This window comes from Castor canadensis, chromosome 12 (assembly GCF_047511655.1).
Source record: "Castor canadensis chromosome 12, mCasCan1.hap1v2, whole genome shotgun sequence".
Taxonomy (NCBI): Eukaryota; Metazoa; Chordata; class Mammalia; order Rodentia; family Castoridae; genus Castor; species Castor canadensis.
The window spans coordinates 431,569-503,383 of NC_133397.1; the positions used below are offsets into that span (position 1 = coordinate 431,569).

Sequence of the window (71,815 nt, forward strand, 5' to 3'; positions counted from 1 at the left end):
TTGGATGCTGGGGACAAATCCATGCACCATGTTCCTCCTGTCTGGCTGGAGCTGGTGCAGGGTCTGCTGGTGGGGACACAGAGGTGTTGGGGACAAAGGAAACTGAGCAACCCCCGCCCCCATGGCTCAGTGTTTGCCTTTCTCTGTCTCTGTCTCTCTGACTCTGTGCCCCCACCCCCTTTCTCTTTTTGTCAGCCTTACCCACTATTTCATCACCACAATAGCCTCAGTACTTGGTGGAGGGCTCTAGACATGGAAGTAGGTCCAGGCTGGAGGGCTTCAGATGCAGGTGTAGTCTAGGGTTGTGTTCTTTACTCCAGCCTGGCATCCCTGCTCCTCAGAGCTGAGTCCCATCTATGGGCTGACCCCCAAGGTCTAGGACTGGCACCCTTTCCTGGCACCACGGGGCTGCCTGCAATGATTACCAGGCTATGTCCAGGCAGAGAAAGAAGCCTACCCTGTCTCTACCTTGAGGGGTCAGCCCAGGGTCTTGGGCCACTCACAGTCTCTTCACAGTGTTTCCTCAGAAACTCAGAGTCCTTCTCCTACCACAGGCTCTGGATCCAAGGAGAGACCAGTCCCTGGTCTCTAAGAGACCACCAGTCTCCAAGATGGTCCCAGAGCCTTGCTGCCATCCTCCCCAGAGACCTCAGCCCTGTGCTTTGCAGGGAATGGAAGGCATGTCACAATCACATGGCATCACCACTGATCCCTGCCCCTCCCCCACCATCTTCCCTCGGACTTTCAGTCTTATCTGTCACCATGTCAGGTCTGTGTCCTGGCTGGGTGGCACACATGGTTCAAACATGCTGATTTGAACATGTCACATGCCCGGGAACCCTGATTCAGGAAACACCCCCACTCAGCTCCCATGCCCTTGCCTGTCGTTCTATAGACACCATTACCAGTGAGCTGTCATGTTCACTGACCCATTTGAGTCTTACTGTGGAATGTTATCATTTCATGGATGAGAACACCAGAGACCAAGCAAAACCATTAAGAAACAGTCTGAAGAAGTGAACGTGGGAGAAAATTCAGCCGATCCTGGGTTGGTGTTTACTTTGCATGTGCAAAAACAGTAAGATACACAACATAAAACCTGATAAGCTGGACTTTGTTAAATATAAACCTTGTACTCAGTGAAAGATACTGTCAAGAGAATAAAAAGACAAACCAAGACTGGAAGAAAAAAGTTGTAAAACCTCTACCTGATAGAGTTCTAGTATCCAAAACACATAAAGGACTCTTTAAAACTCAACAATAAGACAACAACCCAATTTTAAAATGGATCAAGACCTGAACAGACGGCAAAGAAGACTTACCAGTAATATCAACAGCACAGGAGGAGGCACCACATCACCTGCTATGGGGGAAATGAAGATTCAAACAGCACACCTACCCAAGGGGCCAAAGTCCAGACCCCCGACCACACTGCATGCTGGCAGGAATGTGGAGCAACAGCACTCTCGTCCACACTGGGTGCGGGGCGGGGGTAGAAATGCCCCAGGTGTATGTTTATATGTGCGTATTTAGATTTGCTCCTGGCCAAGTAAAAATTGACTGTACAACATATAGTATACATAGCTAACACAGTTCCAATGAACAAAGCAAACCAAAGCACTGCTCTTGGTTCCTTCCCTTTATTTCAGGATCTGAATAAAAAATATTGCACTCAAGTGACAAAAACTCCTTAAGCAGCCAGAACCTGGGCTGCTGGTTTCTGACACAGTGCTTTTGCACCCTCTGGAGGTTTTGGTGAGAAGTGCGGGTTTTCCAGGGAAGGCTTTAGCAATAGAATTGCAGAACCAGAGAGGATTCACGCTCAGCACTTGACATTTTACAGCTTCTGATGGGGACATGGAGGGGGACCCGCTCAGGACAATGGCTACCAGATGCACTGGGTCACAACTCCTCAGTTTTATTCTGGCATTTGTTGGCTTCGCTTGTCCTCTGGCTGGACTGGTAGAATAAGCTCACACCCTGGAGGCTGGATACCCATTAGTCTCCACTGACTGCAGCAGGTAAGGTGCATACAGCTTAGGGGAATTAACACGCATCACAGCCTTTGACCCTAACAGTGATCACATTAAATACACTACTCCTGTCCACAACAGGAGATCAAAAACGAAAAGTCAGGGATTTGGCCAATGCCAAATTTCTAGCAAGTTCAAGAGGCAAAACCACCCTCTCTTAACTCCAGACACTATGTTTCCCAGGGGAAAATACTTCATTTCTTTGTTTTTCTTCTGAGTGAGTCTCTGGGAACACCCAGTGGCAGAATGCACAGTCTTCTTCTGGAGTGGTGACTGGATACGTCCAGCAGGAGATGCCCAAGGTTTTGCCACACAGGGTGGAAAAGAGGTTGCTGCAAAGGCCACTGTGTCCTGGGTCACCTAAGTGTCCCTTGCTCTGACTCTCTCCTCTGCCCATCAGTGTTTCTCCAGGGCTCTTTGCTTCCCGTAAGTAATTTGTTAACCATGCAGAGTTCCACAGAATGGAAATGACACAATTTCACTTGTGTCAAAGAAAAGTGGCCTCCCCTGAAGGATGTGGATTTCCAAGACTCTGCGGGGAGTGATCGTGAAAGAGCTCACCATCCAGAGGGGAGCCCAGAGCCTGCTCTCAGAAAGAAATTCTTCTTCCAGTTTCTCCCTTTACTCAGCTCTGAGAATGAAAATCTGATCATTCACTGTCACACAGGACTGTGACCTGTGAAATGCATGTCCCCAGTCCCAGCCCAGACTGAGGGCAGATAACCAGTTACAAGGGAAGGAAGAGTCTGTCAAGCTGATAGTCATGCTTGGGAATGAGAGATGAGATCCCACCAAGCCAGGCTCGGCCTCCTTCAAAAGGAAAATACTTTAATACTGTGTACCACATGTTTTGGATCCTTGGATCAACTATATTGCCAAAATGTAAACTGACTAACTTCACTACTGATTTGCTAATCATCACATCAGTGAGCTGTGGAGAATTTAAGAGCAGAAGCCAGACTTGGGTGACAGAATGGACAAATGCATTGCAGTTCTTCACATGCCAACCCGAGAAGGAAAACTGGCTTCCGTGTTCAAGTTCAATGGTTCTAGATGCTTGTCCCTCCTTCCCCTGCCACCCCGGGTGCTGGGTTGGGGAGCTGGGCCAAAAGATGGTGGTGGAATCTGTGCAGTGTGAGCCACAGGAGGAAGACGTCTGAGCACCCCTAGTCGAGATCCACACCCAGCACATGCCTAAGACAGAGGAGGTGAAGCTATGCTGGCTGCCCTCAGTCACTCTACCTTCTCCCAGCACCTATGACAGGCAGAGGCCACCATCAGCAGGCAGCCAGCAAGCCAGGGCTCCACCTTTGCAGCCTCTCAGGAAGCACACAACCTCAATACAATACAAAATATTAACAAAGGTCAAACTCAAACCCAGATTGGAAAAACATACTTGCATGTGTTGTTGATTTTGACATATAAAGCTAGGAATGCTTATCACCTAGCTACTTGTCTATCCATCCATCCATCCATCTATCATCTGACAGTACCTGGAGTTTGACCTCAGGGCCTCATGCTTGCCAGGCAGGTATTCTATCACTTGAACCACCCCACACCCCCAGCCCTTTTTGTTTTCTGGGTATTTGATAGAATCTTGCATTTATGGCTGGCCAGGCCTGGATCATGTTTTGCTGCCCATGTAACTGGGATGACAGGCCCATGCCGCCATAACCCAGCTATTTTAATGGCTGAAATAGTCTCACCCAGGTTGTCCTCAAACAGTGATCTCTGCCTCCCAAATATCTAGGATTACAGGCACAAGCTGAGCCACCATATCCAGCCTTAGAAACAAAGTTGTATTGTAAAACAAAGAATAAAATATATAAAGATTATTCATAAAAATACAATGATGAATAGATAATTGACAAAAGTGTACTGTGCCAATAATTAAAGTTGTTAACTAAGCCTCACAGGTAACCAAAGAAATGCAACATAAAATGATGAGATTTTACCCATCCTTCCAAAGAGCACTTTTTAAATTTGAGTGCGTGGAGACACAGCCAGCACATGTTCACCTGACAGTGGAGCATGCCTTCTGAACACTGATTTAGCAACAATTCAAAGTCATTTCAAGTTATTTTGCAGGTAGGAATTTATTCCAGGTCAGCAACAAAAAGGAAAAGTGTGCCTGTAAGGCTGCAGACTTCTGCATTTCCTGTTAAGGAACTCATGAGAAAAGTGCATCTCAACATCTGAAACCTGTTGAGTGAGTTGAACTGAACCCCATACACTTTGGTTACTGTGACATCATCGAAATGGTGCTGATAATGAAGTATTGTGATTCCAGGGCTGAAAGTCACTTTGTAGATTTCAGAGGGAAATGCTGGTAAGGCCTGACATGGGACAGTTCCAGCTGCTCAACACACCGTGCATTGACACTGGACAGCTGAGACAGCACGACACGGGCAGCTGGGACTTGTGGCTGGGTAGTGTGGGAAGTTGGAGCCCTGGGTAGCATGTGGCAGGGGGATCCTGTTTATACAGTGTCCTATCTACATGGGATCCTGTCTACACAGGGGTCTATCTATACAGGGTCCTGGCTACACAGTGTCATATCTACATGGGATCTTTCTTAAAGGGTCCTATCTCCACAGGGTCCTGTCCACATAGGGTCCTGTCTACATTGGATCTCTCTACATAAAAGCCTGTCTATACAATGTACTATCTACATGGGATCCTGTCCACATAGTGTTATATTTATATACGTTCCTGTTTACATGGGATTGTGCGTGTATACACAAGATTCTGTTTACATAGGGTCCTGTGGGCATGGGATATTATTTATATAGAATCCTGTCTATATAGGGTCCCATTTACAAAGGAGTCTACTTTCATAAGATCTTGTTCACAGGACCCCCTGGTTATAAGGGGTCAGTGTTAGTTTCAGCAAGAAGGAATTAGTGAAGAAAAATTATTTATTGGCACAGAGCGATCGGATCAATACTAGCTGAGCTATCCTTGTCCCCCAGAGATCACAAGGGCCTCTGAAGCACATTGCACCAGTAGGGGGCTTTATGGGGAGGGCAGGAGAGGGAACCACACAGCATGGGCCCTGGAGCTAGCAGCCACTCTGGGCCCAACTGTGCAGCGAAGCCTCCCTCCACACCTGAGAGAGAACGTGCCTGTGTCGGGGTCCTCTGTGTCCATACCCTGCACCTGCCACAGGCTAAGCATCAGGTATTTCCTAGTAGTGATGCAATGATATGAAGAAATAGCTGAAAATTTCCAAAATTAAAGAACAGGCAGGCACTGGTGGCTTACACCCGTAATCGTAGCTACTCAGGAGGCAGAGGATTGTGGTTTGAAGCCAGTCCAGGCAAATAGTTCGGGAGACCCTATCTCAAAAAAACCCATCACAAAAAAGGGCTGGTGGAGTGGCTCAAGGTGTAGGCCCTGAGTTCAAGCCCCCACTACCACAAAAAAGAAAAAAAAATTCCCATCTGAGAACTAGGTAGGGCAAACACTGATAATTGTAGAGGCATCGCAATGAGCTGGATGAACATCAGGGACTCGGGACAAGGCAGGAACAGCTGGCTGGACATGTACCACTGATGACGACGGATACTTTGTTGGCATATTCTGGCCTCGTCTCTATGATACAAGCTTCTTCCAAGGCCGGGGGCCACAGCAATGCTCAATCTAGGGCTGGTCATCTGGCCCTGGGTACTTTCTTATCTAGCTTCTGGGCATGGTACCTCAGCACCACACTGGTTACTATGCTGAGTGTGTAGGCCTACACTACTCCTTTGCCTCAGGTTGTACATCCTTCAAAGGGAGACCCAGCTCACCCTCCCTTGAGAGTCCAGGCCTTGAGATGCCTGTGCCCGCTGTCCAGTGGGCAAACATCTGACTCCCGACTTATGTCAAGAGGCAATCCCAAACCTTCCCACTGAAGCCCCATGCTCAGGCTGCTCCCTGTCCTGCCCACCCTCACTTGCAGCTTCCTCAGCTCACTTCCAGAAGAGCAGCCTGAGCCTGGGTTAGAACCCCAGCCGGCCCTGCCCTTGCCCTGAGGAGGCTTGGAGTGTGGCTCATGGCCCTCATGAAGAGCCAGGTTTCCCAGGCTGTGGAACCCATCCACAGGAGGCACTCGAGGCTGGGCCTCCTGCTGGCCTGGGCAGGCCCCATCTGCCTCAGGGCCTCCCTGTGGCCTCCTTTGTGTGGGACTTGCCCTGGGTGTCTGCACCCCCCTTTCACTCCTTAAAATGCCACTAACCTGTTAAAAGTGAAGCGGCTCCCTGTGGTACTTGCGTTTCTCTCCACGACACTTCTAACGCCAATCTGCAGCTGGCCCTCCATGTCCATGACTTCTGCATCCTTGGGATTCGGCCAACCCTAGAGTGAAAGTGTGGGGAAGGAAACTGCATCTGCACAGCACAACACTTTCCTCTTGTTCTTCCCTAAATAACAGAGAAACGACTATTTACAAACTTGACTTCTACTGACGAAGCATTAAGCTGTAAGAGAATGGGGAAGTAGAAGGTTCTACACAGACGTTACACCATTTCACAAAGAGAATTGAGCATGACACAAACTTGGAATCTGAAGGGGATCCTGGGGCGATACCCGTGTATACCGAGTGATGACTGCATACGCAATTTACTTGTTTTCCACTGGGTTTTCGTGTTTACCTTAGTGGTCTCTGGCATGTGGACAGCCATTACTTGTCTGTCACGTGCACACGTGGGTGGGCGGTTGCAGGCCAGATGCTCCCTGCCCCCAAGACCAACTGCAGCAAAACCTGCAGTTCAGCTGGTGTCTCACTGCCCCCACACCGCCAAGTGCACCCCTGGCTCCTTTCAACATGGATCCTCTGATAACTGACTGTTGTGTGCAGCTAGAGTCCTGAGCATCACCTGGGGGAACCTTGGGCACCCAAGACTCCATTCCAGACATCAGCACATTCTACAACCACACATTCGGGAAGAAGGGTTTGCTGGAAGCCATTCAGAGCCTCTCTCCTCTCTGTCCTGAGGACACACACCATTTGGGTGCCTGAAGCTGAGGCCTTCTCCAAGGAAAGGCGTTGGGAACCTAGCTGTCAGGAGAGCCGCTGCCTCTGTGGGCTAACCTCACCTAGAGCGTGACTTAGGACACAGGCTCCTTTTCTGCCTCTCAGCAGACCTGTGAGCACTGTTCATCCCTTGGATATTTTGTGAAGGAGGCCATGTCCACACCCCCACTCTACTTCTCACAGGAAGTCACCTACTCAGGTTCACATTCTGCTTTCTCATTTGACATGCATATCTCTGGGCCTGAGTTGATTTTCTACAATGCCAACATTGGATTTCTGGGTTTGTGAAGGTCACGTGTGAGGGGCCCACACCACAGACGAGCTCGCTACAGGTAAGGCTCCACATGCTCATTGAAGGAAGCACCCCAGACAGTATCAAAGATGTATTTTATCGCACAGTAATCAATAAACTTATGGTGTCACAGGTTGGAATGTACAAGCTGCTTTTATCACATCTCCTTCCCCCTGCTTTGTTTACAAACATACACTAAGAACAGCTGTGTCCTTAAGATCAGAAGGCTGCCCACAAACCTCTTATTACACAGGCAATGACCACAGCATGGCCACACCTGCAAACTCCTCAGAGCAGCAGTACCCCTGCACTGGGTTCATAAACCATTCAACTGCTCTAAGTTTAGCCTGCAGGAATTCCCTAACAAGACAACAGAATGTAAAGGCAGCCACCAAATATGAACTTCACTAAAAAGATAAAAATTTATTTTTGTGCCAAAATGTGACAAGCACACACGTCCATGCACACATGGAAGGAAGACCCAAAAGCCCAGGTCATGGTCACACACTCTTCTGAGTCATTAAGATCAAGAGAATGCAAAGCAAACACTACTGCATTACCTTTTAACAGGAAAAGTAGATTCAGTGAGATGGCCCCACACACGGACAGTCCACATGGACTGTGTAGATGGTGACATTACACCAGAACAAAGCATCTATAATAGCCCTGGTTCCTTTCATTCCAGCCACACCCAGTGCCCAGTTCCCTGAGACGGCAGCCTCTACAGCTGTGCCCACAGTTCTCTCCCCACTCTTCACCGGCCCAGGAGGGGAACAGACATGTTGGATGCCCCACACCCTCACCATTCTCCTGTTCCAGACTAGCTTATTCAAATACAACTGGCCGTTTGTTCTTACTCTGTGATACAGTCCACACTTCTGAACTCGTAACACCATTAAATGTCCTCAATCAGTAATTTTCAGCACACACAATCGGTCTGCCCTCAGATGATTCAATCACATGACTGGACAGGTCACATCACATGTGGAGTGCTGGAGATGGAAACCAGTCTGGAATATGCTACACAAGCACCTTACCACCAACTTACACCTGAGCCCTTATTTAAGTCACTTTTTGTGTTCAATGTAAAAGGTGAACAAATCAACGAGGGGCAGGAAAAACTTACAGGTCACAAGCTCGTGACTTCAAGAAGAGCATACTGACTCGTGTGTAAGCCTCATCGGAATTCAGTCAACAGCCTCTACAGGGAGCTAGCAATCACATAAAAACTATAAAAAATTACATATGTGGATTTCAGACAGGTTTGTAATTTATGAAGCTGCCAACTTTTAACCTAAGTATCAATGCTTTCATCTGTATGCTTCTTCTCTTGTACAAATTTGAGGAAAATTTCACTTAGGGAAAACCACTCTTAAAATTCTATCACAGTTTCTTTAAGTCGAACAGGACAGTCAACAGCATTCCCATTGGGTCTCTGGTCACGTCATCTCCAGCCACTGTTCCATATGCGACAGGAGCCAGAGCATCTGAGGAAGGGCACAGCTGACATAACGGACACAGCCCCACCCGGCCCAGCAGTCAGCAGCATGTGCTCCTCTACCCCAAACCTCAAGAGACATGATGCTCAGGACAGAACCCAACAGGTGTGTGCTCACCACAGGTAAGGTAGAAACAGCTAAGTCCTCCACTGACTGTGCCGTGGGGAAAACAAGATTGCAGGGCTCATTCAACATATTCTTTTCTGTGGATCCTCGCTTTATGGCTTGTTTAATTCTTTTAAACAAACATGTTTTCAGTAGAGTAGCCCCAACTCTGTTCTAGCCTCATGGGAGCTGGCCATTAAACTGAGACACACTGCATTTTTCCAGACCTGAGTCTAGTGGACACTTGGTACAGAATGCTCCTAGTGGGGACTGTCCTGTGCCTAGAGGATTTCAGCAGCTTCCTGGCTCTGTTCACCAGACGCAAGCAACACCTCCGCCTCCAGTGGGAAGCAAGTGTCACACCTGTGTGTGGCAGAACCATGCTCAGCTGGAAGACACCTTTGCAGGCTGGCAACAGCAGGACAAACAGGTGATGGTGGCACAAGCAGGTGTCACTGTTAGTTACTTGGCCCCACATCCACAGTGCGGCTCGAATGCTTCACAGTTGATGCTAGTTATATAAGGATACTCAGCAAGCCCTGGGGGCTGCATAGGACACTTGCTACAGCCAAATCAGAAAGCCCCCAAAAATGTGAAAGACAGGTCCTGAGGACACAGATGGTGGTTTCCAGAAGCATCACACATGCACCATCACTGTGGGCATCAAAAACAAGAACCAGTCTCCAAACCATGAGTCAGTTGCTGGCAGAGGAGGCCTGGGACGCACACAGCATAACTCAAGGTGGCATGGGAGCGGGAAAACGAAGGCAGACCCCCGCTACTCTTCTTTTCTCCTCCTCTTCTTCTCCTTCCTTTGCTCCTGCAGGGTCTTCAGGTCAGCCATCACAGTGAAAGTCTTGTGCACCCACAGGATCACAATGACCATGGCATTGAGGAGCAGCGGTGCTGAGAACACGATGGAGATGAACATTCCCCTGGAGTCGAAATACTGGTATTTTGAAAACAACCTGTGTTAAGAAAAAAAAAAATTGGCATCACAACAGGGCCTTTAAGTCCCAGAAGGTGACAGAGGGACAGCAGCTGACCTAAGGGTGACTTAAGGAACAAGGACACCTGTCCACAATGAGACCTTTGGGTTACAGCAGGTTTGATATCAACTCTAAGACACTAAAGTCTTAAATTCTTAAACCTGTACACTAACATCTTCAGCCTTTTTCTCAACTATAAAATCACCACATCCACACTACTGCTCCTTAAGAAGGCAGTGTACTATCACAACAACCTTCCAAAGTCAGTGCTGTTTTCTCTAAGAGAAGTAAGGCAAAATGACCCCGGCCCACCCAACAGAGCCAGGAAATGGCGGACAGGACTTGTCTGCAGGTGCTCTTGGGAGGGAACACAGGAAACACAGTCTTCCTTAACTCAGTACAAGCAGAGTTGGGAAACCTGCCACCTGCAATCTTGAGCCCTGGGCTTGAGCAGTGAACTGAGGGAGAGAAGCCCTGGCAGATGGAGCCAGTTCTGGATACCAGTCGCCATGTCCTGGAGACACTGTGGGGAGCATGTGCGCTATGGGGAAAGCCATGCCTGATAGTGACTTGGATACTGATGGTGACATGTGGATATCAGGCTGCAGTGGGGCCAGCAGGAGGGTTGAAGCCAGAGTCCAGATGAGGGGGGTTCAGAGGCCAGACTGCCAGGCTGTGGGCATCTGGGGGACTATACTTTCCTGGGGATGACTGGGACACTCTGGAACATTCTAGCACTCCGCACTAAGACTCAGGTGCAGGGGGGGCCAGGGAAACAGGAGTCATCTCTGGAGGTTGTAGCATGACCCAGGCATAAGAAGGATGGTGCCGAGAGCAGGAGAGAGGTCGCAAAGGGCACCCCCTTCTGCCCTACCCACATCCTGGACTCAGTCTTCTCTAAAATGCCACCTTTTTAAATTCTCTCACACTGGTATTAGCTGCATCGAGCAACACCACGTAACTAACATGGCTCAGTTACAAAGGGTTGCGTCATGCTCAAAACACATAACCAGTTGTTTCTCAAGGCCTGAAGTGAGGTTTACATGGCTGAAATTCCTGGCACCCTTGTTCTCCTGTAAGTTCAGTGTTCTGTATGGGGCGTTCTTGTGGCACCGCCACCACAGACGAAGCCGCAGTCACAGGCCAGCGGACAGGAAGCTGCCCTTACCTCCAGTTCATTGCTGCGACTTCATTGATATACTCAGCACAATAAACTAGCACCACTGAGAAAAGAGAAGTCATGTTAGAGTCCAGATGGCCAATTGTATAATGCTTTACAGAATAAATTTATACTTTCTTTACAACAGAACGTCTTATACCACTGTAACAGAATACCAAGTTTGCTAAGAAATGCATTTTCCATTTTAGCTATGGCATGAGGTATGAATTATAAACTGCCAAATGAGAGACTATGCCCACTTAACAGAAAATTAATCAAGCACCATCAATCAATCAGGCACAGGTTCAAGATCCATGGTCTCTGCAGTGACAGGGCCCAGTTGCAATTTAGGCACCAAGTCCAGTGGGCACAGCATTGCTTGCAGTAGCACTGTTACGAGCTGCAGATCAGTCCTACTTGACAAGCTGCAGCAGAACTGCAAATGACATGAAATGCTGTTCAACCCCATACTCAGCTGCTCTGGTGGGACAGTTACCAACAAGCCCACAGAGAATGGGCGGAGAAGCCCTGGAGGTGTAGGAAGCACAAGACAGGAGAGGACAAGGCCATGATAAACAGCACAGTGACAACCCTGCAGGAGCTGCCGGGTCTCCCCAGTCCTTCAGTGTCTTCCCAAGGGCCCCAAGGCACACCTGCCCATGGCCAACATATCAGGGAGAAGTGGAGCCGATGTTCACACCTGACCCATGCCCAGATAGCAACCTGCATCAAAATGTATTACAGCAAACTAAAAACCTATTGCCTTAACTTCTGGTATTCTCAAGTAAGTGAAAATATACAAATTCTTTCATTCTCCTTGAATCAAATCAAAAGCAGGTTAGCCAGAGTCAGCCACCATCTCCTGACTGCCTCCTCAGGTTGGACCCAGTGAGGCACAGCAGGGAAGCCAAGGGAAATGCAAAACCAGAGAGAAGACAAAGGGAGGCCAACAGAAGATGGTGTGAACAGGGGGCTGGGCAGGACGATGCGAGCTGAGGAGCCCTGCAGAAGCTACTGGAGCCTGGATCTCCGTCCTGCCACTTATGCACCATGCATTGGGTCCATGAGCCTTGGTGTGTCTCATATGTGAAAATGGAGCAAGTGATAGTCAATCCTTACATTGCTTTGAGCACTTCATGAGTCATGAGATGCATCAAGCAGTGTCTACTATTTCCCTACGATGACTGTAGTCATTCCCCTTCGAAATCACAAACCCACATGGTTCTTTAGTTCACGACAACATTTGTTCATCTACTGCCTTTCTTTACGGTACCTGCCTGGAGGTCCTTGCATTCAATATCCCTCTGCATGATCAGGCCTGTGTGCCTCCACACTTCAGGTTGAGCTGCAGGACTTATGTTGGCCCCTCAGCATGTTTTTCACTGTACACTTGACCTTCCTGTCAGAGAGCTCGTCACAGTTGGAAAGAGTGCAAGTAGGTCTGTGATTATCTGCTGAATGTGGGCATCCTGGTGAAGCTCCATTAAGCTAAGGGGCCAAATTTGCTCACCACTGTATTCCCAGCATTCCTTAGGACACACCTGATAAAGACAGACTCTTGTATGAAGAAATGGACACAGTGACTCTGCCCACCCCATATTTGTACAGACCACTCACCTTTCTTTTGTTTTCCCCCCACGGGTCACTGAAGCTTTTATTTTGCACATAAAACAACTGGGGATCTTGCCTGTGGTCACTGTAGAAATAATAATGGAGGTACAAAAGGCTCCAGACACTTGGCAAGCGAGGTGACAACAACAATTTGGACCAATGACAGGAGTACGGAGCTAAAGTTTCCAACAGGGCTCCCAGGGTCAGATGTGGCTTTTGCAGGCCCTGTGAGCACTGGGTGGGGCTTTGCTCTGACCTTGCTGACATCAGGGGTAGGGTCTATGTAGCCAGTGGTGACTGAAGGCTTCGAGGCTGGCCTGCCCATGGCTTACTTGGCCAGGGATTTTCTGAAGTTCCTGCCAGCAAACTTGGCCTTGCTGCCCAACTCCTCCTTGATTCTGAGGAGCTGGTTGTACTTGGCTAGATGCTCAGATCAGCAAGGTGCATTACTCTTGATCTCCCCAGGGCAGAGACCCACCACCAGATTGACAATGAAGGTATCCTCAGTCTCTCCAGAGTGGATGGGACACCATAACGTGCCAACCGTTGGACTGGGTCAGCTTAAACACATGCAGGGACTAAGTCACCAAGTCATCTGGTTCGCTTTGAGCAGGAGGCTATTGCAGGACTTCATACCAACGGCCTTGACAACCTGTTTCAGGTTTGTCACTGTGAGATTGTCCCCTACCACCTGGAAACCTAAACTAGCCATGAACTTCTGCCACACTTCCCAGTCATCCTGGTCAAAGGGGTCTTCCACGGACACCAGTGCGTACGTAGTCCTTGATGAAGGTCAGCCAGCTGGTCAGGCATCATCGGGAGACTTGAAGAACTGAAGAACTGGAGGTAGCCAAGTCCATGCCAATGACTCCTCATCAGTGTAGCCAGCCTTCCTCATCACATTCTTCAGCAGCTCCAGGGCTTCCCTGTTCTCTAGGATGCTGGGTACAAACCTGCCCTCGTCGCCCACGTTGTTGACATCTTTCCTGTACTTCTCCGTGGTGACATTCTTCAGATCGTGGTAAGCCTCCACTCCAATGTGCATGGCCTCACTAAAGCCTGCCACTCCCACAGGGAGGATCATGACCTCTTGCATGGGCATTTTGCCAGCGTGAGAGCCACCACTGATCATGTTTAAAAGCCGGGACAGCCAGGACAACTTCAGAGTTGCCAGCCAAGCTGGCAATGTGGCAGTACGAGGGTACGCCCTTCTCCACAGCACTAGCTTTGCAGACAGTAAGGGACACCCCCCAGGAAGGCGTTTGCACCAAATTTAGATTTATCTTCAGTCCCATCCATCTTGAGCATCAGTTTGTTGATCTTCTGTTCCGCAACATTTACTTTCTTGCTAACCAGGGCAGGTGCAATAGTTTTATTGATGTGCTCAACAGCCTGTGAGACACCCTTCCCCAGGTAGCAAATTTTATCACTGTCCCAGAGTTCCAGAGCTTCACAGGTACCAGCCGAGGCACCGCTGGGCACACGCAGCTCAGAAGAGACCTTTTTGGTGTAGAAATCAACCTTGACAACGGGATCCCCATGAGAATCAAAGGCCCCTCTGGCATGGATCTTAAGAATAGACATGGTGAATTTCTGGCTGCCGTTCTCATCAACTCAGGAAAGGAGAGGTGCTACAGACACCAAGGTGAGTGTTAAATCTGACCACTCACCTTTCTAAGGTAATTTCTTGTTCAGATTTGTACCCTGCACATGGCTGACTAAATCTGTCTAAAGTCAGCTGTTGTATTTTTCATTACCAAGTATAAGTTTTACAGTCTTTCCAATGTCCATGGAATGAAGAGGAGCCTAGCCAGGCAGAGGCCCACCCATACCTTTTGTCTAGCATGAAACTACAGCATTGAGCACTTAGCTCCCTCAGGCTGTGGTGTCCTGACCTGAGCCATACTTTGCTTCCCATCCATCTCTGAACCTGTGCATCAAGGGCTCTGCCTGGCCCTCATCTGGAGCAGACCTTCTGCTCCAGCTACCTGTTCCCAATCATTTCTTCCTGATGTTTTACTCACACTTTTGGCCCAGTTCCATGACTTTTTTTCTGTGCAATCGTTCTCCATTATTCCATGCATCTATAGCCCTTTCCTAAATTCCTGGAGCTCTGTCTTTAAAACTAATCTGGGCAACAGCTCATTTTATGCATAGAACTTGCCTTCCTACTTTACAAGCAGTGGGGTACAATGTCCAAGCAGGAAAACATCTGTGAAAAGACAACCAGCATTTCGCTGAGCCAATGTCTGCTTCCTACTGCTGTGTAAGCACCCTCCCAGGCCAACAAGGCACATAGGAAATGCTCCACAGACCCCTTTCAAGTTCAACATGCAGACATACTTTACAGTTTCCATGCACAACGCCTGGTGGAAGGCTGGAGTCCTGTGAAATGTTTATGTATTCTGAAGACACAGCACAACACAACACACATGACCACATCACAGCAACCAGTGCACAAGGATCTATTCTGGTCTACTCACCCAGGCACAGGAAATGTCCAATCTGCAGTTTGTACCTCTGGGATGAGAGCCATGTGAGGAGCAGGCACAGCACATGGAAGGCAGCGAGCCCCAGGAGCCATGGCTCAGTCCAGTCTGTCTGCTATGAGGACATAGTTAGAAAGCTGCAGAATCCCTGGAGCTTCCTCAAGCCCAGTGAGAGTCCCTGGCCCCTCACCCGTAGTTTTCTAGCTACAGAGATATAACCCGGAGAACATGGCTAAGCCTCACGGATACATGGCGCAGGAAAAGAAATCAGGGAGAGGAAATAGGAATCCCCTCCACTGTAAGGTTTTAAAAGATTCTAACGTCTCAGCACACAGAACATAAGGCACCACTATCTTTCCCCATCTGATTGGTGAGTACAGTTATGTGTAACCTAAGGGATCTGTGCCTTTCTGCAGTGCACCTAACCCTCCCGATGGTAGGACCTCATCTCTTGGGCTTCCGTATGGGCAGTGCCTCCACATGAGGTTCAGCAACTCCTACTGACGCTCAGCCACCAACCCAGCCTCCTCAGCCCTTCCTCTGCGCCTCCCTGAGCTCCCTCTTGCATAAGACAAAAATGTGCCCTGGAGTCTGGAACCCCAGAGCCCTTCAGGCCAGCTGGAAGTGTCCCCTGCACTCAGCAGGGACCAACCCTGCCTCTTGCGCGACAGCACCTACAGAACGGTGCAGAGAGCGGCCTGTCTGGAGTCTGGTGGGGCAGGAAACGCGCCCTGCCGAGATGCCAACCCAGTGGACAACTGGGGATGGAAACACCTGAGAGCCACCTCGCCAGCCCCGCCCCCGCGGCTCCTGCCCGCCTCGCCCCGCTCCCGGCCACAGTCCGCAGCCCTCGGCCACTAAGCCCTGGACTGCTGAGAAGCTCAGGCGACCCCGACCGCGCGCCTGCACTGGCCTAGCTACTCCAGCGGCGTAGTTACCGTGATCACCGCGGGGATGCTGGCAGGGAAGGAGCTGACCGAGAACGCGGAAGGCATGGTGCCCGCCCCCGCCACCGTCGCGGAACTGGCCCGCGGCTCTGCAGGAGGAGCTCCGAATTCTCGTCTCGCGAGATTAGGAGGGGTCGCGAGACTGGCGGTATCTGGTCCTCTCGCGATAATTTTAACTTTAAAGGCGCGAAATCTCGCGGTATCCAGAGCTATTAAACTATGACAGGACTAAAGCATTGGATCCCGGGAATCTCCAAGGGCCTCTTGAATTCGCGAGCGTGGCGGGGTTCTGGGGAAACGGGCCCGCGCCCCACAGACCCGGGACGGACGTGGGGTCCGCGCCGCACAGATCGGGGAAGGACACGGGGCCCACCCCTGTGACCCTGCGGGACTGGGGACAGTGCCCCAGCTCCGGTGCCCTGTGAAGCTCCGAGTAGTGACCTTCTTGGGGTATTTCAGGTGTCCCCGGTTCTGGAGATCAGACCCAGCGCCTTCCTGGCACGGCCCGCTGGGGAAGGGGAGGACAGGGCGAGCGCGGATTGAGGATCTGGGTGGTAAATCAGGGCGTGATGAGCTGTGAGGCACACTCACTGGGCTCATGCTTGGAGCCGCATAGGAACTGCAGATGTGAATGGAGGACCCAGGGCTGCCGTGAGTCTTTGTGGCGTAGCACGTGCTCCTTCCTTGTACAGTCTGTCTTGCTGCTTCACCTACCTGTGCTGAGTGCACGCTGACCTCGAACTCCATCCCCTTCACTGGTGTGGAGAAGACACTGACGTCATGCTCCATCCCCTTCACTGGTGTGGAGAAGACACTGACGTCATGCTCCATCCCCTTCACTGGTGTGGAGAAGACACTGACGTCATGCTCCATCCCCTTCACTGGTGTGGAGTAGACACTGACGTCATGCTCCATCCCCTTCACTGGTGTGGAGAAGACCCTGACGTCATGCTCCATCCCCTTCACTGGTGTGGAGAAGACACTGACGTCATGTTCCATCCCCTTCACTGGTGTGGAGAAGACACTGACGTCATGCTCCATCCCCTTCACTGGTGTGGAGAAGACACTGATGTCATGATCCATCCTCTTGAAAGTGGTGAGAGGACACTGACCCCATGGTCCATTCCATTGACGGGTGTGGCGTAGACTCAGTGACATCATGCCTCATTCCCTTGATTATGCGGTGGAGTGGAAATTGATGTCATGGTCCATCCCCTTGACTGTGTCCACTGACATCGTGATCCATCCCCTTCATGTGGTGTAGAGTGGACTCTACTGTTGTGGTTCACTCTCCTTCACCCCGTAGTCACTGGCCACCTTAACTACTCCACTCCCACTTCTGGTAATACAGACTGTCATGGTGGCCTCTGTCCTTGTCAGCCTTGATCTGTGCTCCATCAATCAATTAGGTGCCCACCCCAAACCAGGGAGAAGTTGCAAAGTCATCTGGGTATGGCCTGAACTTCTGCCTTGAGGAGCCCTGGTGATGTACAGCCCTCCAGCTTGGGGACACAGCGCAAGGGAGCTTTAGTGAAATCAGTACATGTCTTTCCACACCAGAAGTTCTGTGAGGAGAGGGTGGCCTGGTCTTCCTTGTGTCCAGCAAAGGAGTTTTCTTGTGGTTCTGTGAGAGCTACTCACTCCTCTCATCTTTTGGATGGACCTGAATGAGTATGTAGAATAATGAATGACCGACTTTTTGCCTACTTGAGTAATCCAGCTTTTGGAAACATTTGGTACTGAGGAAACAAAATAGGAAGGATGACAGGCAATAAGTACATTGAGTTCCAGACCTATGGCTTCTACAGGTGCAAATGTCATGTCGTTGCGCAGTCTGCATTGGTTTCTCCCTCCTGTTGCCTGGAGGGCCTGATTTGAAACACATCACATGCAGTGCGTGGTGGAATCTGTTCTTCCCCATGAGGGTATTTGGAGTCTAGTTTTCTTTGTCCAGTTAACATCTCTTCCATCCCTGGACCGAACTCCCAACTGTAGTCTTCTCTCCTACCATCCATTCCTTACACAATAGCCTGAGGACTTTGAACAGGTAAGTGAGGAAAAGTGTTTGTTGGTCTTGAGGGACCTCCCCCATCCCCCAGCTCCTCCAGGTGCAAGGTGGTCTAGCCCTGCTGGATTTCCAGCCTCAAGGGCTTCCCTGTCCCAGACCTTTCCTGTTTCTCAGCTGTGTGCAGCCGTGGCCCCAGCTGTTTGTCCCTGAGATGTGGTAATCTCTTTACAGCTGCTGGGCCACTCTTTGTTTCTCACCTCTCACCAGGCCTCTGTTGACCATGGGCATGGCCTCCTTCTTGCTCAATTTTCCAGCCTCACTCATTGGCTTGCTTGATTCCTGGGGTCCCCCAATAAGGCACCAGCAACTTAAAGCAGTAGAAATGTGGGTCCCCTCTGAGGACCATGGTGGCCTGCCTGGCCTCCAGCCCCTGATGTTGCAGGCAGCCTGGCACGCCTGGCTTGTGTGGTGTCACTCAGTCTGCCTCTCATCACAGGGAGCTCCAATCCTTTTGCATTTCTTCCTCCACCCTAATCCAGTAGGACCTCATTTGAATTTTCTCTGGACTGTGGTGACTACAGAAAGGCCACATTGCACATGTGCAGACACTGTAAGCATTCCACATCCCTTCCTGGGGACACAATTCAACCCATGACGTGGCTATTATCACCAATGTGTGTACCAGTCTGTTTATTTGTCTAGTAACTATTTTTCATTTGTTTCCTTGTTTGTTAAACTATGTTTGACTTTGCCATGCAAACCAGGGATAAAAAGTGTCCCTTTCTTGTTGCACCTTGATTTCCAGCACACAGTAAGTCTGCACATATTTACCAAGTGAACAAATGAGCAAATCTATGCTTGCATTAACACATTATCACAGCTTTGGAGAAATTATCACCAAACGCTTATGCCTCTGGTCCTCAGTTTTGGATGAGAAATACTAAGCATATGTTAAACTTTTTTTCCTTTGGTTAATGTAGTGAGGACTTTGTTTCTTTATTAGTTAGCTTTTCTTTAACCAATATATTCCTAGGAAGTGTGTATTTATTTGATAGTTTCAAATCTCTTGGCTAAAGCTTATGTTGTCTTATGTTCACTTCTGTATTATTTTTGTCATTTCTAGCAGCTTAGTATTTCTTGTCTCATTTTGTTTATTGCAGTTGTGATAGAGTCATGTTTGGATTTATTAGCTAAGAATCCTATTTGAAAATTCACTTTGTTTTATCTTGTCTAATTCTCTTGGTGTGTTTTATGAACTGTTCCTTTGGATAGATTTGTTGGGTCTGTGTGCTTAGCTCATCTATTGTCTTTCTTACCTTCTGGTAAATGGATTTTAAACTATAAGCTTCCCTCTAAATAGTACTTTGCCTACATGTCCCAATGTTTTCCATTTTGTGTACACATCCAAACTTAAGTAATTTCTTTATGTTTACTTTGATTCCTTTTAAAATTTTCTTATGAATACTTTCTAGGAGCTGTACTTTATTGTTAGTTCTGCCTATGTGTTCCACATGCTTTTTGCAGTTTGTTCGTGTGTTCTGTGGGACATGATGTGTACTTCATTTTTGTAAAGATGCTTCCTGCTTTTGGATAGAAATTGTGTTTGGTGTTGCTGGAAAGCTTGGTTTTCAAGATCTCCGTACCATTACGTACTTTTTGATGTGGTTGGTGTGGAGAAGTACACCATGCAAATGGATTTGTAAATTGTCATTTGCACTTCTATAACATTTTATTTATGTCTTAAAGCTGATGAATATTTTTTCTGAGACAGACCTTGAACTCACAGTCCTCCTGCCTCTGCCTCTCTCACCATTCCCCGTCAGTTTCCTCTCCCTCCAGAGGGCATTTCACCCTCCTTACAGCAACTCTCCCAGCCGTCTCGTCTCGTGCATGTCACCTCCTCACATTAATTTTTCTTCTGGCGTGCAGTGCCTGCCTTTCTTCCATGGTATCTCTGTGATGTCTGGTGCAGCCTGTCTCTGGTCCCCGGGCTCTGTTCTCTCCATCTTCCCCTCAACTTCATTTGTGTTCAGTGCTGCTGAACACAAATGTACTTTGTGTCACTGTCAGGAAGCTGTCTCAGAGGCCCCTGAACTTCTGGAGTGCCAGTGATCTCATTGCACTGTGCAATGAGGCTTTCCAGCAGGGTAGTGTCAGCCATGTGGACACAGAGCATAGGACATGTGGCCAGTCCAACTGCGCTGTGCTTTACATGAAAGCCTACCCCAGACTTCAAAGATTTTTATACAACAATGTACACTATATTACTAATAATTTTATTATTGTTCACATGTTGAAATCACAATATTTTGGGGATACTAGACCGAATAAAATAAGTATCAAAACTACTGTCACCTCCTCTGCTATTTATTGGGGCACCAGACATAGCTTGTGTTCTGTCTGTGTAGGCTGCGTCCATGTGAGAACCCATGACACTTATTTGGAATCTTCGTACATGCAGATAGGGTTAGATATGCCCATGGTTGTAGTGAAGAAGCATCCGTTTTGGTATTTCTAACATAGCTTCATGAATTATGGTTATCCATGATGATAAATCCATGTGCAGTTGAATTTCACAAGCTATCAGTAATGAGTAGACATATTTGTAACCCGCAATGCTGTGCAAATGAAAACCACTAATAATGGTTTTGTTGTTCCACAACCAATTTCCACTGCTGTGTTCCTCGGGTCCCAGAAGGCAGCAAGTGGTTTTAGTGAACAGATGATAGTGAAAGGAGAGTGGCATGTCCTGCGCTCAATGAGAGAGGATGAAGGCCAGAGAGACCCCCAGGCAGAACCACAGAAGAAGGCTCAGGCTCCAGGACTGGGGGCAGGGTGTGGCCTATCTCCAGAGCTCACAAGAGGCCAGTGGGGTTCTGGGGTGATGCAGCAAGCTCATGGGGCCCAGAAGGAGGATCTATTGTGAAGAGACTGAAAGTGGGAGCAGGTGTGGACAGTAGGTCCCATGTTCTACTCCTGCCCTCTGGTGTCCTGCCTAGATCTCCTACCCACCTCAGCCCACAGCAGCTGCCCACCCTGGTGACCGAGCCCTGGGCCAGCTCCTTCTCTGCAGAGCAACAGAGCAGGTGGAAGGAGATGGGGACTTGGGAAGGGGCTGTCAGTGTTCAGCTTTACTTCTTGTTCCAATAAGGAACCAGTTCCCCAAACAGGGTTGGCACCAAGACACATGGTCAGGGATAGTAGAAATGGAGGGACACCCATGCTCCCTTATGACTCCGCAGGTCAGGAAACATCCGGGCCACCATGATCATCTGTGCCAAGGTCAGGACCTGCTTTCTACAGAAGGATTCCAGACTCTCTGCCTGGGGCTGTGGTCAGAGCCACCCATAGCTTCTCAAGCCCTGCTTATGTCTGTCCTTACCTTGAGTGTTGCCGGCTGTCTGTGCATCAGAAGACAGAGGTCACTCTCAGCTGCCCCATGTAGACACCACCCTGGCTGAATCCCCCGTGGCCCATACTTCCACTTCCAGTGGAATCCTTGCCACCTCTGCTTCCAGTATCCAGGCAGGTGCTGGGGGATGGTGTTGGAGTGACCCTGGGCACCCTGCAGCTCTGGAACTGAAGGGAGGCCACCGAGGGCAGGACTCCTGGCTGACCTGGCCCTGCAAGCTCTGAGCTCTGAGCTTCCTAACCTGTATGCCAGGGTTGGTGACAAGTATAATAATATAATATATATTATATATATAATAATAGTATCTGGTGATCCTGGAGGGCCAGGGCCCTGAAGATGGCCAGGTGCATCTCGGGGAGGGTTCATAAGATAGGGAGTGTAAAGTGTCTCCTCCAGGGATTTGCCTCCTGCTGGACTTAGTTCCCAGGACCAAGGAAGAGGCCGCAAATCCTCTACGAGCCCTTGAGAGTTTGCCTTCTGCTGGTTGGCTCAGGACTCTCCGAGTCCTCTGACTCAAGCAGTACCTTGGGAAGCTGCCCAAAGGACACATTCCTGAGGACACCATGGCCAGTCATGTAAGCAGATGACCAAGGGCCAGGCTCTGGCTGCCTCTCAGTGCCTGGCTTGGATGATCATTGGACCCACAGAAGTGCCTGGACTTGCATCACAGTGTGATCTTTCATTCCCACCAAACACAGATCAGCAACAACCCAGAAGTCAGTCATTAGTTGGGTTACTGACCCAGGAGGAGCCTCGGGTACCTGGTCACCTCAGTGTGTGCTGACTGCATGATTCTGGCCCTATCCTGCTGTCCAGTTCCTCCATTAGTTTCAGCAGAGCCATTTGCAATAAAGCATCTAAGAGCATGCTCATTTTATTCACCTTTCCAGAGGAGAAATGAGAGTTGGGTTTGCATTTCCTGGAAATGCATAAATATATTGTCCAGGCAGGATGCTATTTGAAATAGGAAGTGTCTCTTTTGCTAGCTGTCACCACCTCCCAGCCAGCCTGATCTCCTCGTTCAGCTACTTACCACCTCCCCAGCAGGCCTGACCTCCTCAGTCAGCTGGTCAGGCCTGACCTCCTTGGTCAGCTGGTCACCACCTCCCCAGCACGCCTGACCTCCTCAGTCAAGCTAGTGACTACATCCCAGCAGGCCTGACCTCTTTGGTCAGCTGGACACCACTTCCCCAGCCAGCCCAAACTGTTCAACTGGTAATTGCTTCCCCAGAAGTTCTGACCATCTTGTTTAGCTGGTTATCACTTCCCCGGCAGGCCTGACCACTTTGGTCAATTGCTCACCACCTCCCCAGCATGAGGTGACCTCCTCGGTCAGCTGGTGACCACCACCCTAGCAGGTCTGACCTCCTTGGTCAGCTGGTGACCATCACCCTAGCAGGTCTGACTCTTTGATCAACTGGTGACCACTGCCCTAGCAGGACCGACCTCTACTCCCGGCTCTGGCCTGATTCCTTGTTGCTGCCTAGCCTTCTCTTTTCCCCACTCCCTCTTCATTTAGCTGAAATATTCAGAAACAGCATCTTCTGTCTGTGTGGTCTTCAGCTATGCACTTGACCAGGACAGAAGTAGGAGGCCCCCTATGTTCCAGTCACCTGTTGCATGCTTGCTTCAAGAGGAACCCAATGACAGGAATGTTCTCCATCTCTGGAGAGACCTCCAGAGCCCTCCTGTGGGGCATTTCTCAAGATTGCACAGTCCTAATCTTGGGTTCTTCCATACTCTAACCACCCCTGTCCTTTGGTTTTTCCCTGCCCTGTTCTTAGTCAAGCTTTTCACTTTTGCTCAGACTCAAACATACACAGTACTCCCTAAGCCTCAGTGAGAAGATCCAAAAATACAAGCTGATCCTGTCAGTGGGTCTGCAATTGTGTATTTAGAATGACATGGACACTGGTATTGCTGCAGGGTAGCTGCCTACATTGAGTGACTCTGGCCCAGCCTTGAAGTTCCCTCAGTCCCAGGAGGAAGGTCCAGGAGGACTAGCTGATCTTGGACACTGGGCTGCCTGGCACCTCAGCTGGGTACTAGCTGGCAGCACCCACTACCCAGCAGCCAGAATCCACAGAATGTTTGAGAAAAGGAGATGTCATGCATAGTGATGGAAGAGAGAGGCTTTACTTCACACCATTCAATGTATTTTTCTGAGGATCATGGATGAGACAAATCTGTTATGTTGACTCTTCTTTCATAGGAAAAAATGTTTGTGAAAACCCATAATCATGGATGATGAAAGGTTCGTAGAGAAAATTAACAAGTTTACTCTCCGCTGATTTAAATTTGCAATGTATTATTGTTTTTCTACTTCTGCTTTTGGAGGAGTTTGTGGAAACATCAATCATGGCACATCTCATTATCTCAGTTTTGTTATTCGTTTCTTTCTTCCTTGTTAATCTGGGCATTTGCCTGCCTCCTTCATTTTCCTGCCTCAGTTCTTGTAACAGGTGTGCATGGGAAACCTTCCCTTGGCTACATCTTGACATGTGCTTTGCTTTGCAATGGTGATGTCATAAAACAGCTGAAGTGTGTTTGAGATTAGAGCATTTTGGGTTGGGGGTACTTGCTGTTTCTAGACAGGGGAACATGAGAAGCCAGCGCTCTGTCTGTGTGGGTAGCCTCAATTCCCAGGCCTGGGATGACCACACAGTGCCTCTATTGACACCACCCTCTGCTTTATTGGTTGCTGTAGGCAGTGCCATGTCATTGGGGGCAGTCTTGGGTGCAGGTGGGGACACAAGCATTTTTAAAATTTCTGTTTGCGTGTTTTTAATCAATCAAACAATTTCCTGCTTAAGTCAAAAATAACAGGACTCAAATTCCTACCTGTGCCTGCCCCAGAGAAACCGAGAGTCAAGGTAGAGTGTCAGATCCTGGGAAAGCCAAGCAGGGTGGGTGGGATGGAGAAGTTGAGTCACTGGGGATGACCCACTGTGGGGCCAAACTTTGAGCTAGGTTTTTGCTCAATTGAGACTTTAATGAGGGACAGGACTGCTCTCAGGATCCAGGGCAGAACTCAGCATAGTGGGCTGGCTCCAGTGTGAGTGGAAGAGAAGTAAAAGTGCAGTGTGATCAGCAGAAAATGCCCCAAAGACACCAGCTATCCTTCGGAACCATGAGCGTGCTTAGCTGAGCGGCTGGAGCACCAGGGCTACAGGTGGAATGAAGGTTGCTGGCCAGCTGACCTCAGGAGAGGGAGATAGTTCCAGATTATCTGGTGGCCAGCTGACCTTAAGAGAGAGAAGTCATTCTGGGTCACCTGTTGTCCAGATGACCTCAGGAGAGGGAGGTCATCCCAGATTATCTGGTGGCTGGCTGACCTCAGGAGAAGGAAGTTACCCTAGGTTACCTGGTGACCAAGGCTATCCCAAGGATGCTTCAGTGAGGAGCCTGGACAACTGAGGGGGACATTGTGAGAAGTCCTCATCCTGTTGCCAGCTTTAGGGAGTAGGGGCCATAGCCAAAGACATGGGAGTCCTGGTAGCTGGTGAGGCAGAGATACTTCTGCCATGGAGCCTGCAGAAGAAAACAGTCCTGTCCATCTGAGTTTCAGTCCAGAGGCCCATTTCAGAATTCTGACATCCAAAATTATAGGATGAAGACCTTGTGGTGTTTGAAGCCACAGGACCTTGGGGAGTTATGGTGGCAACAGGAGATGGACCAAGGCAGGGACTCCACAGATGGCTCTGGATAGCTGTGATTTTGGTGCACATTAGATGCTGTCATCTTTCTACCTCTGTGACAAAATACCTGAGTTAATCACCTTATAAGAATGAAAGGTTTATTTTGGCTCATGTTTTTAGTGGTTTCGGTCCATGGACCACGGGATCCATTGCTTTTGGGCCTATGGTGAGGCAGCACACCATGGCAAGAACACAAGGTGAAGCAAGCCCTGCTCACCTCAAGAAGGAGAGGAGAGAAGAGAGAATAAAGAGAGGAAGGGACCAAAGTCCCAATGTTCCCTTTAAGGTCACATCCCCAGTGACCTAACATCTTTTCATTAGGCCCCACCTCCTAAAGGTTTACCACCTCCCAGTGGCACCACAGACTGCATACCAGGCTGCCAACACATGGATTTTGGGGGATAGTCCATATCCAAACCATGGAAGATGGCCACTGGTGTTCTCAGAAACCTCACACATGGGTGGTCTCCCCAAACCGTGTGCCCAGGTCTGTGCCTACCATATTGGTACACACCTCTATCCGTCTGACTTCCATTTCTAGGTCAAAGTCTACTAATTCTTTTGTATCCTGCTGTCCAGGTCTTCTCAGCTGCCACGACAGTGCAACAGTCAGTGTGGCTTAGACCACAAATGTTCATTTCTTACAGTTCTGAGTCCAGGTGTGGAAAACTTGCTGTTGTGTCTGTCTCTGGGTCACAAACACTGTCTTCTCACTGTAAAATGATGTCAGTCAAGGGCAGAGAGAGGAAGGCAGTTCTCCAGTGACTGATTCATTCTGGAAACACTCAGAGAGTCACTTCCTAGTTTGCCTTCTCACCTGACCCACTGTGACTATGATAACCACAAGTACAAGCCAGCAGCTGAGAAGACAAAGTTTATCCATGGTCATGAAGCCAGTTGTTTGGATCTAAGAACACCATGCAAGGATGGAAGCAAACCAGCACATAAGGCTCGTTTTAGTCATTGTTGTCTACCTATTTATTTCCACATTCCTTTATCACCACATATCAGTTAGATGCTTTCTCACCAGTGAGATATTTAAGAATTAAATATAGGATAAGATTGGGCTGCTTACAACCATTTAAAAAAGTGCAATCCAAATTTTTACCTAAAATGAGAATTTCATGTTCTATTATCCAGGGCATTCTGGTTTTTCCCTCCAATATTTATTGGGTCTTCTGCAAAGTTTTTGATGTTCAAAAGTCGAAAAGGCCAAGGAATGATTTCCTACACACTTGGAAGGGTAACTGTCTCCTTTCTAAAAGCAAATTGGTTCCACCCCAGACAGAGCACCGAGCAGTATGTGGTCACCTTCTGGTCATCACCCAGGGCCCCTGTTGGTCAGCAGAGTAGCTTCTTGCAGCTCCCCAAAGGCACAGACACACTTCTGCCCAGCTGGGCTCCGGCCTTCTTCACTGATGACCCTGCTATGCCTGAGATCATTCAGGGCCCAGAAACAGAAACTTTTCTGATTATTTCACTATATTATTGGACAATTCACCTCTGATAACAAGATAAATGCAAGGTTTGAAAAGTTTATTCTTTTCTTATGGTTTAGTATGTTGAAAAGAGGCTGAAGAATTGTAGTTATCAGGGTTATAAGAAATGTAACTTCAGAAAGTGATTTTCTAACCTTACCATCTTTGAAAAATGAGAGAAGGAGGAAGCAGCAAAAGAATGTTCCCTGACCCTCATTGCAGAGTGGTTGGAGGGCCTTAGAAGAGGGTGGTCTCTGGGTTCATATGGGACACAATCCTCACAGCCCTGCAGCTCAGGAGCTCGTAAAAACAGTGCATTTGCTTAGCTTCTTTTGTACCTCAGTTTAATCCTGGTCATATGGGATTATTTGCTTCACTAACAAATAATGCGTATATCCCAGCTCACTTAAGGAAGTGAAATGCTTTATGTTTCTGTGGTGGTTTTCTGTATTTTACTGGTAGGTAAAACTATCAAAGTGCATCAGGGTTGAAACCCTACAGTTCACATGGCCCCAAGGACCCCTTTTCCACACCAGGACACCTCCTCCCTCACACCGGGACCCTCCCCACACATACACCAGGACCCTCCTCTCCCATCTCTTTATCAACACAGGAGTGTTAAGGAGGCCCACCTGTACTTATAGGAGGAGCGACATGAAGAAACTCAAGCATAGGTAATTTGCTTCTTTTGATAACATCCTCCTAACCTTAAAACACAGAGGCCTTCACACACATACCGATTTCGGATTCTCACAGGGATCTGAGGTTCTAATCTCAATCCCAGCACAGAGTACATTACAATCGTCGATATTTGCGTATTCTTTTAATGAGAGGTTACTACTTTTCAATAAGAAAGTTGATTACCTAATAGTCACTCACTTTCTCCTGAGCCTACTGCTATTTTATTCCAGAACTAAAGCAAGATGACTTCATTGTACAATAGCTGACCCACTAGCTTAGAATATAATAGTAACTGACCACAAAAACCCTTTCCCTTCAATAATCAGCCTTTCCTGCCCAGTCTGATTAAAATACTGCTCAGTTTTCATGTGCAGTCAGATTATGAACTGTCTGACTTTATTTTTCCAACACTTAGCTCAGCAACTTTGCATGCTATGTGCTCCCCCGTGTTCTCTGTCACCAACATCTGGCTCCCCCCTGACCTAGGAATGTCTTTTGGAGACTGTTGATGACTGTTAGAAAGGAGGAATGGATCTGAAGACCCCCAGCCACACCTGTCCTCCACCTCGTGGTCTGCACTGGGCAATGTTCCTGGTTACTCATCAGTCATCCAATAGGTGTATACACCAAAACCCGATGCCTAGAAAAAGTATTCAACAGGCTGTGTGGAGCTTCTGCTTTCAGCAGGGATGTCATGCCTCCGTGTCTAGTAATCGGGCTGTAGACCTATCTTTCCCCTCAATAACAGATCCACTGATAGCATTACAAAGAATTTCAGTCATTTGGGGTTAATAAAGAGAAGAATTCAATTACCAACACCTAGTCTCATCTTCCTGTAAGTCATAGCCATGTTTGATTCTAAACTGTTCCTCACACTCCCAGCTGGACTGGACCTGAGGGTATTGCAAGGGGTGGAGGAGGCCAAGGTCAGTTCTGTAAGGCTCTTCTGCTGCCTGTTTCTTTCCCTGATGTGGCCAGCTGCCGTCTCCATCTAAATAGCCCCAAACCTGATGGGAGCAGGTTGTTCCTTCTGCTGGTTCTCTGACCAGCCAGGCCTTGAGGTTGGCGTAACTATGGGTGTGGCACCTAATACTGGCTCCTGGGGTCCAGTGAGGTCCTCTTATTTCAGATCCCCAGTAGTGGCCCCTTTGTGATGTCAAATCCTAGTATGATCCAGGTGGGGTCACATTTGGAATCACTCTTGGATTTTGCCATCCAAAGAAGCTTCATCTAGAGTCATAGCTTTTCTTACTAGGTCTGCCCCTTTCTCTAAACTGATTTAAATTTAACTGATGGTGAAGGAGAGGCATGTGATCTTCCTGTTGTGTCTCAGTGGTATTGTGGGGGGTAACTTGTCTTTTTCTTCAAAGAAATAGCAACCCAGGTAAACCCACTTTAAAGCAGCAGCCCATTATGCTTGCTTAACTGGTGCCTTTCCCGAATGTTAAATGTTAACCCTGCCCTTTACCTCGTCTATAGTCAGTTGGGAAAGACTGTGAACCCTGACTCCTACCAACAGGAGAAGGGGGCAGTTTTGCATCAAAGATAAAAACCAGAGCAGACTTCCCACTAAGTGTGCTTGCTTATCAGACCTATGTTGGTGGTACACACTTCTGCAGAAGTAAAATGCTTTGTATAAATAAGACTGACTCCCAAGTCTCATTTCTAACAGTATGACACGATATTTTTCTTACAGTGACTTTCGGTCCTTTCCTCACCTTTGCTATCAAGCAGCATCCCAAGAACCTTTACTTAACAGAATGACCTAATTTTCTTGTTTTTGAGAAATCTGTACTCTGTCTTCAGAAGCCTGTGTGATCTCTACAGGAACCTCTACAGGACAGCCTAACAGAGGCATTAGGGGTCTTCTGAGGGTCCCACCCGCTTGCTATGAAACAGCATTATTGTATTATTATCACAATGACACAACTATAGCTCATATGGCCTTACTCTCTCTTCACAGTTTTGGGTCTCTGCTAATCTTAGGTTGGAACCTCAAGTGAATTTTCTGTTCATCATAAGATCCGTGCTGGGAACAGTGACTGGAGTTAGTGTGTGCCGAGCCATGCCAGCCCTTGTCCTTCCTGGTGCTGCCACACCCATGCACACTGATAGGCATGCCACCAGCCCGCTGCTGACTACAGGCCACCAGTGGTCATACAGGCAGCTGTGTGAAGTCCATGAACAGCCAATATGACTACAGCGACCATCTACTCAGACTGTCTCTGTTGCACAGGTTTGTGGCACCCAGAGAGACTGGGATTAGCACCAGGGGAGCTCCAGGAACAGGGTGCAAAGCCAGCCTGGTGAGGCAAAGGGCCATGCTGGGCTCTGCACAGCATCTACTCTGAGCTGTGAAAGCGGGTCCAGGTCATGACACAGCATTGGCACAGCTTTATGAGACACTGACTGCTTTTTCATCCCCATGTGGCCACATGCTGGTGGGGTCAGCTTGGCTCATATCGCTGTTCCATGCATGTTAGAAACTTCAGCCCCTTTCCATGGTGGTGCAACTCCCTTGGTACCAGCACAGAACACTGTGCCTTTCCCCATCCACCCCTCCACAGGTCCAGTACCTTTCATGAGGAAAAAAGGTTTGCGGTTTTTCCTGCTTCGTAATTCACAGAGGTTTTCCTCAGGTTCTTATGGTTATGATCATAGGAGTCCTTCTGTCCTATGTGGTAAAGGACTGCTGGAGGATATCACAGCTCAGTGGGACTCTGCACTCAACTGAGCCAGGACCTGGAACCCTGAAGTCTTGGAGACCCCAAGAACCAATTTCTGACTCCATCATATCTTTCCCTGGAAGGATGTGGTGAGTATGCAGGCTGAGCCCAGAAATTTCCTGAAACATCACTCATATTCCTATTCTACCCATAACCCCTCCAGCCACCCAGCATGTCACCAGCCTACCCATGCTGTCATGTTCTTCCCCTCAGTAAAATCAAGAAGGAACAGAGGTCCTACTCAGGAAAGGACAGGGGTCAGTTATGGAAGGAACGTGAGGTATGAATGGAGGATTGGCAGGAGATCTGCCTGAGAAAGTGGCAGAGGCCAGAGCTGAGCATGGAGACCCGGCTCAGGTGCTCACTCTTGGAACTGTAGGTTAGGGAACACCCTTGAGCCACCTGGGAATGCTTGAGGAAGTTCATCTCAAAGACACGGCTGTATGTGGGAGCCATCACCATACAAATGTGACCTGTGACTTGCTGGGCTGGCTGACCCCGGCTGGGCTCTGCATAGCTCTGGATTACTGCTGCATGGCAGGGCTGGGGCAGCCTGGGTCCCTCAGCTTAGAACTCTAAGCTGTGGAGCTCTGACTTGGAATATGATCTTGGGGCTCTGGAGATCAAGAAGGTTGCAAAAATGCCTTCACACCAAGCCCTACAGTGTCTTCTTTTGGAAAATCTGTTGCCAAAAGAAGTCAGTGGTGAGCTTACCACCTGGGAAGCGGAGGAGAGAGTGGATGTCTGGGGAAAGCCTGCCGATCTATTGCTCACTCAGGAAGCAAGGCTTGGCAGACTCTGTAGGTCCTAGTGAAGGGGAGACTTCACTAAGGTGAGTGGTGGGAGTCTAAGAGCACCCACATCAGCAGAAGTGGGTGGTCTTGGAGGACCTTGGTCGAGAACATCTCAGGTTCTTAGTGTCCCAAACAAAGAATTGGATGGAAACATACAGGTTGCAAAGTAGAGCAGAATTTTATGGCGAGAGAGCATGAAAGCAGAAAGTACACTCCCCAAAGGAGGCGGAGGGGAGTGAGCTCTGAACAAGGTGGTTTAAGAGCTGCACCTGTAGCTCAAGAGCACGGGTATCTTGGTTTGGATGGGTGTACAAACGTACACTGCACAGGGGGAGCAAGGGGAGGAGATTTGGTGGTCCTCAGGCTTTTGGTGATTGACTGTGCATGTGAATCCAATCAGCTATATTAGGGGCTCTTATTTGCCTGCCCCAGTTTGGGTCCAGATGAAAATGCTGTTTCAAAAGGGGGCCTTTTGGGGCAGTTCTGGGTAGAACGAGACCCTGTGAGATAATCTGTGAGGAAGCCATTGTTCCCCATGACCTGGCTTGGATACTTTCCCCAGGACTAGGCTACTTCAGAAGAGGGATCGCTCTGCATAAGGCTGGGCTTGCAGATTGCACACCGCCCACCCCGACACTCACTCTTCATGGCTTTACACACTGCAAGTGTGCAGGCTCCTGGCTGAGGCTCTTCCCCCTCAACTTCCCCTGGTTATCCAGAGATGACCAAGCGCAGGTCATGACCTTATTACAGTGCTTCTCCTTTTCTGTAGCTCAAACACCATTTAAAGCCAGGGAAGCACGATGCATCTTTATGAGTTTTGTACTGAGTTTGTAGCTTTTCCCCTGTCCTGTCCAGGGCCATCTCGGTCACCTCAGGTCACATCACACTGTCACCCACTGTGCAGCTACAGTCCCTCAACTCAGCCTTCCTGAGACCAGGCTGATTCACGGTGGTCTAGGTTGGCTGCAAATGTCCAATTTTGACAGAGTCTCTTGTGACATGTCTCTTGTCACACTGCTCTTATTTGTATGAGAATCGTACACTTACACACCTACTTAGAAGTCACACAAGTCCCTAAACACTTTTTCACACCATGGGGTCGACACAGACAGCAGAAGTAGCTGCCTAGCCAAACAGAAGTGAGTCACTGTTGGGTCTCTGGTGACTTCAAATTCTTCATGAGGGTCTCCTGCCCAGAGAAGGTGCACGAGGACGATGTAGAGCACGTGGTGAAGGATCCAGGCCACAGAGCCCACCACCACTTCTATGAGTGCAGACGCCCTACTGCCTTCTTTCTGTCCCTACAGACAGACAGCAGTGGTTCTGAAATATGTGCCCATCTCAACTGACATGTCAGCCTAGGCCACACAAATATTTGCTCATGCTGAAAGCCAAAGGCTTTGCTTCTCAACCAAACCCTTCCTACTTTCCGTCCACCACACCATCCCCGATGTGTGATAGCTCCTATAATAAATCACCTCTAATATGATTTCATAATGACATCATAATGTTGTGTGGTGACAGAGACAGAGTGGGAGGTGGTTCACAGATGTGTGTATACCACACAAATGGGAGAGGGCAGGGCCAGCTGCAGCTGTCCTCACATCTGTGTGTCACCGAACCATAGCTGGAACCTACAGCTTCCAGACACTTAGCCAGCATCTGGGCTCTTATAGCTCTTCATGTACAGATCCTGCTTCCTGAGGAATCTTAAGGATGCCCTGGACAGGGCACGTCTTCTCTTCCCTCTTATTCCTCAGGATCCCAGGATCGCTAGCTCCAGCAGAGATAGGACCCCTGAGTTGAGGGACCTCCCCTATTGAGTGGCAGGAGCATGTCACCAAGCCCAGTGTCTGTTTCAGTCTGGAGCCCACAGGAGCCATTTCTGCCAAGTGTCATCCCTGGTTCTCATCTCACAGGGGGTCAGCCCCTGACTCTCAGAGCCTTACAACTTCTGTGGCTCAGGTCACAGCCTGTGTGCGTCTGACAGGCCTCCTCACTTCAAGGCTTCCCCCACAGTTTCCAGGGCATCTCTGCAGCAGGCTGAGGTCTGGGGGATCCTGCAGGTGTCAAGAGCCCAGCCAGAAGAATGGCTTCGGGCACTGCTGCCCATGTACCACAGCCCAGAACCTGTCACATGGGCTGGAACCTGTCAGCCACACAGCCAAGAACCTGGATTCAGTCCCAGCACCAAAAGGTAGTTAAAAAATAAAACCTTTTCATAAAAGGCAACAGACCCACACGTGTAGGATAATTTGATGTTGTAAACACACATTTTTGTGAGGTACTCATTGGCTCGGTCTCTTCTTTTCCATTGCTGACTTGGACCACATTTGCTTTGCTCCCGGTCAGTGCCGGTGTCCACATGAGACATATGGTGGCTGTGCGTCCACAATTCCCTCCTGGGAGACTAACACGCGGGGCACTGAGAACTCTTCCTCCTGATTTTGAAATCTCTCTCTCATTACTTATAAAATTATATTACTTACAAAAGCGTATTTTTCTTTCCTTTTTCCTCTATAAACTTACAGGAAACTCAGCTCCATGAATTGGAGCTTTCAGTCCATCTCACTAAGGTGTCACTCAGCACAGAAAGGGTTTGCAAAAACAACGCATCACATCTTCTCAGAAGCTTTGCCTGAGACAACGTCCTTTTTTTAATTGTTTTATTATTCATATGTGCACACAAGGCTTGGGTCATTTCTCCCCCCTGCCCCCACCCCCTCCCTTACCACCCACTCCGCCCCCTCCCTCTCCCCCCCCTCAATACCCAGCAGAAACTATTTTGCCCTTATCTCTAATTTTGTTGTAGAGAGAGTATAAGCCTTAATAGGAAGGAACAAGGGGTTTTGCTGGTTGAGATAAGGATAGCTATACAGGGCATTGACTCACATTGATTTCCTGTGCGTGGGTGTTACCTTCTAGGTTAATTCTTCTTGATCTAATCTTTCAAACTCAGTTCCGGTCTTCCGCCAGAGGGCACAGTCTCCCTCTCCATCTCTTGAGAAGTCATATTCCCAGACAGCTTCCATTCATTTTAAGAGGATCCATTCTTCTCCTTTGGTAATCTTACTTCCTAATGATATTCAAATTATTTATGCAACTGTCATATTTCTTACTTAAACACTTGCATTTCAGTGTACACTGTGAAGGGCGGTAGGGTTTATAGATCTATTTTAAGTTCACTCTGGCATGAAAAGAAAGTGGGTGTTAAATTTTGTAGGTCTTTGGCATCTGACCTTCCCGCTTGCCAGGCTCAAGCTTTCAATAGAGTTTCCAGTTTCTGTTCTTGGAAATCTTTCACAGATCTTCACCCACTTTTTTATTTGTCTTATTGCCTGCCACTGTCAGGAGAAATGTGGAGATGTAGAGTGATGGGGTCTTTGGTCAAACTTTCCATCCCTGAGGACTTGGCTCTCTTCTCTGGCTACCCCTGTGGGCAGGAAGACCCCATGCAGCCACGGAAGTCCCTGCCAACTCTGGGAGCGGGGAAGGGAAGGCTGTCAGGGGTGGTTTGAGGATGCCACCAACACCCTGTTGCCAACAGAATCCTGTCCCTCCTCCCCACACTGGTGCTTTTGTTTCAGCCACGAGACTGGAGGGCTCAGCACCTCCTGGAGAATGGCTGACCTCCTGGAAGTGGCCATGATAATCACAGGGGTCTGATTTTGATTAGTGACAGTTGTGGAAGGAAATGGTCTGCCTCTTCTTAAGTGGGGTTCTCAACATAAGAGGGAGAGCCCCCACTGGAGATCTGGTGACATCGAAGAGTGATTACACAGAGGGTAAGAACCAAGCAAGGCACGTCAGCTGCAGTATTTCGATGGCCACATGATAAATGGCCCAAACTCATGAAAATAAAGGTCATTTTTCATTCAACACACTGTGACAGAGTTGTCACTGAGAATTCTGATCCGAAGATGCCTGGATCTTGTGTTCTGGGATGGACAAATCCAATCAGAACACGTGAGCCACCTCCAGGCCAGGCTTAGAGTTTTAACTATTAATTTTGTTCTGTTATTTTTTATTTTTAGTGCTCTAAATATTTCTAAGTTGGACATCTCTGACTTTCATTCTACCATTTTCTTTCTACAACTTTTTCCTCATTTCCTTCTGTATTATAATTCCCTTGGTTAATTTTCTGCTTTTCTTAAATGCTTTGTACTGAAATTCTTCGATAAACTTTTTATTTTAGAAGATTTGAGACTTGTAGCAAAATTGTGAAGATAGTATAGAGAGGGCTTCCATATATCCCACACCCATTCTGCACTATTGTGAGCATTTTGTCTTGGTTCCATGATTAGAATCAATCAAACAATATTGATAAAATAATTATCATCAATTAAATCCATTGCTTATTCAGATTCCCTCAGTTCTGACCAATGCTCCTGTCCTGCTCCAGGGTCCTATCTGGGTCTTCCCATGAAACTGAGTATTTGTCCTCACTGGGTTCTTCTCGTCGGTGGGGTTCCTTAGACCTTCCTGTGTTTGACGACCTGGACGGTGTGAGAACTGGAGTTGTATGCAATTTAACCCAGGTGGGATTTGCTGGGCATTTTTCTCAGGATGAGCATAGGTCTCTAGCTGGTGGCACTATCTGGGGACATTCTGAAAACTTTAGGAGGTAGCCTACCCGAAGGAAGTAGGTCATGTGGTGGGTCTTTGAGGGGAAACCTCTCTCTCTCTCTCTCTTTCTCTCTTCTTCCTGTCTGCAATGAGGTGAAGAGGCTTCCCCCACCATGATGTTCTGCCTCACAACAGGCTCAGGGAAGAGAAGGGACAGAGAATAGAAAATTTTGTGAATAAGAGCAAAAATGAGTTTATGCACAACCCCATATCAAGACTCACTGGAAAACTGAGCGTGCTTGGGAGGCAGGGGTGCAAGGAAAGGAGGGAGAGAGGAACCAGAGCAGAGACCAGGGAAAGGTTGCAACATAGAGGTGATCTAAATGAAAAGTGCACTGTGTAACAATTTTTTAATTTTATTAAAAAGATTTTTTTGCTTGCTGTGCTAGAGGTTCAAACCCGGGGCCTTGCTCATGCTAGGCATGTGCTCTACATTGAGCTACATCCAACCCCCAAAGCTAAATCTTAGCAGTCAGCTGTGCAGCCAACTGAAATATGCAGTGAAGAATATCAGATCAAGATGGATTACAGATGAAGTGTGAAAACCACCTGCTGAGCTTCCAGAAGGGGTGCAGAGATGCTCTCCTGTGCTACAGGGTAGGGAGAGAAGTCTAAAATTATACAAAAAGCTCTGGCTGTAAAGAAAGAGGAGCTTCCATTTATCAAAGAGCACATGCCTACTGCTTTAAAAAGCCAGGCATGGTGGTGGGCACACCTGTAATCCCAGCCCTTGGGGAGCTGAGATTCATGGTCAGAGTTAGTCCTTCTCAGAACTTCATCTCCTGGGACTTCCTCTTCTGGTGACTTTATCCAGCCCCATTGCTTCAGGCACCACCTGGGCCGGCAGATGTCACCTCTAACCTGACCTGGGTGCTCCTCCTCTGAGTCAGCGTGTGCACCTGGGTGTCTCAAGGCCACTTGGTCCCCTTCCCTTGGCTCTTGGCCCTCAGTGAGCAGGGCCACCATTCAGCATGGCACACACTACAGTGCTTTGGTGCTTTCTCCTTGGCATCATGGTGGCTCATGCCCGTGTTTTTTCCATGTGTTTGTGAATTGTTTCATTGTCTCTCTAAGGCACTGTGAGCTCCATTGCTATAGGAATTATTCTGGCCTGACCAAGATCATTTCCCCAGCACATAGTGGACACTCAGCGTGGTGGCTGAATTAGTATTTATGTAAGTGAACAAATGGCTTTCCCCATCCTGGTGGTGACAAGACATGTCCCCACCCTCCTTTAACAGGTTGGACGTTGGTGGCCTCAGTGCCGGGGAGGGGGCCTTGGGCTCCTCTCTCCTCGGTGTCTAGCCAGCACTGTGCTCCCATCATGAGAGGCAGCCTCCACCTCACCGGCCTCTCCAGCCTCTGTCACTCCACAGAGTTCTCATCCTGTTCCCTCACCTCCACCCCCACCAATCAAAATCAAGGTTCTTCATGCAAAATCTGAATTTTCTTAGTTTAGTTATCATTGTTTAAATTAGATGTCTCAGGATTCCCCATTTTTACTTTGACCACATATACTTAGGGACAAGATAAAATGAAAGTCCACCATAGGCTACCGTCTCCTCTTTACCCCATAGAGGGAAGGGCATTTGACTTTTCTGAAGATATCAGTGAGTGAGCAGAGAGACATTAAACCGACTGTGGGATTTCTCACAGACGTTCCAGATAAGAAAGTAAACAGCACTGTGTTTAGAGTGGAGGGGTTTTGGACTTGGCGTGTTGTTTATCAGATCACCAGATGGATCTTATCACAGGAAAACAGATTTCATTTTGAAACACGTACTTTTGAGAGCCATCTAAAATTCAATGCGTGTGCTGAACCTTCAAATGTGTTTGAAGGAGTTTTTCCTGATGGAATGAGTTTCACTCTATTTTTCCCATTTTGGATCAGGCTGCCTGCACCACGCAGCTAGGATGAGGTGGGCCCTTTCCTTTCATGTCCAGTCTCAGATGAGACCCCAGAAAACTCCTCTGACCGCTCTGCTTCCAGCTATTCTGGGGACCCTGTGTCCATCCTTTCTTCAATCCTGTGCTGCTGGTTTCCCAATAATTGCACCTTCAGTGTGGCTGAAGTGATTGAAAAATTGTGAATGCAATCATGAACAACACATAAAATAAAATTCCTAAAATACTGATAATCAAAAAACCCTGTGGTTAAAAGGCCCACGGCTCGTGCACGCAGCCTGCATGGGGGACCTAATCACATGGACTCAATTCATGCAGCCAGGTTATGGCGTGGGCTGCATCAGACCTCTTCAGCCTGACGTCGCTGCATGTTTGATCTGCCCAATTCCAATTCTTTCTCCGACTTTACCATTTAGTTTTTCATGACTTGCTCTTCATTTCAAGCTGTAGGTGTGCTGCCCCCATCTTGGGTCATTTGAAGACACACACACACCAGGGGACCACGGCCTTCTGTCTGGCCTGCATGGTTCTGACAGGAAACCCACGGTTCACTTAACCTAGTTGATAATCCCGTGTGTGTAAGGCATGACCTTTCTCTTACTGAGTTCGAGATCTCTGTCTTTTGGAAGTTTGATTTTACTGTGTCTGTGCAACTGATTCTCACTGCAGTGGTGGCTGTTGCTTTCTTTAGAGCTGTGGGAACCTGGACAGGGCAGGGTAGGTTTGATGCTTAGCTGTTTTTGAAAATATGTAACACCTGGATTAATTGCAGCCCTTGGTAGTTGGTTCTCACCACTTGGCCGTCGTTCCTGTTACTTGGACGAAGGCAGAATTTGGAGGCCTTTCTCTGAGGTTTTTACTTCTGCACTCAACCTGCTCGTTCTGGCCAGGTTTCCTAAATTCTGCCAGATGCAGAGTCTTTGCTGTGGCTCCCGTGTCCTTGTACGATGCTCCTGGTGACATTTGGTATCTTTCTTGCTGTACATTCAATCTGTTGGTGGAATAAACAACAAAACTACCTTGCCCTGGAATTTTCTTTACGGGGGAATTTTTGATGGTTGAATCAATCATTTTACTTGTCATAGACCTGTGTAGATATTTTTCTTCTTGAGGGAGGTTTGGTAATTTGTGTGTTTCGTCTTGGTTTCTAATTTGTTTTCTTGCAGTTTTTCTTAGCATTCTTTTACAATCCCTCCAATGTCTAGAGGATTGGTAGTGATATACTCATCATTTCTGAATTTAGTTATCTGTGACATCACTGCCTTCGTAGTCAACTAGCTAACGGTTTCTTAATTTTGTTTATTCTTCAAAGAGCCAGTTTTGGGTTTTTGTGTTGAGTCTGTTGTTTTTCTGTTCTCTGTTTGATGATTGCTCTGTGATTGTTGTGAATTCCGGGTTTAGGTGGCTGTTCTTTTTCTAGTTCTTTGATACGTAAAGTTAGATTACCAGCTGAGGTTTTCCTTCCTTCTTGTTTTTTTTTTCACCTTTAAGCCCTTCCAGCTATAAATCATTTTATTTTTTGCAGTAGTGGTGTCGAAACTTTGAGTTTTATTTTTCAGATAGGGTCTCATTTTTGCCTGGGGACAGATTTGGACTGTAATCCCTTTACCTCTGCCTTTTTCACGTGGCTGAAATTACAGGCTTGAGTCGCCCTGCCTTACTTGTTTTTTTTGAGGTAGGGTCTCTGACCCATCTTTTTTTCAAGAGAGTCTCTTATAGGATAGTGGTAATCTCAAACCACGATTCTCCCATCTTGGCTCTATGTAGCTAGGATTTCAGGTGTGAGCCACCACACCCAGCCTTATAAATCTCCCTTTGAAGAACACTTTCTTCACAGACCCTAAGTTTTGGTTAGCTCTGTTTTCATTCATTTCAAGGTATTTTCTAATTGCCCTGTGAATTTCTTTTCTATGTTGGTTAATTAACAGTGTGTTGTGTAATTTCCCTTATTTGTGAGTTTTTGAGTTTTCCTTCTGTTTCCATCATTCATTGTGGCTACAGAAAATACTCCCGATATTTCAGCATTCCTAGGTTTAGTGGGGCTTGTGTGGGGGTCCAGCATGTGGTTCCTGAAAGACAGGGATCCACGTGCACCAGCCATGACATCTACTCTTCCATCACTGGTGGTTTCCCATAGCGGCTTCTGGATCCACAGTGTTGGTCAAGCCCCATCTCTTTATCTGGAATAATTGATCTTTTTTTGTGGCTGTCCACACACCACCTGCTCCAGGTGTGAGTATACCACCCACTCCAGGCATATCTATACCACCTGCTCCAGGCACGTCTATACCACTGGTCCAGGTGTGTGAACACCACCTTCTCCAGGTGGGACTCTACCACGCGTTCCAGGAATGTCTATACCACCTGCTCCAGATATGTCTGCATTGCCTGCTCCAGGCATGTCTATACCACCCTCCCAGATCATAGCTATACCACCTGTTCCATATGTGTGTCTTAGCCACCTGCTCCAGGTGTGTCTACATTGCCTGCTGTAAGCAATGTAGACACAGAAGCCACCTAACAACAATCAGCCTTTTCATCTTTTTAGGTGAGAGTTGTAATTGTCCCCCATAAAATTATTAGATAATTTGAATTTTGAGACATTTATAACAATGCTTGTTACAATTAATTCTGTTACGGCCTTTTCGGAATATCTGTGCACATGTCGACTCAGTGAAGCAGCAATGGACAGATGTGGAAAAGCTGCTTCCTCCCTCTGAGTGCCTCTCTCCTGGGCTTTAACTCCACTTGTTAGACCACTTGGCTTGTGTCCAGTTTCATGTCCGTGCAGCACTGTAAGGCAGGATCTAAAGAGACGCCGGGTCCAACAGCACTTGAGAGCTCCTCCCCCTCTGCCAGCTACTTCAGAAGCAGGGGCCTCATCCACAGTCGCAGCTGCCCCTGCAGCCCACCTCGGCCCAGGATCTCCGCTCTGACCACTCTTCGTTCCCCCACCATGCTCACCCTGTCCTACCCCGCTGTTCTCTGCTATCCAGCATTGTGAGAGAGCCAGAGAGCCTAACACACATCTGAATCTGTGTTCATATCGGGGTAGTAATCTTGTCACTTTAACATATAGATGTCAGAGCCCAGGTAGCAAGAGCTCTGATTGTCACCTGACCCTGTGAAAGTTCCTGAAATGCTCTGAGCCTTGACTTTCTCTAGAAAATGGGGATCATTTCTCTATGGCAATGTGTTTAGGAAAGGCCACAGAAACTAAAAGTCATTCCAGTTCAATGCCATTTATTATCTGCAATCATTTGGCATATTGGTACTCAGCCAGTCCCCCACTCTATGGAGCCTTCCGAGGCGCTGAAGTCTTGTGGAAGCTGGGGGAGCTCCTGAGGCGGAAGGCTCCTGAGGTGGGGGATCCATAGTGGAGCATGTGCTCCGTAACCAGTTCACTGGGCTTGAGTCCAGCCCTGTGTGACCTGAGGCAGGTCTGCCTTGGTCTGGGTTGATTCATTCATAAACTGAGCTAACACATGACAAACCATTCATCCATATGAAACTGGTCACAGAGCACCGTATTCTAGCTTTTATGATTTCAAAATATCATTAAGAAACACAATTTCAGCCAGGCACAGGTGGCTCATGCCTGTAATCCTAGTTACTTGGGAGGCAGAGATCAGACAGAAGTCAGCCTGGGAAAATAGTTCATGAAAGCCTACCTTGAAAAAACCCAGCACCAAAAAGGACTGGTGGAGTGACTCAAGGTGTAGAGCACCATCTAGTAAGTGTGAGGCCCCGAGTTCAAACCCAATACCACCAAAAAAAAAAAAAAAACCCACATTTTCCCTTTTAATCATCTGTTTATTTCTTTTCAGTTTACCTAGGTCAACTCCACTAAATTAGCTTTCCAATGTCTGTGCCATTAATTCGTAATAAAAGAAAGAAGAAAGGCATCACTGATCGTTCACTGTGATTCCCAGGCCCTGCTCCCTGGGAACCACAGCAGAGATGTGGCTGTGTTCCTGTGTTACCACATCCGGCCACTAGATGGGCCAGGGCCACTCCTCTTTAGAGCCGTCCAGTGGAGGACTGTGACACTTTTCTGCTCTCTGTTCCTTGAAGGGTGGCTCTTCATAACATTCGTTCATTGTCCTGTTAGTGATCCCTGAGACTTTCTTTGCCTCCATTTTAACCCAAGGCCAGATTGCTCCTCACATTGGTCATTTGATGAATGTGTACTGGGCATCTGTCATGAGGGATGGCTTCATGGGAATGACCTGGAAGTGGTCAAGGCTGGGTCTGAGGGGGTGGAGGGGCAGCTGGTCCCTACTGATGCTGTGATCATGGTTAGGATAAGCATCAGGAGTTGATATGTGCTGCCTCCCACACAGTGACCATCAGGTAGATGGAGAGAGGGATGCTGGGGTCAAAAACTGAGAACCTTGGCACCCGCTCTCGCCGTTTATGAGAACTGTTATCCTGGGAAGGGGGATGGAGCACATCAATTCTCAACTCCTCATATGCGGAGGCCACGATGGTCGCTTAGCCAAGGTCATACCACTTCTTAGAGGCAACTCAGAGCAATTTCAGGTATGAATTCTTCTCTTCTGCTCAGAAAAAACTGACAACTTAATGACAGATATGCTGAGCAGTGACTGTGTTCCCCCTTGCCCCGAGGGCCTCTGTGGTGGGATTGGGTGCATCCATACACACGAGGCCCTCTGATGGCACAAGACACGGGAGGAGACCTGGTGGTCCAGCCTCATAGAGCATGCAGACATAGGGGACCTTGATGGGGAGAGGAGCCTGGGAGTACATTTCCCAGGGGTGGCCAGTGGTCCCCTAGGGTGGTCAGTGGTCCCTTAGAGTGGACAGCATTTCCCCAGGGTGGACAGTGCTCCTGTGGTGGATATATGATGGAGTCTAGAGGCACTCTGGATGAACACTGCTTGCTCCCCTGGGTCTCTCTAATCTGACTGTTGATCCTATTTTAATACTGGTTTGAGGTATTTTCATATTTTCCTTGCTTCTTTGTCCAACAGCTCTTCTTTTTTTATTGTTTTATTATTCATATGTGCATACAAGGCTTGGGTCATTTCTCCCCCCTGCCCCCACCCCCTCCCTTACCACCCACTCCACCCCCTCCCTCTCCCCCCCACCCCCTCGATACCCGGCAGAAACTATTTTGCCCTTATTAGAGTATAAGCAATAATAGGAAGGAACAAGGGTTTTTGCTGGCTGAGATAAGGATAGCTATACAGGGAGTTGACTCACATTGATTTCCTGTGCGTGGGTGTTACCTTATAGGTTAATTCTTTTTGATCTCACCTTTTCTCTAGTTCCTGGTCCCCTTTTCCTATTGGCCTCAGTTGCTCTTAAGGTATCTGCTTTAGTTTCTCTGCGTTGAGGGCAACAAATGCTAGCTAATTTTTTAGGTGTCTTACCTATCCTCACCCCTCCCTTGTGTGCTCTCGCTTTTATCATGTGCTCAAAGTCCAATCCCATTGTTGTGTTTGCCCTTGATCTAATGTCCACATATGAGGGAGAACATACGATTTTTGGTCTTTTGGGCCAGGCTAACCTCACTCAGAATGATGTTCTCCAATTCCATCCATTTACCAGCAAATGATAACATTTCGTTCTTCTTCATGGCTGCATAAAATTCCATTGTGTATAGATACCACATTTTCTTGATCCATTCGTCAGTGGTGGGGCATCTTGGCTGTTTCCATAACTTGGCTCCAACAGCTCTTCTTTATGTTCTTTCAAACTTCATCCATTTTCAGCTCCTTTCTCCTGTCTGTCCTGTCCAGTCCCATGTTGTCTGTCCGGTCCCAAGCACTAGTGAGTGTTAGTTATCGATTCCATGGACAGAAAGAGCCTTCCCCTTCCCAGGTTCTGAGAGCTGGGAGGTTCTGGCTGCAGGTACAAACACCAGGCTTTGTCTCGTGGTAACAGATGTTCAGATACAGCTATGGTTGACCATCATGGAGATTAGGAGGCTCATTGTCCTAACACAGAGCATTTACCCATGGCATCTGTGACCATGAAGTGGAGTCATAGTAAAAATCTGTAGAGCCATTTGTTTTCAGTATCAAAGCTGAGGCAGGCAGACCTCGTGTTCCAGGGAGCTATGGAGATGTTTTCCTACTGTGGTGTCTGTGTTACATATCCTGGCTCCAGGTCTGCTCACTGTTTGCTGAAGACATTCGGCTGAGAACTAAGTTTTAGTGCATTGTGTTTTATTGGAAGTTCAAGCTCTTTGACTGTGTCAGGATCAAGAATGTTGGGACCCTCCATCCCATGCATGGAGGACTGACTTGTCACTTTATTAATTGTGCCTCTGTGTACGAGAACTTCTTCCTGCACCCTCCCATCTAGGAAGGGGCTGAAACACTGTGTGTCTTCAGAGCAGGAGAACACAGAGAGATTCCCACGTGCAAGGCAGTTCACTCTTGTTCTGAGGAACTGAAATGTCACAGTAACTAACGAGATGTGTCAGGAGCTCCCACACGCCACACATCACATGCCCATGTGTGAGACTCAGGCTCCTGCTGGACTAAGGCCTGACTGGCCCTGTGCCTCTGGGGCCAGCCTTGCTTGGTCTCAGTTCCCTCACACTGGTGACCCACGGATGTGGCGATGGTGTGTGATAAACGATTGCTAAAGCAGTGGCTTTGTGGAGAGAAAGCGTGTTCACCCAACAGCCTGTCCTGCCCTGCCAGGGTGTCTTGCACAGTGGGGACCCACAGCCCGTCTCAGGCCTCAAGGACCTTGCTGGACAGACAGCAGAGGTGTCGTTATCAGGAAGATCCAGGGAGGCTGTGACGTCCAGTCTCCCAGAGACAGTGACCCTCTCTCTGACGTTCACCGTCCTGAGTGGGCCCAGGCAGAGTGTGTGAGCGTGTGTTCCCTGTGTGTGTACATGGGTCTGTGTTTGGTAGTTGTCCATATAGTGGTGACCTGCTCTCAGTGAGTCTCAGAGGGAGTGGGGTTTTGACTCATAAAGAACAAGTCCCTGAGGAGAATGGCATGTCTCTTCTGTTCATCCTCATGTGAGTCTCAGGCAGCATTTTGAAGGCGGATGTTCTAAGACACAGAACTTACAACCTTTGTTTCTTACAAAGGTTCAGACTTCCCTTCACCCCCATCCACTGCGGTTTATTGGATTTCTGTAAGAATCCATGAACCAAACTCTGAAACTTTAAAGCCCTGCCTCCTCTGTGGGCTGTGGCTGAGCTCTGAGGAGACTTCAGGGAGCCCCTCAAACCCCATGAAAAGCAGAGGTCTCATGGAGCCGGGCAGTGACAGCTGGAGCAGAACTAAGGCTCACATTTCAGTTCTGAAATAAACCTGGCTCTGCACACAGGGATGGTTAAAGTTGCCACGGGAGAAGCACTGCCAAAAAGAAAAACACCCAGGAGCGAAGGACACAGCCATGTCAAGATGTGTCACCACAACTGTCAAAGGAGACACGACTGTGTTTTAAATCTGCATTGCTGGGAAACGCACGAGGCACAAATGCATTCTGCAGAAGGGCAGAGCTGTGAGCCCCTGGAGGAGTGCGTTTGTGGAGCCAGGTCCTCTGGGGAAGCGCCCAAGGTGCCTGTGACCCTGTGGTCACATGGTGTGAAGACACCATGGTGAGAGGTGGCCTACTGACTGAGAGGCCACCTTCCGTCCTTCCTGAGGACAGACTGGAGGAGCCTCTGGCCATGTTACCCTAGAGGCCTTCACGACTGACAGCTGTGATGGGAAGAGCCCACACTTGGCAAAGTTCAAGCCCCGCTCCGCGTGGACATAGACAGCCTTAACTCAGTCTTAACAGGAAATTCTCTCTCCCTTAAACAGCTACAAAGCCCAATTTAAAGACATTCAAAGTTACACCTGCTATTGGATTTGATACAAATTCTGTTTACTCTATAAAATACATCTGTTTAAAAATTCCCAACCATTTGTGAAATGTATGCATCTGTGAAGTGCGAAATTTGCACACCTGCCCTTTCTGGATGTTTGCACGCGTGTTTGGACGGCTTCACAGGTAAGCACAGATCCCCCGCCAGCCGTCGGTGCTGATGGCTCCGCTGTGGGACTCTGACCATCGAGCTCTCTGAGGACGGTTTAAGGGTATTCCATCCTTAAGACACAATTTCTTCAGAAGAATGCAACTTACTTTTTGTGCTCCATCTCCCACTAAGCTTTAGACGCACACCACTCACACTCGATCACCGCAGCTATGAGCTTTTGTGGAAACACGGGGTCACTGTTGAGTGTTGGACACGCGGTATGGGAGAAGCCAGGGGCAGGGAGGTGTGCAGAGGTGACAGCCATGGGAGGTGGTGGAGCTTGGCTCCTCTGAGCAGGTGGCGGCCGAGGCTAGGGAGCAGGACGGAAGAAGGAGATCTTGACAGTCAGTGTGAGGGGCTGCCAGGCTGGTTGTGGGTCATGGAGGTCAGGTCACACTCCACACCTGAGCCAGGCACCAGCATTGTCCCCCATGGCCGTGCTTCACAGGGACAGGGGGTGGCCCTGGGCCTTGGGAAAGACACTCGGGCCAAAGCTGGCAGGAGGCCGAGAGGAGATGCCGGCATCTGTCAGACAATGTCTGTCCTTCCAAACACTCAGGACCCCTGGCCCCACTGTGCTGTCCCCACCTCAGTGTTGTGAGAACTCTCTGGGGTTCGGCTGTGGACTGGGCATGGGCACCAGGAGCCACACTTCTGGGACATGCTCTCCACCTGCCTTCCCTTCAGCCACGCGGAGAGGGACCCTGGGGATGGGGCAGGGAGCACGGGCCGAGGCCCAGATCTTCTGTGTCACTGCTGGGCTCTGCAGTCATGACAGCTTTGTCACAGACTTCAAGCCTCCTGATGCCCAGCAGCTTTGCGAGCCTCAGCATGTCCCCTCACCCAGCTGTCCCCACACTCCTGCAGCCTGAATTCCTCTTCTAAATCCTCCTTATCCTTTTCACAGTGGCTCACAGAAAGCCTGCATGACAGAGATAGTGCATGGAGACCTCTCCTGTGTGTTACTTATTGTTTCAGCACCCCAGAGTAACCCCAAAGATAGTGGACAGGGTGGACAGGCAGATTGCTGCCCCCAACAGCGGCTTCTTCGTGAGTTGGGGCTGTGATGGAATTGAGGCAGACAATCCTCCAAGCTGTGCATGTGAGGACCTCAGATCTCCTGTGTGGACCCCAGGAATCACAGGGTCCTGAGAAATGGAGCAGAGAGGCAGGGAGGGGACCAAGAAGGGGCTGCATGCCCAGCCTCAGACTCCACAGGACTTGGGGGCAGCAGAAGGCACCACAAGCCAAGGAATGTGGGCCCCTCAGAAGCTGTAACACCCAAGGAAGTGGGTTGTGGCCAGAGCCCAGAAAGAGAACCCAGCTTCTGGCCACCTGGGCACTAGCTGGGGGGGCTGCACCTACCTCTGACCCATAGAGCAGCCAGAGGACGCCTGCCTGTGGCCACAGAGCACATCAACAGTGAGTGGGTTATGACAACAGTGTAAAATTAACGTAGCTGGGTTGAGTTTGCCTTTGGGGTTTCACTGGGATTTCATGTTAATTAGTTCTCAAAGGGAAACTGATTATATGATTGACTTGGTGGTACAACACACATGTATGGTCTTAAATCTAGATTTTTTCGAGTACTATTTTCTGTGATTATTTATGGGGTCTTTTTTGTTTCATGGTCAGTTTGCCAGCATTAATTGAGGGACATGTTGAAAAATAATCAACATATAAAATCTTCTGTGTTCGAATGGTGCCGCTCTTAAGTCAAGATTTTCATTTTACGTGGCGTACATACACTTCTGAAAATAGGAAGACCAAAATAGCACAGAGCTAATTTAAACCTGGCCTGTTGTCCTGTATGTGTTGGTTTTCAATAATAATCCCCATTATCTCCGGTGTAGTCTGTGGGTCTCCCACCTAGTTCAAAGGAAAACACACACCATCTCGCCCAGCCCAGGAGGGATGGAAGTCGGCGGTTATGGCAGGCCATGCTGTGTTCTTGGACTTCTGCAACATTGGCTTTATGACTAGATCCTTGATGTCCCACGAGCTGTGAATAGGCTGATACTGACAGGCCTGCCCGCGTCCTTTGGGCCTCTGTGATGGATAGAGCACAGACCCGTGTGCACAGAGGGGAACACACGCTCACACACTCTGCCTGGGCCCACTGAGGACGGGGAACATCAAAGAGAGGGCCATTGTCCCTGGGAGACTGGACGTCACAGCCTCCCTGGATCTTCCTGATAACGACACCTCTGCTGTCTGTCCAGCAAGGTCCTTGAGGCCTGAGACGGGCTGTGGGTCCCCACTGTGCAAGACACCCTGGCAGGGCAGGACAGGCTGTTGGGTGAGCACGCTTTCTCTCCACAAAGCCACTGCTTTAGCAATCGTTTGTCACACACCATCGCCACATCCGTGGGTCACCAGTGTGAGGGAACTGAGACCAAGCAAGGCTGGCCCCAGAGGCGCCATTTGTGCTGGAGTGGCTGACTTGGGAGAGCTTCTTGGCTCCGCTCTCTGCCGTCCTTGGTCCTGGAGCACATGGCTCAGTTATGGTGTTCTGTCTCTTTCTTTCCACACCTTACCGTGCAGAGATAGGAGGTGTGGTGGGGAGAAGGGTTGTGTTCCTGGTCCTTTCTCTCAGTGTACTTGCCTGGCTCAGGATCCAGTTTATTGGGTCCTCAAAACTCGATTGAGAATTATTTCCCATTTTCTGTGCTCTGGAAGATTCTCTCTGTGAGGGTAGCACTGATAGAATCCACACCCAGAACCCAGCGCCGTGCACATCACACCACATGGGACCATGGGTGGGATTCGGAGAAGGATCGGGAGATGGGAGACCAACAGGTCATCCAGCCTGGCCTAATGGGATCACAGGGAGGCTGAGTCCAGACAGAAGAGCGGTTAGGCCTGGGAAGATGGAGGTGTAATGATGCCAAAAGAAGCCAAGGGACATAGTCACCACCAGGAGCTGATGACCACAAAGGGCCTCCCCGAAGCGGTGAGCACAGCTGGCCACGCCTTCATGTCCTCCCATGTACGCTGACTTTACTTCTGGCCTCCAGACCTGCCAGGGGACTTCTGTTGTTCTAAGCCACCCAGCTCTGGTCATTTGTTATGGACGCTAAAGGCGGTTTCTACACCCACGGCTGGGAGGACCTGATCAAGACCACAAGTCAGTGACTCTGGCCAACCCCAAAAAAGAGCTGACCAGGCAGGCAGAAGCCACCTGTGTGTTAAGAGCACACAATTTTCCTTTAGGTCAAATCTCTGCAAAACACGTTTACATCGTGTCCTAGCTCTAAACTGCCCCACACATCGTGGGTGCTTAATCAGCGTGTGTGTGTGTGTGTCTGTCTGTCTGTCTCTTACGGAAACAGGTGAGAGAAGACACACGGATGGGAACGGGAGAGTTTGGTCCGTTTCAATTCTCTGTGGATCACGGAAACTTTCCAGGAAGCCTCCCAGACTGCGCCTTTCATGGAAGCATGGAGTTCTGCAAGCACAGGTGCCCCAGTCTGTGTGCCGTGAGGAAGGGATTTCAGAACGAGCACGGACACAGAGCCATGTGCATGGAAAGGGAATGAAGTCCTGAAGAACCCAACACATCTGCCCCAGCGCCCGGTTTGCACGGAACAGGATCTGCTTCTGCTGTTTTCTTTTCTTTTCCAGAAGGAGATGGGGGCTGGGTTGGTGCTGCAGGGAAGCTTTACAGAATTGTGTCTGAAAAGTTCCTGCCAGGTTTGGAAACAGTCTTCGCTGGCCCAGGAGAAAGATTTGCTAGAAACAAGTGAGCATTATAAAAATGATTAAAATAAAATTGTGTGCTTGCTCGAAAAATTCAGTGCTAGAAAGAGATAAATGGACCCTAGATCTATTGCACAAAATAACCCATGGATTAAAATACTGACAGAATTATTTAACGAGACAAGATCTACTAAAAACACAGGGAGCAGAGGAGAACACTGACCGGCCATGTGCCAACTACTATGGATTCCACAATTCTGCGACAGTGTGCTCGTGACGTGACCATGACACCGCATTTGTGGACGGCAAGATGACCGGGCGCTGTGCAGGTCTCTGCACTCCTAGTTCATGCAGGAGGGATCTGTAAGTGTGGGGTCGGCTTTTCTGCAGCTATTACTTTTCACCTTATCCCCTTCCTGTCACAAATCAGACATGGGTGCTTGTTAATCGAATTACTGGATAAATGCAGATGATGCAGGTGAGTAAAGAGCACGGCAGAGCATGGAGTCCTCGTGCGTCAGACCTGGATGGCACAGAGGTGAAGGCTGAGCCGTGCCAAGAGAGGACCCGCCATTTATCAGCGTTGTGAGACGCCGGAGTCAGGTGGCCCTGGGGAAGGCGTTCACGCTTTGTGTCTCCCTGAGACTCAGGTTTGCCGCGTGTCACCCGAGGCTCTGTGGACACGGCGCGGGGACAGAGGCTCCCACGGCCGGCTGCCATCACAGAGTGGGTCCCCTTGAGCTGCAGAAGGGCCGGTGTCACCTGTGCTCATCTCACGCATTTGCCTGACATCGACCTTTGGTTTTACCATAAATTTCAGAAACGAGGAGAACGACCTAGAACGGAGAGCAGGGAGAATGGAAGGAGGGAGGGTCCCAGAGACACAGGACACAGGACGGGCATGTCCCCTTCTCCCTGATCGCTCAGAGTTTGGGGTTTTGGTTAAGCTTTGACCAGGCTCCCAGGTTTGGGTCCTTGATTTACACTTTGAATAGTGAACCAAAGTTTTGCTGTTTTCTCCCCAAATACGAAGGAACAGATGTCTTAGGCCAACTTTCCTTTCTGAACCTGTATTCTTGGGGTCCCTGCCATCTCTGGCACCCACGTCAGTGTTAACCCCACAGGCACCACACGGGACATAGCCCTGGCTGTTGAGACGTCCCCCCGTCAGGGACACTTCAGGCCATCAGGACAACAGCGGCTGTGCTGGGCACATTCAGTGACACGGTGCCCTGGGCTAGCATGGGCGGCGGGTGCCTCCACACAGGGCAAAGGACCAGCTCGTTCTAACCTATTGTAGGTTCAGACGCCTGTGGACGAGCAAATGGACGCCACAGCCGAGAAGAACCTTGACCTCAGTCCCAAGTCCACGAGTGAGTCAACTCCAATGGACCAGAGGCAGCCTCCACCTTTCGGAACTGCCTCCCGCTCTCCTCTTTCTCTCCTGTCTCCTCTCTCCTTTCTCCTCTCTCTCTGGTCAGTTGCCCCCATAGTGACATCTTTCCTGTAAAAGAGCAACTGTCCCTCTACACTTGTTACCATCAGAGTCTCTGTTCTACAGTTAGCAGAATCACAGTTACGATTCTGCACATTAATATTCTTCCTCTCTGCAGTGAGTGAGTGCAGACATGCTGCTGTTTAATCCATGCTTTATCTCCATTGGGGTTTTTAACTCCTGGATTGTTGAATTTGTGAGCACCACATTTCCATCCATCTGGATTGTTGAATGACTGACTGACAGCACATTTTCATCCATCTGGATTGTTGAATGAATGACTGACACCACATGTTCATCCATCTGGATTGCTGAATGAATGACTGAACCACATTTCCATCCATTTGGATTGTTGAATAAATGACTGAACCACATTTCCATCCATCTGGATTGTTGAATGACTGACTGACAGCACATGTCCATCCATCTGGATTGCTGAATGAATGACTGACAGGGCATTTCCATCCATCTGGATTGTTGAATGAATGACTGACAGCACATTTCCATCCATCTGGATTGTTGAATGAATGACTGAACCACATTTCCACCCATCTGGATTGTTGAATGACTGACTGACAGCACATTTCCATCCATCTGGATTGTTGAATGAATGACTGACACCACATGTTCATCCATCTGGATTGTTGAATGAATGACTGACGCCACATGTTCATCCATCTGGATTGTTGAATGAATGACTGAACCACATTTCCACCCATCTGGATTGTTGAATGACTGACTGACAGCACATGTCCATCCATCTGGATTGTTGGATGACTGACTGACAGCACATGTCCATCCATCTGGATTGCTGAATGAATGACTGACAGGGCATTTCCATCCATCTGCAGCATCTTTGATTATCTGGATTTCTGTGGTTAAGGAGGGGTGGCTGAATCACTCAGATGGCCACTGAATCTGAGGGAAGGTGGATGGATTTGCAGCATCCAAGAGTAAGTCTGTTCCTGTGGACCAACAGTGCACAGAGACTGGAACTTTTCTCTACCTGACAGTCTGTGACTGTGCCCGATAGAGCTGCTGTGGGGGGAAGATTCAGTGTTTGCTCCCCGAATTCCCGAGCCCCCTGGAAACATGATCCAGAATGAGGCTCGTCCACCCCAGAGCTCCACATCCCGCCCTCCATGAGCAGGTCACTCAGCCGGGCCGGGCAGCGGGCAGCAGTGCAAGTTCCCAGGGAGGAGGAGCTGCCACCTGAGTGTCACGGTGGGATTCTGTCCTGTCCCAGTGCTAAGTGTGGCTCAGCTTCAGTTCTGAAGCTCTGGTCCAGGTCCCATTGACCAAGTCACGCCAGTCACAGGCCATGCTCAGCCTGGCCACTGACGCATGTGCCATTCTGTCACCACAGAACAGGTGTGGTCCCCAAGACAAAGGTGTTTACCCTCTGGCCCTTGACCAAAAATGCTGGCCCCTGGTCCAGACAAAGCATGGCTGACATCATTAACCAGAAAACTGGAAATGTGGCCGGGCCACAGCTCTCTGGTGACATTCAGACAGCCACTGCACCAGGCTGGTGGTAGAGGTGACGGTCACAGTGTGGCCTTTCCCAGGAGCAGGGGAGCAGCTTCAGCGGAACCCCAAGAGCACAGACCCACGTCTCTGGCATCACCCGCTCACTGCGCCTTCCCATCACGCCATCATGACGCCATCATGGAGCCCGTGCTGAAGGTGTCAGCTGCTCTGTCTGTGATGGACAGAGAGAGGACACAGCGGCTTCAGCCTGCACCCGAGCGATGACTCCAAGAAAGAAACATTGCTTCGACCTGGATAGGGGTTGATGTGTTCCAATTAATGCTGAAATTGTTAATTTGCAAGGAAAGCAGAAAGCGAGACTGGTGAAAACTTGAAGGACAGAATGAAAGAGGGGGCCCAGGGCCTCTGTAAGGCCACAGCTGGGCTTCATAACTTGAATTGCGGAGTCCTGCAGGGAAACTCAAGAGTTTAATTTGTATTTTTTGACACAGACAGTTAATTTGAAGTTATTGATGTGATCTAATCAATCCAATAGCATAACAAAGCTATAATTTCCCTCTTTCTTTTTAAAAGCCGCACAATACCCCACTGTGGATACGCTTATCTTTATCCATCCATCCACAGACGCCTGAATTGCTTCCACACCCTGGCTATTGTGGATAATGTCACAATGAACACATTTGGCCTTTTGATTTTATTTCCTTTGGATAAATACCCAGAAGTGAAATTGCTGGATCATGTGGGAGTCCTATCTTTAATTTCTGAGGAACCTCCATGCTGTTTTCCATAATGGCCATGTCAGTTTTCATTCACGCCAACAGTGGGTCGGGTTTTTCCATCTCCCTGTGGATAACTCTGGTACTTCTGACAACACCTCCCAAGCGGGGCGGGTGACAGGCCCTGTGCTTCCCAACACAGATGAGCCCCGGGGACGCGGTGCCCAGTGACCTAAGGCAGGCACAGGGACAGATGCTCCATGATGTCACTCACCGTGGAGTCTGTAGCAGTCAGACTTGTGCCATTCAAGAGCAGCAGGTGGTGCCGGGATATGGGGGGGACACAAAGCAGCAGGAAAGGATCGAGCATGCAAGATGACATAGCACTGTCCTGTATGTTAACAGTTTTATATTTGCACTGAAAACAGAGGAGGGCGGCCCTTCTGCTAAGAGTTCTTACCATGGAGACACAGGAAGGAGATAAACCAAAGATTTCAACGTAAGTGGAGTCCTCACCCCATTGTTACGGTGGGCGGCCTCAAGACCCTGGTGAGAGCGCAGGTCCTTGGGTTTCTCAACAAACAAGTGGATGGAGATGCACAGGGTGCAAAGTAGCAGCAGAATTTTGTTGGGAGTGGAGGAAGAGAAGGAGAGGGAAAGAGAGAGAGGGGGAGGGAGGGAGAGAGAAAGAGAGAGAGAGAGAGAGAAAGCAGGAAAAAGGAAAACACACTCCCCAACCCCAAGGAAGGGGGCAGCAGGGATCTGAGGAGGGGGCTTAAGAGCAGCACCTGTGGCTCAGAAGCACCTGTGCCTTGGTTGGGATGGGTATTTAGAGCAAGTGGTAAGCAAGGGCAGGGGATTGGAATGGTGCTAGGAGTGGTTTTTGATAACTGACTGCACATGTGAACTCCATGAGCTATAATTAGGGCCCCCTGTGCACATGCCCCTAGATCCAGATGAAAATGCTGCTTCAAAAGGGGTGTTTTGGGGCTGTTCTGGGTGGAGCTAGATCATCCATTCTGGTAACATGATCTGTGAGGAGGCCACCTGTCCCCCGTGGCCTGGCCTGGGAGCTTTCCCTGTGAATAGCCTGCCTCACTGTTTGGGAACAGATGTCAGGTGTCCTGCACACAGAGCCCACAGGGTCTTCCACAGTCCAACTGCTCAGTGCTAGCTCTGGGAATTTTAGGAGGTAAATTTAGGAAAAAGTTGGTCCTTGGTTGATGAAGAGGGGACAGGTTATCATGTAGAAAAACACAGAAGGAGGGTATGAACTCAGTAATGGCAGTTGTCATGGGAAGTCTGAGGAACAAGAGACAGAGCCAGCAAGGTGCAGGCTGGGGCTGGGGAAACAGGAAATGTCCTCATTAGTTACAGCTACGGGCTGAAAGATGTGCTCCCAAAAGATATTGTAAGGGGACAATGGCAGAGGCGACTCCATTGTGGGTGAGGGAGGCACTTTAAAAGCAGACATCTAAAGAGGCATGAGAAACAGCGGGTTTCTCAGAGAAACTAGAAGCCTCTAGCCCAAATAACAAAATGCATCTGTAAGATGTGGACCCCAAGGCCAGGGCAAGCTGACCAGACCTTCTTGGAATGCTCCCTTTGATATACAAACAAATGCATTTCAAAGTAGAATAGTTGGACCTAAGCCAGTCAGAGTCCCATATCCTCCCCTAGACTTCAGCCACCCTTTGGCTTAGCTCTTTCTCTAAGTCCCACTGGCAGGGAGCTTTGCTGTCCTTTTAATAAACTTTGTGCTTGCTTTACTCTTAACTCCTGGTCCAGCATCTTCAATCATCAATTACCCCAGGACAGGAACTCAGGATCAGCAATCCAGGATCAATATGTCCCGTGCCTGTGACCTTATACCACAAAGGATGGATTCAGTCAAGGATCGTACAGAGGAGTTGGCCCTGGCTTACTCTGGAGGCCCCAAATTCGGGCACGTGCATCCTATGTGAGAGGCAGAGGGAGGTCAGAGAGGACGCAGAGGAGGAGGCAGTGGGAAGCAGAGGACCCCCGAGGCTGGTCTGGGCAAGATGTGCTCCCCGGAATCTTTGAGGAAGCCTGGTCCTGCCGACTGCTCCATCTTGGACCTGTGGCCTCCAGAGCTGTGAGATAATCAGTGTCTGTCATTCTGAGCCATTGGGTTGTGGCCATTTGTTAAGGCAGCAGAGAGAAACTGATGTCATTTTTCTTAATCAGGCATTGTCTTTCTGGGTAACACCGTGCAGAGGTGAACATCACAGTATCTCTCCATTCCTCTTTCCACTGTCCTGTCCTCCTAGACAGACAGACAGGTACCAGATACTTGCCCGACAGACTCAGCCTTCCTGCCTTGGGAGAACTGAAGGAAGACTTTCCCAAGAGAATCGGGGTGACATGAAATTCCCAGAAGGGATCCTTACTTTCTAGCACTTTCCTAAGGTATCCAAGGCACCTGTCAGCAGAATTTCCCTGCTGAAGACTGAGTGTTGGATTTGCCAGAAACAGGACTCTGATTCATCACAGTTCAGTGTGCCAAGATGTCCCAAGATGTGTGCTAAAGAGACAACACTGCCAGTCAATGGATTACCTTTGTCAACTTCCTTCTCACCACCTGCGACCAATATGAGACACTTCCAGTGAGCAATCCACCCAGTGTCCAATGCTGAACTTAGGAGCAGAGGGTGGCCTTTCCTAGTTCCCATGAGGCCTCACTGGGCAGCATCAGTGGGTTCCATATGGTTGCCACTGCTTGTCCTCTTTCATGGGGTTTGGAGGCCCTGGGGTCTGTGGGCACCCCGGCATTCTCCAGCCAGGTTTCCCACATCTTCCCGACTCTCATCTGTGCCTGCCACCCGTGGACACACAGGAGTGTTCTTTCATGTACAGTTTTGATAGAATCTGATTTCTCCTATGCTCATCCAGCAACCAGATCTATTCTTCTCAAGTTCCCATGAGTTGGAGCACAGCCCAGGCTGAAATGTCCCTCAGCCCATGGAGCACGGCAGGACCCACCTTGCCTAGTCTGCAGACATAGGTTGCGCACTGTCTTGTAAACATCTCATCAGAGAAATCAGAGGCTAAACTCCACCAGTCAGAAGTGGCCAAAGCTGAGAGCTGCATGACGAGGGCCTTTCCAGTGGGCAGTAGGATAACCCACAGAATGACTGACCAGTCCAGTGCCTGGCATCACAGTGTCCTGCAAATGCCTCCCCTGATCCTGTCCCTCAAGGTGAGTGGGGTTCTGGCACAATCACTTCTGTTGTCGAGAACTCTTGTTTGCACAAATAAATCTAAACATTTTTCCTGTATCTCCGACTCCCTTTTAACCCAATCTCCTTATTTTTATTTCATTCCAATTACACACAGCCTCCTTATTGAGCCTCCTCCACGGGTGCACCCACTGAAGCCAGAATAATCAAACATGATGTTATCAGGAAATGCAAATAGTATGTAAACATGTATCATTAAAGTCGAGCCTCTCTACAGCTTTATTTCCTAAAACTAACACATTTCAACTTTTTAATGGACCTGTTTGTCAAAAAATTATTTTAAAATATAATCAATCCATTTTTGACAGCCTGGTAGAAGCCGGCTGGTTTACATAGTACGCTCTGCATTTTTGGGGTGTTGAGAGTTGCAGGTTTTGGGGTTTTTTTGGTGGGACTGGGCTTTGCCCTTGCCACACCTCCAACCAAACTGCAAGTTTTGAGGGATTGTCTGTGCATCAGAGGACAGACAGAACGGAAGGTCTCCTTTGCACCCAGACCTCATGGTCAGCACGGACATGCTTGTCACCTGTGGTAGCAGGAGAACATGTGTCCCTGCAGCCATCCAGCAGCAGGAGAAAGTCCTACAATGCAGAGCACAAAGGAGTCCACCTTCTCAAACATGTGCCCGTGCCAAGTGTTCCAATGGGGATTGCACAGCGGGCGGGACTTGCTTTGCTCCGCTCAGGCTTGCAAGACCCCAGGGAAGCTGGCACTGCACTATGTGCAGACCTCTAAACTGAGAACATGAGCCCAGACCGTGGCCTCACCTGCCTCTGCTCTGTCTGCCCTGGCTCTGGGCACAATGTGGAGTGAACTGTGCACTTGCTGTCATGACTACACCTTCTAGCTATGGCTATCTTGGTGCCACACTCTGCTGTTGCAGGCGGTGCTGACCCGTCCTCCTCCGTCAGCCTCCTTCCTGCACAGCAGACACATGCTCGTGAGGCTGCTGGAGGCTGCCGCGCACAGCAGGGCTTTAGGAGCAGCAGAGGACAGGTCACAGGTCCATGACAGTGGTCAGGAGAATGAGGGGTGTTGGGGTGGCCCTTACCCTTCCTCATCTGAAGGTTCTGGGGTGAATCTTCATTCTCTCAGCCAGGGTCTTTTGGGGTTTACATTTTTGCAGCTAGCTAATAAATTTCAGATTGGTAAACCAATGGTTTTGTAATTCTCAGCTGTTCGTGGACACATGTGAGACATTGTACGACACTTGAACACATCAGGTCTGTGGCTTTCTGTATGAAGTGGGCTACTTTGAACAATCCAGTCATAATAAATTGTGTGGCTGTCAGCTGCCTCCGGCCTTTTGTAAGGAGCAACCACTCCTTTGTCCTGGTGAGATGTCTCAAATTAGCACGGCACCAGCTGGGACCCCACAAGGTGCCCAGAGGGAGGGAGGCAGCTTTTCTGTTGCACCTCTTCCCCAAGACAGTGGTGATGGGCTCCTGAGTGTTCTTATCAGGAGATTTTGAAGCGCTGAGGTTCCTTCCAGGTCTCTGGCACCTCTGTCAGCTCAGTGACGGTGGAGTCTCCAGCTGGAGGCCCCCCCTGCAGAATTTCTAGTATGGAAGGAAAATGTGAGTGCTCTTGCCTTGCACCATAGAGAACAGAATCTTTTCCACTCAGAGGTAAAAAGTGATGTAAAATTTTCTCTTCTTGAGTGAATATATTGCATTTTTTCAAATGAATATAATGCATAGAAAACACCTAAGACACAAACACATCCTTGTTTAGAGTGATCCATACCTCTGCCTGACTCAGATGCTAATTAATGCTTAGCCAGCCAATAAGCTGTTTGTTGAATCTTATTTGGTTAAGACAATCCTAGTTATTTAGGCTGAGATGGAGGAGATTTTAAAAATACTTAATTGTTTTATTTTGTATGTTCCTATTAAAGCATGTTTCTATGAATGTAGGTTTTTTAATAGGTCTGTAAAGCTAAGTATTTTTATTTAAATGTATTTCGTAAGAACTTCTTCATGTAAGCATGTGAATATTATTTTATGAAAATGCAGTGACTTACATACTTTGAGTAATCTAATTTATTACTTATTCTATTTCTAGTCTATATAATTCTGAAGTGTAACAAATACATTTGACCAGGACTGACGTGTCACTTGGCCCATCGGGTATGATGTTTAGTCTGTAGATAATTCTGTTCCATTCACAAAAGAGGCTCCTCCCCTGATTTTAAGTGTCTTTTCTCTGTCTCCCAGACTCCTCTGTTGGACAGAAGATGCTGTTTTGCAGGGTGCTTGGTTAAATGCACACGCATTGGTGGACTCGATTTTATTTTAGTGCATGAAACGATTTGTTGGTTTCTTTGGTGTTTGCCTCATGCTGACCAGGTAAACGTGCCACCTCTGAGGTCACCCAGTGACTACACTCGGTGCAGTCACTTACAGGGCTTGTGGAATGGGCTATAGCCGGGCTCACACCTTCCACAGAGATGTGACAACACCTGAAAGTGCCAACCGTGGCTGACATGGAAGGCAGTCGCACAGTCAGGCCCGGCCTGGTGCGTTGCTGGCGGTGGGTGGTGTCAGCTTCCTCTGATGGCCTCACACAGCCGTGCAGCCCAGTGTGCATGCAACCCAGTATGGTGCTGTTGACTTTCACACCACGCAACTCAACCTCACCCTTGTGCTGGCTGCCTTAGGCAGTTACTGCGGACAGACTCCACTTGTCCTCAGTGTCACGGTTGTTCTTCATCTGCATGGCAGGGACCCCTCCACATGATGGCTGGGCCATGAGTCCTTGCTCAGTGGCCCAGGTAGTCCACCATGACAGCTGGTCTAGTGGGTTTCTCCCCTCGCTGTAACAACAAGGACAGCAAAGCGAGCTTCCAGCATGCACACCCCAAATGCAGGAGCAGGGCCTGCAGGGCCCCAGAATCATCCTCATAGGGCTGGGGTGGGGGGATAAAGTCAGACCCAGGCCCCTGCCGCTCCTGCCCAGGGGGGATGAGCAGTGACTGGGAGCAAATGTTTTAGCCACAAACCGTGAAGGACGACTGTCCCAAACCATTCCCACACTGCTCCTTTTGAGAGGGTGGATGACAGCCGGCCTCAATTTCCCTCCACACTCAGTGGGGTGGCTCTTGGGGTCAGAATGAACAATCACAGGCTTTTATGTGGAGTCATTGTGGGAAAATCACAGTTTTATACTCTGTTTGAAACTGTGAATTTCAAGTCTGTCTTTCTGTATAGAACAACTTTTCTCTTGTGCTTTTGTTTGGCTACAAAAAAAATAAAACAACATTCTCTCAGGCTGAGGACTTTCAGGCATAATTTTACTGTAATGAGAAAAAGTCAACTCTGTGATTTATTGATGTTATACTTCAGACAGTTCATCCTGACTAATCTACAGGCGGTGGGCATTCTGAGATTTCTTCATCAGTGTCCAGGGCTCAAATTCCCAGATGGACTGAGGTTTACAACAGGTCTCAAACACTTAAAATAGTTACACTGAAATATATACTGATTTTATTAAGTTATATTAAATACTTGTTTTGCTTGTGAGCTAAATCTATACCTTAAAAAAACAAAATAAAGCCCAGAGGTTTGTTTTACCCTGAGACCAGAAACCCCTGGAACAAAAGTGTTCCTGGCAGTTTCACCTGCAGCAACTCCAAACTGTGAGACAAGAAAACAAATGAAAAGGCCACTGACAGGGAGTGGAGGTGAGCGTGTGGGTCACTGGCGCATGGAGGACCCGACACACTGTGACCCAACTCTCAGGGAGTAGAAATGAAACCAGGTCTGCAGTGACCTCAGACAGGGGGCACAGAGAGTGCAAAGGGAGGGCCAGTGCTTTCTGGTGATGAAGGCATTCCCTATTGTCCACCAGGGGGTGATTGTCACACACACATGCACATCTGTCACAAGCCAGTGACATGCCCGTAAAGGGTGTGTCCTGCCTGTAAATGTGCACGGCCAGTCAGCGGATGGCACTCGCTCCGAGGAATGCTGGTTCTGACCAGAGGGTTAAAGCAGAACTTTGCTCTGCTCTCTGTTTTTTCTCCTGTCTATCAGTGTGGTGACCGCATTGGCCAGGCTCCTGGCCCAGGCTCTGCCACAATGTTGGGAAGACTTCGTCAGCTTTGCAAGCAGCCGGGTGTTTGGGAACCTGCAGCCCATCACTGTGCACCCTTTTCTTCCATCGTTTGTCCATTCCTTTATCAAACAGGTGCTGAGAGCTCTGGCTGGGGGCAGACATGTCAAAAGAAAGACAAATCTGTTCTCCAGGTTCTTACGTTGGGAAGACTGGCAAACAGGTAATAAAAAGGTAGGGAGGTTCAGTTTTAAAAGGGGGCATCAAGATAGGTGACATTGCAGCAAAGTCTTGGTGGAAAGAGCCATGCAAAGGCCCTGTGGTACTATGTGTGTTTGGGGTCCTGGAGGGGCTTCTATGGGGTAGGAAAGGGAAGAGTGGATTTTCGGGTCAGATTCTTAGCAGGACGTTGTCTAGCATAGGTAGGACCTCAGGTTTTATAGTTTACTGGAGAGAATGGACTCTGTTGGTGCTCTCTGAGAGAGAGAGTTGTCACTGGAGGGTCTGTGTCCTTTCTAGGGCCACATGACACCTGTCTGGGTTCCACAGAATGTCTGCCATGGTCATTTGCTTGTAGACATGGACTGTCAGGACAGGTGCAGGGAAGCCAGATGGGGCCTCCTCACCTCAGAGGTGTGGAGGTGATGTTTGCAACCCCAAGTGGCTGTTTCCAAGTCACCCAGCATCCAGCAAAGCCACCCAAAACCACTGCCCTGCCACCTGCTGGCACTTGGGGCTCCCAGGGGAGGCTTGCTGCTCCTGCCCTTACTAGCTGGGACTGCAGGACACTCACAGTTTCACCCACATGTTCTACTTACAGCAACTAAAATGATCTCCAGTGGCTCATTCATTGAATTAACCACTGTAACAAATATTTATTTTTAGCTTAATTGCATTACTAAATCTTTTATAGCTTCCCTTGGACCCAAGGAAACAGACATTTGATGGCAGCTAAGTTAGTTCTGCTAACAAGAAATTAACTCTCCTGTTTAATTTACAGATTCTGTGCCTCCGCCTGTGCAAGGGTCAGATTGCATGATTGAACATTCTTATTTATGAACAGTCATAAATGAATTGTGTTACTTTTTAATTCATAGACAACCTCAAGAAGTTCTGCATGACCCCATCAAAGCTAAAATGCTCACATTTCATAAGCAGAGGGTCCAAATGCACTTGTAACCACAGTGAGTTTTTGCATTCCTTATTCATAACCCTGAGTTACATTGTTGCACTTTATTCTGTGATTGCAAAAGTGTCATGTCCTGGTTTGAACCTGCAGTGTCCCCATGTGGTAAAGCCTTGATTGCCTGCTGATGGAGCTTATGTGACCTTATGTGAATGGATTAACCCGTTATGGGGAGGTGGTGGACCCCTAGGAGTTGGGGCCTGGTGGGAGGGAGGAGGTGGGTTACTGGGGATGCGCATTTTAAGGGCATATCTCGCCCCTGGCCCCTTTCTGTCTCTCTCTGGCCACCATGAAGTTACAGCTTTGTTCTGTCCCACACTCTGGATGCCCTGATGTCTGCCTCACTACAGACCCACAACAATGCAGTAAGCCAAATGAGGACTGAAGCCTCTGAAACCCTGGGTGGTGGGCAGGGTTTCATCATTGTGACAAACACCTGAGAGAAACAACTTATGGGAGGAAAATAGTTTTGGCTCACAGTGCCAGTGTTTCACTCCATGCTGGGCTGCATTCATTGCTTTGGGCCTGAGGTGAGGCAGAGTCCAATGTAGTGGGAGTGAGTATCAGAGGGTGCTACCTCAAGGTCTCAAGGAAGGAGAGAGAGCGAGCGTGCAAGCCGGGATTCCTTCTGTTTCCCTTTTACTTCTGTTTCCCTTTTACTTCATCTTGGTCCCTAGTATGGGATGGTGCTGATCTTCATCCCCTAGTTATCCTCTCTGGAAATGCCCATAGAAACTCACATTGCCAACCCATAATAAGTCCTGCCTCCCTTAAGTCATTTTATTAGGTTTTTTTTTACATATTGGGGTTTGAACTCGGGGCCTCATGCTTGCTAGGCAGGTACTCTACCACTTGAGCTGTGTCTCCAGCCCTTTATTAGGATTTTGTCACAGGGACAGAAAACTGGGTGACATATGTTGCTACATATATTCTATCACATACCATCGAGTGCTAATTTACATTTTATTCTAAAATTAGGATGTCTGAATGGTGTTCCTTATTTTTGAAAACTCATAGCTTGATTAGTTGTTGAGCAGAGTTTTGATGCTAATATTTTTTGACAATGAGGCAATGAGAATGCCAGGAAAGCAATGGGCTGGGCTGGCTGGGCAGTACTGCAGCAGATGTCCTCAAGGCTGCCCCTCACATCCTGCCTTAACCTCCTTTACCGGGAGGCCCTGGAAGAGCATCAGCGACCCTCTTCTGTCCCATTGGCTTGTCGTGATGGCCCCTGAACTGCCCACCAGCACATTTCACACGGGGCGCTCGGGAAGCAAGCTTTCCAAAGAGAGCTCGGAGTTTGCAATTTAGCACGGTGCCTTGAAGCAGATCCACCTTTGTCTCCTCAGCAGGTCCAAACAGTCAGGTGAGATGAGTGAGATGACAGGGAAGTGTTTACAGATGAAGGAAGACAGAAGAAAGAGGTTCACCTCTGGGAACCCACACCTGGAAATAGGAGAAACTGTTGAGGACACAGTGAAGAAGCCTCTGTCCAGAGAAGAGAGAAACAGGAGGAAGCCGAAGCCTCACGGGGAACCTTGCTGCGTGCACAGAGCCAGCATGCTCTGGGTGAAGGTGGCCTAGACTTGAGTTTTAAGGCATAAGCACATCACTCATTATGCCAGAAAAATAAATACATGTTTATATACTATATTATGTTATGTTTTATATTATATTATATCACATCACATCATATCATACATATACTTGTGCATCATCTTAGACAGTTCCTCCAGACAAACAAACAGAACTGGTAGATGATAAAGGATAGATAGATAGATATAGATAGGATGAGTGGATGGACAGATGGATGGATGGATGGGTAGATGGGTGGATGGATAAGTGAGTGGATAGATGGATGGATGGATGGATGAATGCATGGATGGATAGATGAATGGGTGGATAGATGGGTGGATGGACGGGTGGATGGATGGGTAGATGGGTGGAGGGGTAGATGGATGGATGGATGGATGGGTGGATGGATGAATGGGTGGATGGGTAGGTGGGTGAATGGGTGGATGGATGGGTAGATGGATGTAGGGGTGGATGGATGAAGGGGTAGATGGATAAAAGGGAGAATTATATGAATTGGCTCACAAGGTTATAAGCTGCCATCTGCAAGCTGGATAGCCAGAAAAATGGTGTCCTTTAGTCCAATTCTGAAGGACTAAGAACTGAGAGGACAGGAGAAGATGGTGGTCTCAGCCCAAGCAGAGAGAGCAAATTCACCCTCCTCTGCATCCTTGTTCCATTTGGGTCTTTGGTGACTCAGTGAGGGTTGAGGGGTGATCCTGGCATTGTGATGGTCGCTGTTTTAGTAGGGTACGTGTCAGACCTGGGAAAAACAGTTTGCTCCTGAAGTTGAGGTTAAGTAAGGAGCTCCCAGGACGGACATTTCCCTAGGGGTCACCGCTGCCCTGTATGCTGGTGACTGCATGGCCACCGTCCCAGTGTGGCAGAGAGAATTTATTCAGAGCTCTTACTGATTGTATTTGTGTATCATTTCATGAATCCTCTACATAGGCTTGAGTCAATGTTTAAATTAGAAAAAGAAGGACTTGCTAAGTTCAATTCCAAGGAAAACAAAGGCAAGATCCCCCTTGGGTTGGATTGGATGCCATTTTCAACTCCAGAGTGCTTGATTCTCCTGATGCCTTGGAGTGCATGGTTCCATCTTAAATGACATATTTGCACACATGCAACCAGCTCATATTCAAGGGACAGGTGACTGGAGCTGTTCGTGAGGGGTCGAGACACCAGAGAAGTGAGGAAGCCCAGGTGCACTGTGGAAGAACATGGCTCTGTCATGCTCTTGACAGCACTCTGTGGACTTCGAGTCCCAGCAAGAATGACTGTAACATTGCCAGCTGCAAACCTGTGCAGAGTTGGGAATTTTTACCTCAGAAAGTGTTCACTTCAGCTACAGAAAGTTATAAATAATAAAATTACAGCCATGATATGCTTTTTTACTTTTGGAAGAAAGCTTAATTATCTAAATCCATAGCAACTTCCACAGAAAACAGACTCTGGTGTTTAAATACATTTGATATATGGCATTTAATCCTACATTAATTATAAATTAGCTAACAATAGTGTGCTTTCTCTAAAGAATATTCACTCCTGTTACTTAACCTGCCCAGGAAGGCAAGGAAGGAGATAGCTTGGTGAAAAGCTCTGTCCTTTATCTGAATAATAAATACATGAAACATTTTTATTTTAAAGGTCATATCCCTGGCTAATTAAAGCATACCCTTTTGAGCACTTTGCTAAATACTTTGTGACAGCCTGACGTTGATGAAGAGCGGTGTGAGCCTGCTGCTGTACCCGGCGTGCACCTGTACCTCTCCACCCTTCCTGACCCTCAGCATTTGTTATTCAGTTTGCAGAGCCTTTCCTCCCTGGTTCATGCTGTGCCTGTTTGAGGTCACAAGGCAGCAGGCTAGACTGAGAACTGCAATGTGCCCCGCTCATGGGGATGTTTTGTGACCTATCTCTGTAACCTCCTGTGACCTCGAAAACCTTAAAATTGCAATTGTGTGCTCCAGGTCAGCTGACCTGGCTGAGTTTCTTTCCAGGTGCTGGGCCTCTGCTTTCAGCCTCCTCAGAAGTTTTCACTTCACCTCACCTGTGGGACACAGGACTTCTTGTCTCTGCTCTGAGAGACAATGTCCTCAATCATTATCCCACACCCTGGGTTTGCTGTGGTTGGTTTTCTAGGCAAGCCACACAAGCTGTTCCCCTCACTGTACTTGTTGGTCTCCAAGGCCCCCAGAGTGAAGGCCCCACTGCTCAGATAGCTGGGAATGGCGAGACTCAAAGGACAGTCGATGCCTCTGGCGATGTGCTGAATGTGGGAGGAAGAGGCATGGGTCCTGTGACTGGACGACACACACAGTGGCCACACATGGGAGCGTCTGTGACCCCAGCTAGCTCTTCCTCCTCCCGAGAGAAGAACGAAGTAGAGCCAACTCCCCAGATGACCCCGTCAACATCAGTCCTGCCTGGCAGTGTCTTGCTGAAGGCTGTGCTCTGGCTGCAAAGACTGAATCTCTTCATATGCAGTGATCTTCTGAGCCTCTCTCCCTCCATCTCTCTCCACACCTTGTCTCCTGCCTTGCCCACCTGAATCCACCCCACCCCAGGCTGTCTTCCTCCACATTTTCCAGCTGTTCTGACCCAGGTTCTGTGAGTTCTCTCTGGAATTCTGTCCATCCCCATGGCCAGTTTAATCTAATTTATCCTGAATATTTCAAGTTTCCTATTTTCCCTGCTGAGAGCCCCTTTCCATTGCCTTTTACTCTAGTTTCATGGAATTCAGTGATTTCTATTGAGTGATGGCAAGCTAGTGGCTCCTCCTCCCTGAAACAAATTAAAAACCAGATCAGATTCAAGAGATTGAGATCAGGAAGGGAAGACGAGAGGCCCTGTGGGGGTTAAGAATGAGAGGGCAGCTCATAGCCCCTTGTCCCTGGAGGGGTCAAGACTGAAGCTGATGGACTGAGTGGTTTCTGTCCAGAGTCCTGGGCAGAAGCCTCAGGTGGGCAGAGCCATGGCCTGCTGGGGTCCCCTGGGAAAGTGTCACAAGGGAGAGGCTGGGGTCTGCGAAGGACCTCGGGGCCAAAGCTGAGGACGTGTGTGGGGTTGGGGGAAGTGACCATCAAAAGAAACAAGGAGGCAGTGTGTGGAGGGCCACAGAGCAGAACAGGGTGCAAAGTTGCCAGCCTGAGGGCAGGACAGCGTGAAGCAATGCACAAGACTTGGGCAACATGTCGGACCACACTACTCCAAAACTGGTGGACAGGCTGCTCTGGTCCCACCTCACAAAGAAGGCCATTCTGTCCCCAGGATGTCACTCAGGATAGACACAGGATCAAAAGCATTCCAGGCACAGCCAAAGTAAAACTTAGGATGTCTGACATCCAATAAAAGACCATCGGGCATGCAATAAAGGGAACAATAGACATGTAAATGACAGTGAAAGTCAGCAGACAGAAGCAGATGCAGAATGTCACCTAGCGCGGAGTTCGTGAGTTAGGACAACAAAAGCAGCAGCAATGGGCAGTCCATCGTGCTTGCTCGCGAGGGTGAGTGGTAGAGAGACACAGGAGACGTTCTTAAACCCAGGTGGAACTTACAGACTGGAAAATTAAAATAGCTGACGTGGAAAATCCCCTAGATGTGATTTTAGATCCGACATGCAGAAGAAAGATTAGGGAATTTTAAAACCAGTCCATAAAAGATGGAGAGGAAAATACTGAAGCCCATGAAAAATTAAGTACTTGAAGACACCTGCTCTGTGTCCCTGAGGGGAGGCCGAGGGCAGAAAGGATGCTTGGAACAGGTGGCTGGCATTTCCAAATGGGGTAAAAACACACCTTCAAATGAAAATGGCTTAACTCAGTCCATCTCAAAAACATGAAAAGGATTTAAAATCCTATTGTCATAAAATTGCTCGAATGCAATACAAAGAAAATCTTAAGAGCAGGTAGGAGGAGGCCTGTCCCAGATGGAGGAGGACAGAGGTGTGGTAAAATTGTGCATACCCACCAATATTACCAGCTTCTCCAAATAACCCATAGGAAAAACCCACCCACCTACAAATCTGCCCTACAAAATACTTCCTAAAGTGAAGGGAGATCCAGGCTCTTCTAACAAAGAGAAGCTGATCCATGCTCCAGACCCCATGAAGGAGGTCCTGTAGGACATGTGCCTCAGGCTGAGGGTCCCTGAGAGCTGAGCTGTACCTGGCAGAAGCTCCTGAATGAGGTGAGCTGCCTTGGCTGCTGTAACCCCAGCACCTGCCATGGCTCCCACCTTCCCACAAAATGCACTCGTGCCATTGAGGTTCTTCAGGGAAGCACAGTGGCTGACGTGTTCTATTTGAATTTGTGGACCCTTGAGAACCTGAGAACATTTTCTCACGAGACCATATTGGTATTTTCGGTATGTTCATTTTAAGAATAATTTGAAAAGTTGTAAAGTAATTCTTAGTAATGTTTAGCCCCTTCTTCCTTGATGGCTGTGTGCCCAGCCCTTGTTCCTAGGTGTGTTAATATCCCTCTGGGAGAACCTGGCAAACCCACAGAGGAAAGCGAGGTTCCCTGCCCCAGTCTTCCTGGAACAGCACTGTCCAGTCAGTCCATAAGGGTCTCACAGTGTCTGCTCCAGCCTGTGTCTCCTCTCCTCTCGGAAGCCTGCCACAGGTGCCCAGCAGGGAGACACCCGCTGGTCTCCAGGCTAACCCCATGCACGCCCACCTGACTCACAGTCCCTATTCTGGTGAATTTTTAGGGTGGCTCATGGGGAAAGCATCTGACCAACTTCCCAGTTGTCAGGAAGTGAGTTCCAGCATCACCAAGGGCTTTGGCTGGACCAGCCTAGCTCGTGGCTGTGTGCTCCTCTTGCTGTGTCCGTGGGGAGGTGTGACGGTCAGCAGGGGGCAGTTCTGCACCCACCAGAGGGAGGAGAGACAAATGCATCTGGCCTTCAGCGTCTCCCACGGGTGTCAGGGATCCTAGCGGCTCTCAGTGAGAAGCCAAGTGGGTTCTGAAGCTCTGAACCATGTGGACATCCTGGCCTTGGTGCTTGCGTGTGACTGGCTTTCCCCAGAACCTGGCCTTGAATCTTGTCCTCATTCATGTTTGCCAAGTCCCCTGGGACCCAGTCTGCACTGTCACTGAGTACTCTGGTCTGGTCCTTCATGTCAGCCCGTTTTCAGGGGAGGAGATGGAACGAGGTTGAACCTAGCTCTGAGGTCCCACTCCTGGACGGGGCCTGCGGGCTGTGCAGAACCAGAGCCATCAGGTTCCCCAGCTCACGTCCCTGTGTGCTAGCTCCCGGGTCTTACCTGTTGTGACAGCATCTGACAGGCAGTGCGTCTGTCAACGAGGCCAGACGCTGCCCGTGAGCACTGATGGTGTTTTCTTGAACTGGCCCCTTGCTATTTTTAGATATCCTACTAAATATCAGATGCCTTCCTTGTTTAAAGCAATTTCAGTGCAATCCCGTGGGGTCACGGGGTTTCAGATGAGCACTTACAGAGTGACAAATCATTAATCCTGCTTCTCTCCAGGGGTGACTTGGTGACAGGTCCAGTGGGGGTCACATCTCACTGTCAGGACATCGTGTTTGCTGGCACTAATAAACTCCACGATGCTAACCCTCTGGGCCAGCTCTAGTCGGCGATGTGAACAGTGATCTGGCTGGAAATGACACATTTTGATACTGAATTTGAAAAGAAGTCCTTCAGCTTTGCCTGATACTGTCGTCAGCCATCTAGATATTGTCCTAAACTTGTGCTGCGCACAGACTATGACATTTCTTTCCACAGGAAGGAAGGAAGCATGAGCCGTACCATCCACCATGCAGGGCTTCGATTACTGTGGCAGAGACTCTCAGGTGAGATGTAGTCAGGCAAACATCTTAAATACCACGAATGTAAATTCTAAATTAAGATATTATGGGTTCTAAATTCAACATCTGGCTTATTAAAGGAGATATGAGTGGTCCTGGCTTATTAGAAAGATGCCATGGATAAATGGGAAGTCTCTTTCTGACAAAGGCTACCAAACAATGTAGCACATACAAAATAACGACTTCCCAGTGGCTCACACCTGTAATCCCAACTACCCAGGAGGCTGAGATGAGGAGGATTGTGGTTTGAGGCCAGCCTGGACAAAAAGTGAGTGAGATCCTATCTCAAACCATAAGCTTGATATGACGGTGTGTGCCTGCGTTCTCGGCTACTCATTGCACACAGAAGGACTGTGGTCTGAGGCCAGCACTGCACAGAGAATGTGAAAAATGCCTGAAAAAATAACTAATCCAAAAAGACCTGTGTGGGTGGCTCAAGCACTAGAGCACCTGCCTAGCAAGTGTGAAGCTTGAGTTCAAACCCCGGAACAACCCAACACACACACACACACACATATACACACTCATATACACACTCACATACACACATATACACACATGCACACACATACACATATACCTTTATCTCCCACTTTGTGTTATACATCTGCATATATATTCTCTTTATTCCTCAAAACTGTGTAAGTCTGTAAGATTTATACTAATTCACACATAGTCTTCGTATATGAGATTTAAACTTACTCACCTGAGGAAACTGAGTTTAACAGAAATTAAGCAACTTATCATGTGTAATATATTGATTAAATTAAGCCAGATTCTAATATCTCTTTTTCTATGGCTCTAAATGCTAAGTTCTTTAAAAAATAAAGAAAACCTAATGTAACTAGATTAAGGAAAGCAATGGACATAACCGCTAATTTTGAAACTTGTTAATAACTAAGGAAATGAATTATCTGCAGGTGAAAGGTTGTTACCATGACCGTCCTACATTCTCTCACGCACTCATTCACTTGACAGCTCCTTACTCAGAGCCAACTATGAGGCAGAGACCTCGTAGGGTCTGGAAATAGATCAGCCACAAAAAAGACGCAAGCCTCAGTCCTCCTGGCCTCAGCGGTGGAGGAGGAGCAGGGCCAAAGCTGATTTAAGAGTCACATGGTCAGGGAAACACTAGGCTGGGGTGGAGATGGAAGGATTTGGCAATGCTGGGGCTGAAACTGTGAGCAGGTGGCATAGAGGGTCCCACTGGGAAGGTGACGGTGACTAATGACAGTCCTGGAGAGCCAAGGCAGGTAACATTGCCTACAACTGGAAGAGTGTTTGGGGCAGAGGAAAAACATGTCCAAAGGGTGGGGGGGGGGGGCGGTGACTACACGCTGGGAGACAGCAGCAAGACCAGTCAGGACAGGGGCACAAGGAGATGGGGGACTCAGCATCATGGGACAGTAGGCACTTTAAAATATTTAGTTTTAGATTCTGAGTGGGATAAGGAGCCCCCACAAGGTTTGGAACTGAGGGTGGCTGTGTTTTGACTTATGTTTTACCAGTCACAGGTGACCACACTCTGGCTAGAGGGGTTGAGGTGAGACCGTGAGAAGGGCCAGAATCTCCATATCACCTGCAGTTAGGACCCCTATACTGCTGATGGACTAGAAGTAGAGGTGTGGCAAAAAAAGAGACAAGGAAAAGGTTCTTACTTCTGATTGAGCAAGAAAAGGTGCACATGTAATTCCACTAATCAGAGCTGGTGGCCCTCCCTGTGCTAACGAACTGTGACATTCAGCTGCTTAAATTAACAACATTCTTCTTTGACTCACATGAAGTCAAAAGTAAGGATGCTGGTCCATGCCTCACCTGGCTGGCTCTCCCTCTCCCTCACCCGAGCCAGGACTTAGTGAATGAGTTAGGGACAGCTCTTCTATGGTGGGGCACAGGTGAGGAGTTGTCTTCCCTCTTGTAAAAACAGAAGTACCAGCCCTGTTTCTAACTCTGACCACATCACTTGAAGGTGATTGTGGGAACTCTGATGTGGATGACTTCAGCTTGCTCAAGGGAGACAGGTGCAAAATGTTTCTGTCACATGGCAGAACTCAAGAGGTGCAAAGCAGTTCATCTAGGAAGAAAATCTTTTTCCAAAAAGTGATGCTTGAACAATTGGATGTCCGGAGGTGAATACAGAACTCATTCACCACTTCACTTATACAAAAGCAAACAGAAGATGGATCACAGACTTCCAGGGAAACAAAAAACTGAAATTTTAAGGAAAAGCAAGGTAGGATCTCAAAACCCACAAATATTATTAAATTTGATGCTAACAATATCAGAAAAATTAAATTGGAGCTCATGAAAGCTGAGAACTTCTCCTCTAAGAAAGCCTGGAGAAAGGATGCTATACACTGGTGACCCACCTGTTGTGCAAAGAACTCTAGAAACTTAGCTGGGAAGAAGTCCGCTTAGCAGATGGCAGAAGACAAGATAGTGAATGTTGGGCAGCAAAGGACACACAGAGAGAAGCATGTCCAGCCTTACTTGCCAGGAGAAAAATGTAGATTAAACCAGATGACAGATCACTGCACGTGAGAGACAAGCAAAGTGAAATGAGTGAGCACTGTGAGTGATGACTGCGGAGGATGTGAAATGACACAGCCACTTCAGAAAACAGCTCAGCATCTTCTTACAAAAGACGCATTGAAGCCCCTATGATATACCAACTGCACTTCTGGACACTTTTCCCAAGAAAATGAACACCTGTCTGCCAAAGCCCTGAACACAAGTGTTTATTAGTAACAGCCCCAGACTTGAACGAACCAGCTGTTCCTCATAGATGTCTGCTCAGTGTGGTCCTTCCATGGCATAGGAGGCTATGCAGCAGGAGCAAGGAAAGGAAGAAGCTGCTGGCACAGGAGCGACCTGGATGCACCTGCAGGGTGTTCTCCTGGGTGAGAAAAATTGATGCAAACATTCCGTAGTGTAGCACCCTTGGAATGACAGGATTACAGAACTGCAGCACAGATTGGTGGGTGCCAGGTCAGGTGTGGGGTGAGGATTGCA

At 48.5% G+C, this 71,815-nt stretch overlaps 1 protein-coding gene and 1 pseudogene across 2 annotated transcripts; both read right to left on the reverse strand.

Annotated features, from left to right (window-relative positions):
- Positions 1-7,418: 7,418 nt before the first annotated feature.
- Tmem18 (transmembrane protein 18) lies at positions 7,419-16,289 on the reverse strand. Of its 2 annotated transcripts, none has more exons than XM_074049059.1 (4): positions 16,133-16,289; positions 15,189-15,306; positions 11,104-11,158; positions 7,419-9,914 (listed from the first exon to the last, which is right to left on the reverse strand). In XM_074049059.1, exons 1-4 carry the CDS (start codon positions 16,187-16,189, stop codon positions 9,725-9,727), a joined length of 420 nt encoding a protein of 139 aa, XP_073905160.1. In that variant the 5' UTR covers positions 16,190-16,289; the 3' UTR covers positions 7,419-9,724. The 2 variants fall into 2 exon arrangements, with proteins under 2 accessions (XP_073905160.1, XP_020038852.1); XM_020183263.2 differs by having other exon boundaries at positions 15,189-15,309; positions 16,133-16,278.
- On the reverse strand, positions 12,799-15,286 carry LOC109698838 (alpha-enolase pseudogene; annotated as a pseudogene).
- Positions 16,290-71,815: the final 55,526 nt, after the last annotated feature.

Excerpts from the sequence above, each read along its gene's own strand:
- Tmem18 (XM_020183263.2), bottom strand. The coding sequence starts at position 16,189 with ATGCCTTCCGCGTTCTCGGTCAGCTCCTTCCCTGCCAGCATCCCCGCG. Across the intron at positions 11,159-15,188 it reads TGGACATTTCCTGTGCCTGG|TGGTGCTAGTTTATTGTGCT; the intron begins GTGAGTAGACCA and ends CTCTTTTCTCAG. Across the intron at positions 9,915-11,103 it reads GTCGCAGCAATGAACTGGAG|GTTGTTTTCAAAATACCAGT; the intron begins GTAAGGGCAGCT and ends TTCTTAACACAG.